This window comes from Triticum urartu, chromosome 2, assembly GCF_003073215.2.
Source record: "Triticum urartu cultivar G1812 chromosome 2, Tu2.1, whole genome shotgun sequence".
NCBI lineage: Eukaryota > Viridiplantae > Streptophyta > Magnoliopsida > Poales > Poaceae > Triticum > Triticum urartu.
The window spans coordinates 265,635,972-265,708,060 of NC_053023.1; positions in this window are offsets into that span (position 1 = coordinate 265,635,972).

A 72,089-nucleotide genomic window follows, 5' to 3' on the forward strand; every position below is an offset into this window, starting at 1 on the left:
AACGCCATCCTCGGGTACCCAGCGCTGGCCAAGTTCATGGTCGTAACTCACCACGGCTACAACGTCCTCAAGATGCCGAGAAGTGGCGGAGTCGTCACGGTGCCCTGTGAAGAGAAGGATGCGGTGTGTTCCCTGGAACGAGCCTTTCAGGCCGCATCACTGGAAGACCCGGATCACGGAAGCAGGAGGCTTCCCGAGGCCACCCCCAAGAAGAAGAAGACATCGTCCGGCCCGGCTCCTCAGGAGGCAGGCCCCTTAGGGCCAGCGCTTGCCCAGGGGGAACCTCCTTCCATCGCATAGGAAAGCGCGCCCGGCGCCCTCCTCAGGCAGGGCTCGGGGGCTCTCCCCTGGAGGGCCACCGACCTGGCTAAGGTCACGAGGGAGGCGCTTGGGCACCACATGGAAGCGTGTTTTGAAGCACGTTTCCCTCAAGAAGGAGTAAGGCAAGGAGGGCCAGACCCTCAGGAGTTCGTCAGCAAGGCCATTCAGGAGCTACAGGAGTCAAGAGTCATGAGAGGCGGCCGCCGCCTACCAGCTGTGGCTCCCCATCCAGGAGAGGATGGTGGGCTGCGCGTCTGCATCGACATACCCGGGCTCAATCGAGTCGCCTCTCTGGAGCTCCTCTGGCCCTCGCGAGTGGGGCGTCGCGAAGGTCCACCCCACAGCTATGTTTGCATGCCTTACGGCTTGCCGAGCGCGGCTGCCACGTACCAGCGCCTCATGAGGGGTATCATGGAGGCTCAAGAGGCCAGGCGTTCCGCAGCCCTAGCGGAGATGGAGATGGTCCGCGAGGAGCCAACAGTGCCTCCGGAGCCTCCCGAGGCCCCTGGGCCTGGGGCTCATGAGGATCGGCTTCCGCAGCCCACCGAGTCTGCTACACCAATGCTGCTTCGTCCTCAACATCATCAGGTGACATCTTTCAAGTTTCATTTCCAGCTGGGAGCCCCCAGGGCTGCATTATTCCCAGGCCGCATGGGTCCGTCCCTGCGGCATGTATCCCTTTCATTTCATGTTGCAAGCTTACTTTGTTGGGGGCGCCCCTCGGGCTACATCATCCCCAAGTCGCTCGGGCCAGACCCAGCGGCATGTATCCCCTTTTGCGTTTATTTCCGGCTATGCGCTCGACCCACCATGCTTGATTATTTGATGCCGGTCGACGACACCTCTTCTTCTCCATGTCGACCACTTACACGTTAAAGCGGGGGTACCTGAGCATCGAGACTCGGGGCTCTTACTAGCTCTCCAGCCCTCACCCTCTGGCCTTGTCCACAGCATCGTGACCTGGCATACCAGCGACGGCTGAGACCAGCTCGAGGGCCGGGACCCGAGGACATAGAGTGCCGGCATCTAACCAAATTTGCAGGAACACATCACAAGATAAGGCCCAGTGCCAGGCGCAACCCGCCTAGAGGTAGGGCCCCGTGAGTCCTGCGCTGGCTCACGGGTGCCCAGATACACCTCGCCAGGCCCTACCGTGCCAGCCACGTGTCAGGGCGGGGCTGTACACGCCCCGGGGGCTCCTCCCGGAGGGGAGCCCCGGGGGCTCCTCCCGGAGGGGAGCCCCCTCCCACGTACAAGTGGAAGCACCATGCTCCGCGCTGGCTGACGACACTGCCGAGGAGCGGCTATGCTCGTACGCATACGGAAGCGCTATGCTCCACGCTGGTGATAAACAACTGAGGGTGGCCCCCGGGCCGCATTAACCTCAGGGAGCCCAGAGCTCAGTGTCTAGCCTCATCGTAGCACCTCCCCTCGGGAGTGCCGCGCGAGGGGGCTGGGCACGGGGGCTGCGCCTGGGTCATGCCCAGAAGCACGCCACCCAGCCAGGCCCCCCCGGGCCTGGTTCGTCGCGCGTCTCTCCCCGAGCGGAGCCAAGGTACGAAGGCCATTTGAGCATCAAGGGGGACTCCTGAGCATCGTGACTCAAGAGCCTAACTGGTCACGTAGCCCCTCACTCCTTGGTCCCGTCCTGGTTTCTGGTCGGGGCTAACGGCGGTTGAGGTATGCGCGAGGCCGGGCTCTGCAGACGTAGAATGGTAGATCCACCCACATCTCACCTCCCTGCTTGCTGTTCGTGCGCCAAGGGGGACTCCTCAGCATCGCGACTCAGGATCCTAACTTGTCACGTAGCCCCTCACTCCTTGGTCCCGTCCTGGTTTCCGGTCGGGGCTAATGGCGGCTGAGGTATGCGCGGGGCCGGGCTCTGCCGGCGTAGAACATAAGCAAGTAGGAAGGAAAATCGCAAATTTCAAGGAATTCAAAAGCAAATATTACAGTCCACATTGTTATCTCAATGCCAAACGCAAGTTTAAACGCCTCCCCGAGGCATGATACATGTGCAGGAATTGAAAGCAGGACAGGAGCCACAACGAAGTCACTTGTCGGCGGCGGAGCAGCGCGGAGTGGCTTCGCCTCATGGAGCAGCAGGGTCGGCAGCGCCTCGCTTCGGCTTGGTGCTGAAGGCCCGGAACTTCCCCAGCAGAGCCTCTGCGCGACCCTTCACGGCCTCGGCAGCGGCAGTGGCACGCTCGCCGCTTGCTGGCTCCAACAGGCTGTCGAGGTCGACGCTGGGATCGCGAAGGTAGATGTGGGTGAGAACACGCGTCAGCGCTGCAGAAGACAGGACACGCGCCTCGGCCTCGGCCGTGGGGCCAAGGCCAAGGGCGACATCTTCAAGAGCACGAACCAGGAAGGGAAGCAGCTTGGCGGGGTCGTCCTCGGCGCCAGCCAGCGGGCTCTCCAGGCCGCTGTCGTAAAGCGTCCTCAGCGAGGAGCGAGCCTTCGCCTCCATCTCCGCGAAGGCCACGCGGTCCTCGGCAAGAACCTGGGCCTTGTCGTCCAGCTCGACCTTCCTCGCCCCCAACTCCTGCTTCAGCGCGCCTAGGCGGTCACGGCGCCTCCTGAGCTTGGCCTCCAGGTCCTTGATGACCGCCTCGCGAGCCTTCACGCCTTCTTCCTGCTCTTGGCGAAGGCGGGCCTCTTTCGCGAGCTGGTCCCGCAGGCCTTGCAGCTCGTCCTCCAGCACCTTGAAGTGACCACGGACGTCGACCACCTCCCCCAGGGCTGCATCACGAGCAGCCTTCGCCTCAAGGACGGCCTACCTCTCCTCATCACAAGCCGTCGAGGCCTGGACCAGCGCCGCCCGAATCGAAGCGTCGGAGCGAATCCATCCTGAAGCCAGCTCCAAGCGCCCGGCCACTAAGTGAGGGTCGGCGCCAAGAAGATCCTGCCGCAGCCGGCCCAGCTCAGCAGCAGCATGATCCAGAACGGCAAGAGGAGTCGGAGAGATAGCAGTCGGTGGAGTAGGAGGAGAAGGTGGCGGCGCGACCATAGCATCCTGAGGCGGAGCCTGCTACGCCCCAACGGCTGTGGTGGCGGCAGCAGGCAAAGGCACCTCGGGAGTCGCTTGGGCCATGGGGGCTGAGCTCGCCCCAGCTGGCTCAGCCAGGCCTCGCGAGGATGATCGGGCAGGAGAGGCCCGTGCGTCGCGGTCACCTTCCTTCGCGGGCAGAGGCGCTGCCCTGGATGGAACCTCAGGAGCTCCCTTCGGCTTCTTTGCTGCAGGTGCCACCTTATCCAACAGACGCGGACGACAAGCCTCAACAGCAGAACAAGAAATAAAGACAAGAATCAAGCGCTTACGGGTCGTCGCCAGTGAGCTCAGGCAGCCTCCGGCCAAATTTGAAGCCTGAAAGCCGGCTGGAAGGGTCAAGCTTGGGAAGCTCGGAAGCGGAAGGCGCGTCTGCGGTCCGCCTCGGGGCCGGGGCAGACCCGCGGGAGATCAGCCCGGTCCTGTCCTTCTTCGGGATCGGGGGCAAGCTCCCGCCGCTCTGCTCGTCATCATCCTCGTCGTCATCGCTCGGAGAGAGGCGGAGAGCGCGGACCTGCACCGAAGGAGGGGAGCCCTCGACTCTCCGTCAGTCGCCTCGGAGTGAGGCCCTTTTCCCGCTCCCCTCCTTCCTCCTCCTCGCTGGAGTCGTCGGAGGACACGTCCATCGGTTCCTCGGGAACCTCCGTGGGCACGGACCCGTCCCCGTTGAAGACGGGCATCGACTCCACTACCTGCTCCTAGTCGTCGCGGAGGAACAAGGGCGTAGGAGCGCCCTCCAACCTCGCCACATCGCCCCCGACCAGAGATTGGAGGACCGCAGCCAGATCTTCGCCGGCCAAGGCCGCGGGGCTTGGATGGGGCCTCCACATCGGAAGAGAGTACTGTCGAAGCGGAGCCAGCTGGTGCTCCAGGAATTCCCTCAGCAGAGAAGCGCCGGTCAGCTTCGCCACCGCCACGTTGGCCGGCCTCAGATCCGCGTCCATCTTCTCCAACACCAGCTTCGCGCGGGGGTCCGCGAGCTCCGCTCGACCCTAATCGCTGGAGCTCGTGGGTTGCTCCGTGGGCAAGATCAGCCGAGGGTGGATGCGCCCAACATCAGCCAAGACTCACTTGCTCCTGAAGCCCTCAATCCTCTTCCCGGGGTTCGAAATGGCAATGGCGCCACCGTACGCGACGAAGCTCGCGCACGCGGAAGCAGGACTGCGAGAGGTCCAGAGGTAGAAGTAGTGGCGCGGCAAGGCCACTGAGGGCTGCACCCCTACGTGAGCCTCGCAGTAATAGGCAAAGATTGCCAGGAGAAGGACGGAGTTGGGGTGGAGATGCAGAGCCTGTAGCCTATAATGACGGAGGATAGAGAAGAAGAACTCGGATAAGGGAGGCACCAGGCCAGCAGCAATGGCGCTTACAAAGAGCGGATAGAAGGTGCTCCCTTGGCCCTCAGGGGTGGCGGAGCCGGCCTTGATGACCTTCGCCCCGTCGATGCCCTGCGCCGCTGCCATCCGGCGCAACCGAGCGAGGCTCGCCTCCGACACATTCGGCGAATCCAGGGCAGACGAGTACCAAGCCCCGGCCGGGGACTGACGAGGCGCCATGGCTTCCTAGGTCACGCGGTCGGAGTGGATCTGGAAATTTTGGAGGAAGGAAGGAGAGGCGCAGGAAAGGGGATCTGAGCAGCAACCGGAGAAAGCAAAGAAAGCAAAGCCAAGGAAGATGCCACTCCTTTATCAACACGCGCGGTTGCTGAGGTGCTCACGTCCAATCAACCACCACGCGGCACCCAAGGCCACAGGCTGTTAGGGCCCGCGGCACTTCACCCTTGCCCTTTCGCCTCCCTGCACGGCCAAGTCCGGGCACGCCTTGGGCCCGGGGGCTACTGTCGGCGTTCTGGGAACGGGGGTCCCCAGACTTGCCTGCTTCGGCCTACGGCGTGGCTCAAAGGGGGGCCCAGCACGGCCCATCTTCATCAACACAGACCCAAGACCCTCGCGAGGGGCCAAGCCTCGCGGGGCGGACGACACAGAGCTTCCTCAGGCACGGCCTCATCAGGCTGGCTCTCGAGGAGGCGGAGAGATCAAGGCGGGGTACATCACGAGGTGCCCGTGACGCAAGCCATGACGAACAAGGGTGCCAGGCGGGCGCCAGCCCGCGCAGTGTCCTCCTTTCCTCTTTGGTGCAAAGGGAGAAAGCGCAGGTGAGAGCATCAAGCAAAGGCACCCGTTTCGGTGCAACGAGACCAAGACCAGCCCAACGGCAGGGAGGAAGTCATTGTGGAGCCCAAGCTAGCGTCACCACAAGAGCCTTTGGCAGGCGAGGACCAACATTAGTCAGGATAAGTGTACCCGTTGTTCCCCTTCAAAATGGCCAATTGTTGGCGCCCTTCCCGCTTAATATTTGGGAAGAGGCCCAGGGCCTTTGCCTATAAATAGGACTAGCCACCCCCAGGGTAGAGGAGAGGAAATGAGCTGAGAGAAGAGAATAGAGAGGATAGAAGGAGACCAGATCGGCAAGAGAGAGAGAGAGAAGGGTGACTGAACTCGTCCTAGCAGTTCATCACCCCAGCCAAGAACAGACCCTCGTGAGGCTGTTCTTCCTTGTATTGTTCATCATCATCAGCCCAAGAGGCAATCCACCAAACCACATTGGAGTATTACACCACAACGGTGGCCCGAACCAGTATAAACCCTGTGTCTCTTGTGCTGTTCTTTCCATAGCTTAGATCTTAGCGAGGCGGAGGGGTGCAGGTAGGTAGAAGGCGAAATCTCTGCGCGCACCCCAGTGTTCTGACCTCAAGGGTCTGCCGGGACCAGAAACTCGACATTATAGTTTTTTCGTTTTATAGCTGTCAATTTGATTGTTCCCCATCACATGTTCAGATTTCAAGGTGCACTAAATTATTGCATGCAAGGATAGGATAATATTGACTAATGCATGTAAAAATTCTTGGTCATTTACTTTTCATGCATGCATGCGATAATGCATTGGTAAATATAATTTTTTGTGAAGAACGAGAGCATTAATTGATTACTTTTGCAAACTACAAACACTATTCCACCGCCTCTATCTTGGTAGGAGTAGGTGAGATTTTTGAATTAAGCTCTTTAAACCAGAAGGGATGTAGTAGCTCTCTTATAGCTGTCCTTGTTGTGATGACTATATATGACATGGCAACATCATAATCACACACCTCGACGGAGGAACAAGTATCATGCATGCAAAGTAGGCAAAAAAGTTGCACATTTATAGCCGTCTGAAGTCTCAAAGGGCGCATCCACGTGAGGGAGGCGACGGTCATGGGAGACATGAAAGTTATGGGAATTAATTGAAAGTTACATGCACGCGCCAGCATGGCGTGTGAACACACAGATGCTATACCATCAGCCCTATGACGTGGGTCTAGTAGACATGACATCTAGTGGGTCCTCCACAGTACTCGAGAACACTTTGAGGGCATGCAGCCACCGGGTAAGCCACTACCCCATGCCGTTCACACGCCCTACTCGTCCTCGTCTTCTACCTTACAATAGTTCGCTCTCAGTTGTTCCTTCCTTTCACATTGCAGCAGCTCCACTTCTCCTAACCCGCCTCCAAAATCCATTGCCTCCCAAATCTCCATGATTGGCGGTGAGTACAAGGTTAAAGCCATCACCGGTGATGAGTTTGACGTCATCTACACCCCTATATCCACGACGGTGGAAGCATGCCTTGGTCACTTCCAACACATGTTCGAAACATCAAAGGATGAGTGGGTCGCTGGGCTAGATGTTGAGTACACCACAGTAATGGAAAAGGAGAAGCTTCTAAAGGAGCAAGCGAAGAAGAAGCCTACTGTGATCCAGGTTTGCGTACATATCATGTTCTTGGTCTAGCACATGTGCCATGCCAATGTTAGGTGCCATAATTTTGACGACATCCTCAAGGAGAAAAGAGTGAAATTCGTTAGTGTAGTGTTTTGGAACGACAAGGAAATCCTGGGTCGAATAGACCTCATTGTAGGCCAGCCCTTCGATCTCTAGAAGGAAAGCCTGGTGTCCTCCTCTAAACCTTCAATGCTGACCCTGGCAGGAGCCATGATTGATCCTTCATATGATAAACTAGAGAATCCTCACAACAAGTTTCATCGTGCGAGGGAGTCGAAGACAATAGATAAAGATCACATCGTGTACGCAGCAATGGATGCCTACCTTCATTTAAATATCTACAAGGTTGGATGAAGAAGCAGATCCCAGTGTTCGATACAAGCAAAGAAGTATCGGAAAGAGGAAGAGGGACGAGGACGGCATCGAGGACGTGGACGAGGATTCCGAGTAAGGTGGCAGTGCCGTTGCACATGCTGGTTCTCCTGCAATGTCCAGCGGACTAGTTTCTTAGTTTTATTCAGGGGTGTGATGTACTAAGCGCCCAACAGAACTATGTTATGTTCTTTCTCGTTATTTGAACGACTCAGTAAGTACTAATATGTCTTACAGTTCATTTTTTAGTTGGTACTACTACTCATTTCTTCGCATTCGTATTGTACTTAATACATACTAGTAGTATTATTTGGGTCAATCAATTTGTGAAAGAAGAAGTTCACTAGAGAGAAGGAACAAGACGGTAGAGAAGCTACCCTAGTATCTATATTAGGGTGGCCAGGTGCACATGATCTATCTTATGAGTCTTGAATGTGGGATGTAGTTCGCCGAAAAAATGGATCGTGCCCAAGGTTAAACGGATGGCGGGGTGGGGGAGCATGGCGTTGGGAGGCGTTTCAGGGGAGGGACAGCGGCGGCGGCAGGAGGTTAGGCATGTGGCGGGTTGGCGACTTGATGGTTGAGAGAGAAGATGAATAGTGCATCATTTTCAGAGGATGAAGCAGCCTTTCTGGCCTTCCATGTTGCATCCAATGGCTCAAAAGAGTCGATTGACCTAAATTGTTCCTCCAGATTGTAGTATCCACATGGCATTCAAGGTCTTGAAGGTAGATTCCATGTCCGCACCCGGTTTGTGGCTTGGCACGGGTGTGACCGGCTTCTTCCGTGACATCCACCATGCGGGCCTCCTCCGCATAGGGGAAGACGACAATGACCCGTTAGCTCCTCCTCACCGCGTGCTAGAGAACGTGCTTATCCTTGCTCCTCTTTGTACACTGTGGGATAGACATGGCTCCACATTCTCGTGTGCTTGGCAGCGCGGCGGCATCGTGAGGAGGGACTGCAGATGATGTGAGTGGGCGAGTGTCGGTAGAACAAACATTCATGTTTGTTACCCAGACTTATACATTGGTGAGGGAGTCCTGGATCAGGGGTCCTTGGACAGTCGGAATATATAGTTTGGCCGTACTGTTGGACTATGAAGATACAAGATTGAAGACTTCGTCCCGTGTCTGGGTGAGACTCTCCTTTGCGTGGAAGGCAAGCTTGGCAATGGATAGGTAGATCTCCTCCCTTGTAACCGACTCTGTGTAACCCTATCCCCCTCCGGTGTCTATATAAACCGGACGGTTTAGTCCGTAGGACAACAACAATCAGAATCATAGGCTAGCTTCTAGGGTTTAGCCTTTACGATCTCGTGGTACATAAACTCTTGTAATACTCATATCATCAAGATCAATCAAGCAGGACGTAGGGTATTACCTCCATCGAGAGGGCCCGAACCTAGGTAAACATTGTGTCCCCTTCCTCCTATTACCATCCACCTTAGATGCACAGTTCGGGACCCCCTACCCGAGATCCGCCGGTTTTGACACTGACATTGGTGCTTTCATTGAGAGTTCCACTGTGTCGTCGCCATAAGGCTTGATGGCTTCTTCGATCATCGGCAACGATGCGATGCCGGGTGAGGTTTTTCTCCCTGGACAAATCTTCGTATTCAGCGGCTTTGTACTGCGGGCCAACTTGCATGGCCATCTGGAGCAGATCAAGAGCTACGCCCCTGGCCATCAGATCAGGTTTGGAAGCTTAAAATACACTACTGACATCCGCGGAGACTTGATCTTCGACAGATTCGAGCCCATGTAAGGTGTGCCGCACAGTCTCAACAAGCATGACTTAGCTCTGCCATCAGACAGTGTTCGGGAGATCACACCTATGGCTACTCCGGACTTCAATCCGGAGCAGATCGTGCCGTCCGATGACGTGTGGATAGACCCCGCCACGGAGACCACACACTTAGCGGCGATAGAGCCGAATACTGACTTCACCCCCTATGAGATCTGTGTTGTCGTACCCTTGGATTCATCCCCGGCCATAGGCTCTGAACCGCCCGCGTCCGTGCCTATCGAATCTGATTGGGCACCGATCATGGAATTCACCTCCGCGGATATCTTTCAGCACTCGCCCTTGGGTGACTTGCTAAACTTATTGAAATCTCTCTCCTTGACAGGGGACCTTTGGCCGAACTATGTCCAGCTTGAGTGGGAAGCGGACGACGAAGAAATTCATCCCCCACCCACCACCCACTTAATAGCAACTGTCTACGACTTAACCGACATGCTTGATTTTGGCTCTGAAGACGTCGACGGTATGGACGACGATGTAGGACAAGAACAAGAACCACCGCCCACAGGGCGCTGGACAGCCACTTAATCACACGATATATACGTGGTGGATACACCCAAAGAAAACAATGACAAAGAACGGAGGGATGCATTGGAGGCTAATCCCCTCAAGAAGCAACCAAAGCGACGACGTAGGCGCCGCTCCAAATCCCACCTCGGCAAAATAGTGATAACTGCGCAGGAAAGAATAATACCCCGAACGAGTCCAAAGCAAACAACGACCACATGGACCCAGCGATAGAGCAGGATGAACTAGCAGATGCCGAACATAGTACGTAACTGTTGCCCGATCACGGCGAGGCCGAGGGCAAAACTCACCAACCTGTCTCCGGAGAGGAGAACAGTCCGGACGACGATGCACACATCATCCCGGAAAGGCACTTGGAGCAAGAGAACCTCCATAAAAGGCTTATTGCCACCGCGAGGAGTCTAAAGAAGCATAAGCAAAGGCTTAAAGCCACGCAAAATACACTAAACAGTAGATGGAACAAAGTGCTCGACACTGAAGAAAAGTACGGTGGCAGTTGCCACACAAAGAGCTATCCAAAGCGCAAGCTGCTGCCTAAATTCGATGATGAGGCTTTAGAACCTACACAGCCCAAAAATAAAACGGCCGATCAGCCGGATCGACCACCACGTGGCTGCGATAGGGCGGCAAACGATGTGAAACATAAGTCGGTGCACAATTTACGTGAGGACTTGCACCAAAAAGCCGGTCTGACCAGATCCATCTACAGATCTACGAAGCGCGCTCCGGCACAAAATCAAAATAGAACACTACAACCATCAGAATGCCATGGCACATCCAAACACAGGGGTGCCGGACACCCCCTATGCTTCACTGATGAGGTGCTGGATCATGAATTTCCCGAAGGATTCAAACCCGTGAACATAGAGGCATACGACGGAACGACAGACCCTGGGGTCTGGATTGAGGACTTTATCCTTCATATCCACATGGCTCGCGGAGATGATCTCCACGCCATCAAATACTTACCCCTCAAGTTGAAAGGACCAGCTTGGCACTGGCTAAAGAACCTCCCCGAAAACTCAATTGGAAGTTGGGAAGAGCTCGAAGATGCTTTTAGGGCTAATTTTCAAGGGACCTCTGTCCAACCTCCGGATGCAGACAATCTAAGTTATATAATTCAACAGCCCGGAGAGTCAACCCGAAAGCTTTGGAACAGATTCCTCACTAAGAAGAGTAAAATTGTTGACTGCCCAGACGCCGAAGCCTTAGCGGCTTTCAAACACAGTGTCCGGGACGAATGGCTCGCCAGACACTCGGCCAGGAGAAACCGAGGACGAAGATAGTTGGCTGGCCCGTAGCGGCACCAGCGACCCAGGCACATCCAAAGTTAGGGATGGCAATGGAAAACTACAACGCAATAAAAGCAAGCGTCGAAACAAGGAAGACAGCCCAGACAACATGGCAGTAAATGCCGGATTCAGGAGCTCTCGACCTGGTCAACGAAAAAAGCCATTTAAAGGCAGCAGAGATGGACCGTCCAGCCTAAACAAGATTCTAGACAGATTATGTCAGATTCATGGCACCTCCGACAAACAGGCAAATAACACCAACAGGGAATGCTAGGTCTTTAAGAAGGCCGGCAAGCTAAACGCCGACCACAAGGGGAGGGAGACGCCAAGCGAAGACGAGGATGAGCCTCGCCGGCCGAACACTGGGGGACAGAAAAAATTCCCAGCAGAGGTCAAAACAGTGAACATGATTCACGTAACGAAGGGGAAGAGCAAACGCGCACTCCGAGACACATGCGCCATAGAGCCCGTCACCCCCAAGTTCAACCCCTGGTCAGCCTGCCCGATCACCTTTGATCGTAGGGATCACCCAACTAGTATCCAGCACGGAGGATCGGCCGCCTTGGTACTAGACCCAATAATTGAAGGATACCATCTCACCCGAGTCCTTATGGACGGCGGCAGTAGTCTTAATCTGATATATTAGGACACAGTCCGCAAAATGGGGATAGACCCGACAAGAATCAGCCAAAGCAATAGTACCTTTAAAGGAGTAATACCAGGCTCAGAGGCCCGCTGCACGGGCTCTCTAGTAGTAGAGGTTGTATTCGGTTCTCCCGACAACTTCAGAAGTGAAAAGTTAACCTTCGACATCGCTCCATTCCGAAGCGGCTATCAAGGGCTACTCAGAAGAACGGCCTTCACTCGTTTTAATGCAATACCGCATTATGCTTACCTTAAGCTTAAGATGCCCGGTCCACATGGCATCATCACAGTTAGCAGAAACACAGAATGTTCCTTACGTGCGGAAGAACGTGCGGTGGCTTTAGTAGCCGAACACTGAACGCCCTCTCCAAATAGAATAAATGATCGGTCGTCAAGACCGCGGACATGGCTAGATGAGTCCGGCGAATCACTAGCCGTAACAGCTCAGATAAACTTAAGACTGGGTTGATGGATATACCCCCATAGGTGGTCCTAGGGGCTTCCCACATGTAAAAAGGACTACAGTTCAGCTTGATCTTATTTAGATTGAATATTAATGGTTTATTAAGAATAACCAATTTTTCGTGCTACACCTAGGCTTTCCTCTGTTACAGATGATCATCGTGCTACACCCTTCCAGGATACGGCACAACGGAGACACAGGCGTAGAAGTGCAGCTGGGCCCCGTTCAAAGGTTTCTTTTTAGATTAAGACCCTGTGTAAACCTTTTTTACTGTCTCTTGTTGCATCACACCCTCGGGATACTCAACATAACCAAGAGGGATGCTGGCATTATTGACATTTCATTATGTCAGACTAATGCACGTACCTGGAAATTCAGGGCTTATTATCAAGGGTGTTACTCAGCCCAGTATACGTTGTAAAGACCGAACACCTTAGGGAGTGTTCGGCGTCGCGAGTTTGGCCTTATATGCATCAGCTCCGAATCATGTCTTTGGTCAATAGTTGGGTTTGCCCGGCTCCCGTGTTTTGCTACCTTATGTTCCGCTCTATCGGCTAAGGTGGCACCGGGAGAACTACTGCGATTGTGCCCTGGTTCATCTAGATGAGCACCTCGGTAGAGAAAGACGAAAACCGACTATCATGATAAAGTGCTAGACTGGTCAACCACTCGAGGACTCAGCGGAATCTTCGCAATTCCTCCGCATTAACGAAGTACCGGTTTCCCGGTCATGTATGTACGCGCACCGTATTCGGATAAGCGCGGAAGTACGAGGGGCTATATAGTAGCCCCACTGTCAAACTCCCATGGCTAAGTGAAAGTGTTAAAGTAATATAGTCTGATTGCGTTGTTCGCCGCGCTATCACCTCCTTAATGGACCAAGACGTTGGATCAAGTGTGAATGCGCACTTTTCTAAACACACCCGCATTATATGCGTGGGGGCTGAAGTCAACGACTGCAAACTTTTAGGTTATATACATACATAAAACGGCTGCACAGGAGGCATCACAGTACTTTCAGGAAAAAGTATAAACGCAGCCTTTTATAAGCCAAATAGCATTGTTTTTACAAATTGGGATACATGCCACTCAAACATGATACTCTTCGAGCACTGAGCCGCTATTAGACGAGCGCCTTCTAGGACTTATTCAAAATAGTGCTCGGACGAGACCTGGCCTACGGCCGGACCGCGGGTTGCAATAGCGGTGGCGTCCATCTCTGCCTAGTATGTCTTAACACGGGCAAGAGCCATCCGCGCACCCTCTATGCACGCCGACCTATTTACGGCGTCAATATGCAGCATAGCGCCAAGGAATCTTTGCACTAACCCAAAATAACTATTCGGCCTTGGTCCTCCCGGCCAAAGATGATACATGACACACCTCATGGCAAGCCCGGACAACCTATGGAGCTCAGCACACTCGGCCATTTGCTCATTTAACAGCAGCGGACGCGTCAGAGCACTAAACTGTGACAAGAACAACTTTTCCACTTTGTGATCTTTTTGATCTTTGAAGAACTCAGTCGCATCAGCAGCACTCATTGCCAGGTCCGAATACCCGTCTGTAGCACTCCATAATTGATCCAGAGGGGCATACTTTGGATCTCTGAACTTCGTCCGCGACAAAAAGGGCTTCCCAGCCATGATATCTCCGGCCTGGCGAAGCTCCTCCTTCGCCGCTCTGATTTTAGAGCGGGTCTCCTTGGCTGCTACCGTGGTTTTCTCCAGGTCCACCGTTTTCGCTTGGCATTCCTTTTCAAGCAGCTCATACCGGTCGGCGGCATCCTTCAGTTGAATAACCATCTTGGCTATTTTATCTTCGCTCTGGCGACGAGCCGCCTGTTCGGCTCTTAACCCTTCTGCCGCCTTTAGGGCGGCCGCATCACTCCTCTTGGCTTGTTCCTTGGCTTGGGCAAGTTCCACCCAAAGGGTCTCCATGGCGGCAGCTCCATCTGCAGCAACAGCATATTATAGATACTAGCATCACGCTTCTCTTAATATTTGTTGACCACCCGAAAATACATACCCTGTGCCTCGTCAAGCCGCTTGTTCACAAACGCGATGTCAGCATCTGCCGCATCAAGTTGCCGGATAAGTCTGGCAAATTCAGCAGTCCGGCCAGCCACCGGGCTGTAAGCCAACGGCACATGAAAGCAGCGCAATAATTACCTGGGACTACGATCCTCTGTTTTCCGCCTCCGGACAGCAACCAGAGTCTCAGGGGCTACTATCTGTATAGAGCACACCCAGTGTGCGCGGTACCATCAAAAAAATGTATATATTACTTTGCGTACCTCAAAGCCTCTTAGCAGGCTCATAAAAGCTTCATGCAACCCACTTGTGGCGGACGAGATCCTCTCAGCCACCGTACTCATTAAAGTACAATGCTTCTCTGAAATAGATGCTTTCTCCAAAAGACTCATCGGTGCTTCCGGTTGCACGCCGGACAGTCCCGGACTCTTTTTGTTGCTCTCCATAGGAGACGAATATTCCGGACTACGCCTGGCCGAAGGTTTACCTTATGGCCTTGGCGGATCAGGAGAAGCCCTCCCTGATGACACCTCAGGGTCATCCGCCCCAGGAGGCGGGGAGGCAAGGGGAGGCGTTTCGCTCTCCATCATCTCCAGAAGAAGATCCCCCGAAGACGAACTCTGTTGGGAAGGGCTACGGGCCAGACTGCAAGATATATGTCTCGGTTATTGCCATCGGAGATAAAGCAGGATACATTTACCAAAAGCACTCTTGGTTCACTTACAACTTGGTGGAGGGCTGGCCCCCTTGCGGGCACTGTGCGGTAAGGACGCCCTCCGGGGCAGTGCCTCCTGCTACCTCTTGAGCACTGCATTGTTTTCCCCGAAGAGGAAGGGATGATGCAGCAAAGTAGCGTAAGTATTTTCCTCAGTTTTTGAGAACCAAGGTATCAATCCAGTAGGAGGCTACGCGCGAGTCCCTCGTACCTGCACAAAACAAATAAATCCTCGTAACCAACACGAATAGGGGTTGTCAATCCCTACACGGCCACTTACGAGAGTGAGATCTGATAGATATGACAAGATAAGATTTTTGTTGTTTTTATGATAAAGATGCAAAGTAAAATAAAAGCAAAAGGAAATAACTAAGTATTGGTAGATTAATATGATGAAGATAGACCTGGGGGCCATAGGTTTCACTAGTGGCTTCTCTCGAGAGCATAAGTATTCTACGGTGGGTGAACAAATAACTGTTGAGCAATTGACAGAATTGAGCATAGTTCTGAGAATATCTAGGTATGATCATGTATATAGGCATCACGTCCGAGACAAGTAGACCGACTCCTGCCTGCATCTACTACTATTACTCCATTCATCGACCGCTATCCAGCATGCATCTAGAGTATTAAGTTAAAAACAGAGTAACGCCTTAAGCAAGATGACATGATGTAGAGGGATAAACTCATGCAATATGATGAAAACCCCATCTTGTTATCCTCGATGGCAACAATACAATACGTGCCTTGCTGCCCCTACTGTCACTAGGAAAGGACACCACAAGATTGAACCCAAAGCTAAGCACTTCTCCCATTGCAAGAAAGATCAATCTAGTAGGCCAAACCAAACTGATCATTCAAAGAGACTTGCAAAGATAACCAATCATACATAAAGAATTCAGAGAAGATTCAAATATTGTTCATAGATAGACTTGATCATAAACCCACAATTCATCGGTCTCAACAAACACACCGCAAAAAGAAGATTACATCGAATAGTTCTCCACAAGAGAGGGGGAGAACATTGTATTGAGATCCAAAAAGAGAGAAGAAGCCATCTAGCTAATAACTATCGACCCATAGGTCTGAAGTAAACTACTCACACTTCATCGGAGGGGCTATGGTGCTGATGTAGAAGCCCTCCGTGATCGATGCCCCCTCCGGCGGAGCTCCGAAACTGGCCCCAAGATGGGATCTCATGGATACAAAAAGTTGCGGTGGTGGAATTAGATTTTTGGCTCGTATCTAATCGTTTGGGGGTACTTAGGTATATATAGGAGGAAGGAGTACGTCGGTGGAGGAACATGGGGCCCACGAGGGTGGAGGGCGTGCCTGGGGGGGTAGGCGCGCCCCCTACATCGTGGCCTCCTCTCTTGTGTCTTGACATATGGTCCAAGTCTCCCGGGTCTTGTTCGTTGAGAAAATCATGTTCCCGAAGGTTTCATTCCGTTTGGACTCCGTTTGATATTCCTTTTCTTCGAAACCCTAAAACATGTAAAAACAACAATTTTGGGTTGGGCATCCGGTTAATAGGTTGGTCCCAAAAATAATATAAAAGTGGAAAATAAAGCCCAATAATGTCCAAAACAGTAGATAATATAGCATGGAGCAATCAAAAATTGTAGATACATTGGAGACGTATCACCTCCTGACGAAGATTTCTTCCCTCGTTTTGAACCTTTTGTTTCCAAGTCGTCAGAGACAGTCCTTTTCCTTCCTTGCAGGGAGGGGATTCTAGATTCTTCTTCCCGATCATCCTCCTTCGCGGAGACACTAATTCCCACGGTTTGGACGAGTAATGCGTGAGGCCCGATTTCGGCTTCTTTATCCCTCCCTTTATCTTCCCCTTATGGCACTTGATAAGGTGCGTGCTCGAGCATCCTGGCTAGTACAGGATCCGGTGAGCCTTCGGGAAGGGTGGCCGAACACCTGATCATCTTCGCCTTTCTTATCCAGTCCTGGCCAAGATTGATTTTTTCAGAATGATGTTGTGATAAATAAAAAGACAGCATGTTCGGCTGCAGAATTACTCACCTGGGTATCTGGAGGGTTGCAGTTCTCAACTATCTATACATCTCTTCGAGCGTCATGCCGAAGAACTGTTGAATAGCTCGCGGTCCTTCCGGGTTGAACTCCCACATACGGAGAGATCGACGTTGGCACGGCAGGACCCGATAAACTAGCATGACTTGCATTACCTTGACAAGGCTGACATCTCTCTTGAGGAGATCCCAGATGCGACTCTGCAATATCGGCACGTCATTAACTGGCCCCTAGTCTAGCCCCTTGTTGACCCATGACGCCAGGTGCGGCAGGGGGCCTGAACGGAAGGTAGGGGATGATGTGGAGCATCCCAAGATCATCCCCATGGACGCACCCACACCTCCAACAGCACCACTTGGACCAATAACACGAGCCCGAGCTAAAGCTATCGAAGATAAGGTGAACTCACTCCTCTCGAACTTCCACTTTATATGCATGAGACATGGCTACTACCTAAGTCCGAGGTGTTGTGCATGATTAGGTACCAAGAGGGTCCTCCCAAAGATGCGCATGAAGATGTACAAGTCCCCAAGTCCATGGATGAGGAGAACCAACGGAAGGAGCCAAGAGCATCTCCCAGGCCCCGGACATCCGGCCAAGGCCCTGGACATACAGCCCCTGGAGCGCCTTCCTCTACAGCTGCTCAACCACCAAGCACCTACAGGCCCCGCGAACCTGGACATCCGGCACTTCCCGAGGTCCCGAATATCCCGCCCCCTGCCCAGAAACCCGGCCCCCCCCCCCCCGAACCCGAGAGCAACATGGTCAGCTTCACCAGCCCGGACATCCGGCCTCCATAGCCCGGACATCCGGCCCTCCGCGAACGCCAGGACATCCGGCCCCACGCCCGGACATCCGGCCTCCCTGTCTACAAACAGTAAAGGGCCGAGGCCCGTGTACCCCTTCTACCCCCCTAGACTATATATACTCTATCCCGTACAACTTTCTAGGGTTAGCAAATGTTTAGCTCATATTTGTGAGAGAGCTTTGCTCATCCACTTGGTTACCTTCTCCTCGGAGATTTGAGCCTCCACCGGAGAAGATCCCCCAAGCGGATTCAAGACCCCTCTTTAGGGAAGAACATCAAGACCTCCTCACGGAGAAGAACCGGTTACCCTTTTGTATCGTCCCTAGTTGTCCGTGGATTCGTGAATCGTTCTATGTATCCGAGGACCTAGCACATGCATGACTTGTTCTTGTTAGTTTGAGTGTTCCTCTTGTGTTTCCTCTTGTGATTTCCCTCGTTTTCCCCCATTACCATCTTCGTGTTCCTCGTGTTCTTCGCGGGATCCGCTCCTTTCGTGAAATATCGGGCGATTAGGGTTCTACCCTGCATCAGGGGAGATACCCACTTAGTACTTCGGGTAGTTGTGATGTAAAACCACTCCTGCTGCCATAAGCTGGACACCTCCGGGAAGGAACCCTTTGGCCATGGGGCATCGATGCCTTTGCTTATTGTGGCGCCTCCACATTCTACGTGTCGCCCATCGATCGTCTTTAGTTTCATGTGGGGTGACGCGGAGGAAGGCCTCACATACGACGATAAACGACGAGATGTGAAGGATGGAATCTGGGGCTAGATCATGGAAATCAAGCACGTAATAGAACATAAGCCCTCTAACAAAGGGATCAAGACTAAATCCTATCCCTCGGAGGAAGTGGGAAACAAATACCACACTCTCGTTGGGTTCGGGAGTGGGGATGACCTGCCCTTGATCGGGCAGCCTGTGCGAGATTTTGGCGGTCAGATACCTGGCTTCCCTTAGCTTCCTGATGTCCTCATCTGTGATAGAGGAGGCCATCCACCGACCTTGAAGGTTGGATACGGACATGGTTGAAGGTCCGAAGCGCTTAGCCTGAGCCTTGGGTGTTGGAACTCGAGGTGGGGGAGGGGAAGGGTGGGGCATGAGAAGAAAAGGACAGGCCTTGGCCCCTTTATGAAGAGGGCGAATATCAAGCGTCCTCCGCGTGCCCGTTTGGAACTTGCCTAAAATCGAGGAGTCATATTAACAAACACGGTTGGGTTACCCACACCCATATTGATGAGAATCCCATGATGGGGGGACATGATCTCTGCTTCGACAAGACGTGCCTAGAAAACAACTTTGCAACACGTGCAATTGCAGGCAGGGAAAAATGGTTTGTAATGACTGGGCCATGGTAGGACGTCACGTTATGAAAAGTTGTCAGCAGATTGGATTTGTGGAATAATATACTCTCTACGGTGGTATGTGGAATTTGTTTTGCAGAGCCGGACACGACCCTTGTGTTCAAGAATCTTCTGTGGAGTATTCGGAGGAGGAACCCGCCTTGCAATGTCGAAGACAATCTGCGCGCCGGACTCATCGTCATTGAAGCCAGGTTCAGGGGCTACTAAGGGAGTCCTGGATTATGGGGTCCTCGGACAACCGGACTATATACTTTGGTCGAACTGTTGGACTATGAAGATACAAGATTGAAGACTTCGTCCTGTGTCCGGGTGGGACTCTCCTTTGCGTGGAAGGCAAGCTTGGCAATTCGGATATGTTGATCTCCTCCCTTGGAACCGACTCTGTGTAACCCTAGCCCCCTCCGGTGTCTATATAAACCAGAGGGTTTAGTCCATAGGACAACAACAATCAGAATCATAGGCTAGCTTCTAGGGTTTAGCCTCTACGATCTTGTGCTAGATCAACTCTTGTAATACTCATATCATCAAGATCAATCAAGCAGGATGTAGGGTATTACCTCCATCGAGAGGGCCCGAACCTGGGTAAACATTGTGTCCCCTGCCTCCTGTTACCATCGCCTTAGACGCACAGTTCGGGACCCCCTACCCAAGATCCGCCGGTTTTGACACCGACAATAGGCACGCTAGCACTCTTTATCCAGCACCACATATTAAAGTAGGACCAAACCAGAGGAGCCGCTCCTCCTGAGATCAAGGGGTGGATCAAGAAGACCAAGTCACACAATACAGCAGAACATCACCTTCGGAAGGCCTCCCTTGCCAGGCAGGAGAGCTTGGCCGGGTCAAGGCCGCCCCAAGGACAACTCCAAGATTGCCCTTGCAGGCTTGCATGGGCTGCCAGGGGCAGGAAATCCCACCAAGACACCACTACTCCATAGCCCGACGACACAAGTCACTTATCATTGCGGTGTCGAGCCCCCAAGATGATTAAGTTGCTTGGACCACCCACATTGCGGCCCTTTGGAAGACAGATTATCCTCACATGACATTCGTCTAAGAGGCATGTCAAATAGATAAGCAGAAGATGACTAAGCGGCATGCTAGCCTTGACGAACTTCACCCTCCACATGGAACCTAACAGTGCATTTAATGCACTTTTGTCCTAACTGCCAGACTTAGGTATGATAGCACTGTTACTATCTAATCACTAGATAATGACTGTTTTGCCACTTGGGTTACCCCTTGAGATATAAAAGGAGGTCCAAGGCACCATAAAAAGGGATTGGGACCCCCTCATGCTTGTACGTTCATAGTTGCTTCCCTTGAGGCCACCTTGCTGGGCTCAAGCGCTGCGTGCTGCTGTGTTCCTCCATCCAATCCACCAATGGCAAGAGTAGGGTTTTACGCCTCATGATGGCCTGAACCTAGGTAAAAATCTCCAGTGTCATCGCTGTTGCCCACAAGGGGACCGTGGCTCCATAGGTGATCATGTACACCCACGACATCTTTGGCGCGCCAGGTAGGGGGAATCGCTTGTGCGAACCCGAAGTTGTGAACAACGGTCCGTCTTCATCATCATCTTCTTCATCATTTGTCTCTTCATCCATGGCGCCCAAGAAGAAATCCAGCGTAATAGCTCACCCTTCCACTTCAAAGGCCCCCTCACATGCACACTACAAAAAATAGACACATCCATGACATTTTCGGCTGAACAAAATTTTTCATGTCATGCTTATGACAGTTCTATGACGATAATTGTGACAAACCCCGGTATCATCATAGATGTGGTGGGCTCCTACCTCTATGACAAAAAATCATGACAGAAAATGGGCTTTTCGTCCTGGGCGGGCGGGAGACGCAGTTGCATGACATTCTTTGGGTCATCCATGACGGAAAAAACCATGGTAGAAGCGAGTGCGAGGAAAATATCAGGGAGTTCCCGGTTACGGTGGGTGGTCGGGGGCCGAGCGATGCGCGTTTCTCTCGTACACGTACGCGCGTGGGTGCGAGGCGTTGGCTCTAACTGAACACGAGCAAGGCGTTCTCCTACTCAACCTGAGCGATTGCACTGCAGGCTACGCGTTACTGAACCCGAGCGATCGATCGATCTGGCTGTTAACTGAACCAGATCAAGCGATTCCTTCACTAGTGCTGCTAACTAAAGCCGATCGAACCTGCTGCCTCTTGATGAACAGTAAGCGTTGTTGGGGGGTTGGATGAATAGTTTCCTGTGGGGGTTGGATGAACAGGACCCCATGGTAGTAGAGGTCGTTGCCACTAAATGAACAGGACCTGATCGATCGAGCCTGTTTGGGGTGGATGAACAGGACCCCGTGGATGGCTGGATGAACAGGACCCCATGGAGGACTGGTCGAACAATAGCCGGTGGAGGGCTGGATGAACAGTAGCCCATGGTGGGGTTGTTAAACAGGACCCGGTGGAGGAACAGTGGAGGTTGAATGAACAGGAGCCCGTGGTTGAACAATAGCTGGTGGAGGCAGGAGGGATATGTCGTGGATGAAAAGTCATAGGTGGAGGCTGGAAGAGGTCGACGGTGTAGATGAACAGTAGCCCATGTTGTCCCATTCTGCGGTACGCCACACCCCTCCCGATGAACAAGACCCCCGTTTCGACCGTAGCACTCCAACACAAGTCTGTTTCCTCCGTTTTGCGGTACGCCACACCCCTCCCGTTCAACAGGACATTGTTTCGACCGTAGGAGGTCCAAGAGAAGTTCGTTTCCTCCATTTTGCAGTACACCACACCCCTTCCGGTGAACAAGATCACGTTTCGACCATAGGCGGTTGAACACAAGGCCATTTCATCCATTCTGCATACGCCAGGCCTCGTTTCGGTTGTTCCGTCCAAGCCGGTTGGATCCCAATGAACACAACGCATTCCGTTGCCTCCTAATGAACACGATGATGCAGTTTCTCTGTTCTAACCCAGCCGGTTGGCTGCTGATGAATAGGACACCTCGCTGCCTCTCCATGTACATGAGCCCTGGCCGTACGTATACGCGAGTAGGCATTCCAGACCCAGACTTTATGTACATATGTACGTGGCCGTATTTACTTTCTTGCACCAAGGTTGTACGTACGTGTACATGCTACGTCCGCGCTTGTATGTACGCGCCCTTCCTTACTCGGCCATGTTTCATCACTGCAGCCTGCAGACAGACCGATCGACCAGTATGTACATACATGTTCGCGACCAGAATGACAACGCTGTGTACGCTTCGACCAGGTGGGTCCCGACTGGCAGGGAGGATAAGGAGGCACTTGTGTGCGAAGATGTAGCTGGTGGGTACCAACAGTCATGGGGGAAATGTTTTTTGTGCGAAATACGGTGGCCCGTCCGGTGGGTCCTTGCTGTCAGATGGAGGAATCATTATTTTGCGCATAATAAGGAGGCACATCCTTTCTACGGCCGTGGACCCAGCTGTCTGCCTCTCCACATACATTACTCTTCCGATGGAAGTCATTCCATGACCACATAGACCACGCCGCGCCGATAGCACCAATGCGGTGGAGGACGGCGAGGCCTAGGATGGGGACGGCGCAGAGCCGGGAAGACGCGACAATGGATGCCCACACGAAGGGGAGTACGAGGGTTGACTACTTTGGCTGCGGTGTGAGGTTGTTGTCACCGCAGAATAACAGGGAATGTGGGTGAGTAGAGGGATGGCCTGACCCACAGTGGGAGAAGTAAGGGGCGGTGAGGCCTCCACGGCAGCACAGCCGGCCACGGGAGGTAGGAGCAGGCAGCACGACTGTCGCTAGTTTGGGCGGCTGGAGCAAGAAGACCAGAGGTTGAAGAACCACTACGACCGTTCGATGGACATCTTCATATTGACTAAGTTGACAAAGCCCTCTGTCCGTGTAAACTTAGTAGGCCCACTAGTTAGCTTCCCACTATGGTGGGTCCCAGCTAGCAGGGGGAGTATTCTTTCTTTGTGTGTAATAAGGAGGCACTTCCTTGCGTGCGAAGATATAGCTGGTGGGTTCGAGCTGTCAATGGAGGGAATGTCTTCTTCTAGGAATACAGAGGCCCTTCCGATGGGTCCCAGCCGTCAGGTGGAGGTATCATTATATTGCGCATAATAAGGAGGCATTTCCTTGTATGCGGCCATGAACCCAGCTGACCTCTCCACGTATAGTCCACTTTCGATGGATGTCGTTCATTGACCACGTTGACCACGCCTCACTAAGAGCACCAAGGCGGTGGACGACGGCGAGGCCTAGGAAGGGAATGACACAGAGCCGACGAAGCCACAACAGCAGATGCCCATGCTAAGGGGACTACGAGCGCTAACTGGTCCGCAGCATTGTGAGGCCGACGTCACCTGAAAATAACAGGATGGGCGGGTGGGTAGAAGGATGGCCCACGGCAGCACAGCCTACCACGAGAGAGGGAGCAGGCAGTCCCGTTGGCGCTGGTTTGGGTGGCTGGAGCAGGAAGATCAGAGATTGAAGAAGCACGTCGGCCGTTGGATGGACATCCAGCACTCACTGGTCTGTGTTGACTAAGTTGATAAAGCCTTGCGTACGCATCTATTTTTTTAGGACGACATCATCATCAACAGGCCCAAAAGTTAGCCTCCAAATCTGTGGAAAACAGCATCTAGCCCATTAGCCATTATTTTCAAAAATTTACAGCCCATTTGCTAATTCTTAAGGATATTTTGAAGCCCATATTCTTTTTATTATCATTACAAACCATATATTCTAGGCATTGCTAAAAGATTCAATGAAAATTTGCATATTTCGGTGGGGTCTGAACTCTTTTAATCACGAAATTTTGAGTCATGTTAAAAATAATTTTTAAAAAATTGTATAAAAATAAATTTCAAAAAAAATTCTCCACAAAAAAATGAATGAAATTTAAAATCTTAACTAGCAAGATGCCCATGCATTGCACGGAACATGAAGATGCATTTGTATGAGTAGTTTATCTTGTGGGAGAAAAGGATGAACGAGGGAAGGCTATATCTGCAAATGTGGAGAGGAGTGTGGGTAAATTTTCATAGTTTCCTTCCTATCCGTTAGATATAGATCGGACGTCCTATATTGCAGGATGGCAGGCACACCATCATCACCAAAGCTGCTTTATATAAGAGTACAGAAATCCAGAAAGGATGATATTTTAATGTAATTTCCAGGTTGGCTTTGGCTTTAAAATTTACAGCCTATTTCTTACAACTTATAGCCCATTTTTCGAGGAAGCCCATTTCTTACTACTTACATCCCTCCTCGTCTTGAAAGATTTGCAGCCCAGCAGGGCTGAGAAAAGCAAGTAGGCCTCGGTTGGGTATTCCCCAAAAAAAGAGCTGGGCTAGCCATTTTCAGAAATAAAAAAGATATCAACTGGGCTCATCATGTTCTTAAATAAAAGCATAAGTGTGGGCTAGACGGGCCACAGCCCCCGCATAGCACGCAGTTGAGCTCCGTCTCTAAAACTAAAAAACAACTAGGCGATCCGCTGGGGCTCTGGTGTTATCTAGTCGTTGTGTAATTTTCTAGTTTATTGACTACAATGACAATGGCGTGGGACCTTGTTGTCAAACAATTAGGAGGAAGTAATTTTTTGGCTTGTAATAACGAGGCACCTGCTTGCGTTATGCAATGACCCTGGGGTGTCCCTACTGTCAGCCAGTCCACATACAGTCACCTCCTAATTCCTCTTGGTAGTTGACCATGTTGACAACGCCAGACGGCGGCGGGCATAGCGAGCGAACCAAGGTGGAGAACGACAGCGAGGCCTCAGACGGGAACGAATAGGAGTCGTGGAAGGTGCGACAGTGTAGTGGTAGGCGGATGGGAGTACAAGGGAAACAACATGTAACTCAAGCTTACAAACGGTACAAAAATCCGAAGGATTAATTGTTCATTAAATTTAGACAAAACCCTTATTGAACATGGCAATAATATCTAACCCAACCACTCTTTTTCGCAGTCACAAACAAATGGATCGGTCTGATCCATAAAATCAACATCATGTGCAAAATTGTTTTTTGGAGGATGAGTACAAGTTGTTGTAAATAGAAGTTGAGCAAGTCCAGAAGCCCATTTGTCCACCTGAAACTTCTTTTTTTGCTGTTCAACATGTCCGTCCATGAGAAATCTCTTGCTGAAAAACTTAAGCCTCATGGACAATAGTAACCTCGCATTCAATAGGAAGAATGTGACAAAGCTTCTGTTTGCCTGGTTGGATGCATGCGAACTGAGAAAATCCTCGTGCTTATTACGCCACCGATTGGTTATACATTTTTCTCCATGTGTTAGTGCCTATGCAGACATGAAGATTGAAAACAATTAAGGTCTGAAAAAAGAGTATGTCGAAAGAGCAACAACTGAACGGTTAATTCTAGTACAATATATACCGTCCTTCAATGTGCATGAAACCATCACCTTTATATATAAATTCTCCAGAGATCAAAAGCATCGCAGCAAGCCAATAATTATGTTCAGATCATAACTAAACATTCCGATATATAAGATCTTGTCATAATCCAGCAGCATTGATAGGCTATCCATGGACGAACTCTTCATTGAGCATATAACATAATATTAGTACCCAAAGTGTACTCCAAGATGATATAAAACTTATGCGCACAAATGAAAATTGCAGCTTATGATTACAAAGGTGTAGATGATAATATACGGTACCTGCAAAAGTGAGGAGCCAAACACCAACTTCTTGTGATCATTAAACGGGTCATGAATTACACCCAGTATCTCCAGTTTGCGCACAGAGATGACAATTATTTGCGAAGGTTTACAACAATAATGAAGGAGCAACCTTTGAAGTGAAGGGGCATCTTCGATGATGAGCTGCTGTCCTTCAAAAAAATTGCAATGCTTTTAAGGTGAGGTGACTTTATTTGGAGACAACTGATAGGGATTTCTACTCCCAAAACAATCAGCAAGCGCTCCAGGGCAGGGAAATTAGAGTGGATAATGTTGTGCAGTGAGGCCTCCGACAGATAAACCACCACAAGCGAAAGTGTTTTTAGCAGTGGGAGTCGAAGCATTTGTACTTGATCGTCTGGTAGATGGCACTGGGTGAAGGTGGCTATGTGGAGAGAGAGGAGGAAAACCACGAGATGGACAACGGTGCTGTGGACACATGTTCTTGGTGTTCTGTTCGTGGTATGGAACATTCGTGGTAATGGTATAACTCAAATTGCTGGAGTTTTTTGAATCCAGGGTATGTCATTCAAGCGTCCACCAAGCCGGGTATGGACAGCAGGTAGCGTGTCGGGATGAAGAGACATTGAACGGGGCCCTGCTAGTGAGAGGAGATGATGGCTCTCAGGACATCAAATTCAGGAAGGGCAGATATCTGATGACAGTCGAGATTGAGGGGCGCAGTGCGATATAGAGGGCGCCATCGAGTTGAGAGGACTTGTGTGCGGCAACAATCCTTGGTGGGGAGAAGTGCGATGATCTCCCCAAGGATGTCGTCTGGGAGTTCGCTGATGCGGTCCACCAGAGATTCTACAGGTGCCTCAGATCTGGGTGGGTGGGGGCTCGCCGATTCTCCCCGTGTTGCCGAGTGCCGGATCTACAACCAACATTGTCGCTGGCGGGAGCCTCATCTTCTTGGTGCTGGGGCCAGCTAACTCCATTTTCCTTGCAGGCGCCGTGCTAAACTCACATGGTTGAGCAGAGTAGCTAGAGAAGAGCCTAGCGGCAGTGCGAGTGGGGAAGAATGATGGTTGGGGTTTTCTGTAGGAGTGGAAGAAGAGGAGCAGGCGTTTTCTGTACGAGTGAGGAAGAAGGTGAGCGGGGGTTTCCTGTACAAGTGAGGAAGATAGGGAGCGGGGGGAATTGGGGGCGACGGAAGTGGGAGAGTCCAGTGAGCTGAAGTATAAGTGGAAGCGAGGAGGAAGGAGGTTTATTCCGGGATCGTCCCCTGTTCAAGAAATACGGGCTTCTCCTCGCAAAAAGAAAAAACAAATGGGCTTTAAGATGGATAGGCTTTTGTATCGGCCTAGTCGACTGCCCGTGTTTCGTACTAGAGGGCCTTAACACTAGAGACGGCCCATTAGAGACACTCTCCAGCTCTCCAGCTTATTGCACATTCGAAAGAAAATAAGAGACGCCTCTAGCTTAATGATGGTTCCTCATCGATCAACGTGCCAATAAGCTTATTTCATCTTGCGTTGGTCATTCTACCTACTAAAATTTTGTAGTTAATAATGTAGGAATACCTGGAGCACTGTGAGGTCAGCCGACAATAGGTTCCACTAAAACTGAGGTTTGTGCTTCTATTTGCACAAATAGACAGCATATGGAGATAGACAACCCTGGTTGCACAAATATGTAACAGGGTTATTTAAGCAATGTCATTTTTTTGCAGCGGCATATGATTAATATCAGTTAGCATCTCATATATTATCAATGGCATTACAGTGACAATATGAAAAAGTGAGATCACATCAAATCAACAGTGGCACTAGATTACACTACAGGAATCAGGCACTTTGCCGACTGCCATGGCTGACGGCAAAGGCATGCCTGGAGGACGGCGAAGGCCTTTGCCGTCAGCTAGCAGATGAAAACAGGTCAGGCTGAATAGGCTATGGCGAAGGGCTCTTTGCCGTCCTCTGGCGGACAGCAAAGATGAAATGGTCTTTGCTATCTGCCAGCAAACGACAAAGGACCTGGACGACACACAATGCAGCTTAGGGCCGTTAAGGGGTTTACAACATGCTTTGCCATCTGCTGGCAGATGGCAAAGATGCAAAGTTCTTTGCCATCTTCTAGCAGACGGCAAAGAAACCACATAGGCTAGCCAAGTCACCTAGGTTGCACAGGTAGCTTCCACATGGCAGCTTTGCCATCAACTGGCTGATGGCAAAGCTCTTTGCCGCCTGCCAGCAGACGGTAAACCGCCTGTATAGCCCCTTTTTTCTTAAATTCATTCAATTTGACAAAATTTCACAGATATATATATATATACACACATTTCAAAATAATTTCAACAAGCTTAACAACAATAAGTTTCCAACAACATAATAAACATACCAGTTTCCAACAACATATCCAACATACAATGATTTCCAAGAAGATGTTTGCAATAACATATCCATATATACATAGATATCCAAAAGAAGTTTCCAACAACAAATCCAGATATACATACATATCCAAAAGAAGTTTCCATAAACAAAAAGGTAGCACAAGGAGAAGAGTACACTCCATCAATTCAAGCTTCCTCATCTAAAGCAAATCTGCAAATTGGGAAAGATGAAAGTTAGGAGAAGAAGACTAGCTAGAAGAAAAAGAAGAAAAGGAAGAAGAAAAAGAAGAAGAAGAATATTTTATCTTCTCTTTCTTTTTCTCCTCTCTTCTTCTTTATCTTCTTCTTCTTCTAACTAAGCTAGGTAAAAATGCTAAGTGTATGGGTTATTCTAGAGCTAAGCTAGGTAAATAGGTCATTTTGGAGCTAACTTAGGTAAAGTGGATCATATTGGAGCTAATTAACCTAGGTAAACTTGGTCATTTGGGAGCTAACCTAGGTAAAATGGATCATATTAAAGCTAACCTAGCTAATTATGCCATTTTTGAGTTAACTAAGCATATTATGCCATTTTTAAGTAAGCTATGTATATGTCTTTCTTGAGCTAACCCAGGTAACTAAGCATATTAGAGCTAACTTAGGTAAATTTGATCGTTTTGGAGCTAATTAGTCTTATTATGTCATTTTCGAGGAAAATAAGCTAAAAATATGACATATATGAGGTTACCAAGATTGTTATGCCATTTCAAACCTAAGTAAGCTAATTATGCCACTTTATACATAAGTAAGCTAAGTGTATGTCATTATTGAGAAAACCTAGGTAACTAAGCATATTAGAGATAACTTAGCATATTAGAGCTAACTTAGGTCATTTCGTAGGAAACAAAGCTACGTATAGATCATTTTGGAGATCTGACATACCTGACCTATTTCACTCATCCTTCTTCTCCTTCTCCTTCATCATCCTGATACGCTTAGACCGGCGAGGCAGTGGGATGTACTCTTCTACCACAATTGGCATGGTCATGTCGCCCAGTTGTGGGATCACCGGCGCGACCACCATTGTGAGGTCATTGTTAGACACCACCACATCGCGAGGCCATGTTCAGGCAGCACCATCGCTAGGTCATCCTCAGCCACCACCATCGCTTGGCCATTGTCAGCCACCACCATCGCGAGCTCATCGTCAGACAAAATAGGGTTCACCTCCTCATCCCCACTCTGCTCCTCTTCTTCCCCACTCCATTTCGGGTCATCCTCGCTGCTGCTTTCACTGTAGCCAGACTCGCTGCTGCTTTTGCTGTAGCTAGAGTCGCTCCTGCTGCTCCCATTGCCTGACCAAATGCAACAAAGTTTTTTAACAATAAGTGTGAGACAAAGCCAAATGGAGAGGAAGAAGAGGTAGAGCGTACTAGTATCGTCGTCGTCCTGGTAGCACATGAAGCACAGTCGTGTTGAACACCTTCACGATGAGCATGGCGTTGCCATCGTACCTGAAGACAAGGAAGTACCCGTGACACAGGTCGTAGGCACGGACGAACTGCTCCCAGCCATGACACAGGTACATGTGGTCGTTCCTGATCACCACCTCCATGTCCCAAATCCTGCGAAGCCCGCTGCTGGCCTGTCGCAGCTTCACATTCTTTGGCCGATAGTCGTCCAGCATCTTCATAAAAGTGTCAGGCAGCCTCTGCAGCGTGGGTCAAGGAGTGATGTAGCAAACAGCGGAGTTATAATAAAGAGATGGGTGAAGGGGAGATCTCTCCTTTTACATACCTGCCTCCTGGAGGAATTCTCAAGTACGATCGTGAAGAACTCAAAACCTTCCAAGTCGTACTCCGGTGTGGCACAGCGTAGCCTGCGGTGGCGGCCTCCCCCCATCTCTGATAAGCAGCAGAAGAGACCAATTACTACCCTTACAACATTATCCAACAACATTACACCAGCGGAAGTTTTGAGAAGTAGATAATCAACTACACCGAGTCATCATTTCATATTCAAAAAGCAATGCACTTGTGGACATATGATGGCAACAGCTAGAACCCTTCAAAACTAGGGATTTCTTTAGACATGAAACAAAAATAACAATGTAAACCAAATTGATCCTGATACCAATAAAAAAACATTACCACTACCAACGATATTGGTGGTGATATTCAAAGATAACACAAGGTTCAAGTGTAACCAATATTTTTTCATTTATTTTTGGTAGAAAAATTATTTGAAATTTGGTGAAACATAGACAACTACAATTTTGCATGACATGCCATGGACCTTATGTCATCTACTGTCACACTTCAACCAATATCATAATTCATTTAATAATTTTTTTGCCAAGTGACAATTATGTTGCAGAATTAAAATGGACAACAGTTCACGTAGGGTGAAAAAATATCATTGAATGATCAGTTCCTCACTCCATATCACATAAAAATTGTCGTCTTTGACCATTAGAATATCATTGAATGAGCAGTTCGCATAGAGTATGAAAACAACAGTATGACTGAATGAGAGTAGGAGTATGAAAACAACAATATGACTGAAGAGTAGTTCACATAGAGTATGAAAACAATAGTATGACTGAATGAGAGTAGGACTACTTTAAGATCCTCTGTAAGCACTACTGCTTGAAGAGGATCCTTTAATTAAAACTACAACAAATCTACTAAAACTACATATGATCCTTTAATTAAAACTATAGATCCAAGCAAAACTGCTGAAACTAAAAATGATCCTTTAATTAACTTGAAATTTTCATTTGGTTTTTATTAAAGGAAAAGTTTCATTTAGGTCCAGCAAGCAAATGATTGAACAACAAGTTGTCGTTACTTGGAACAACATTTGGTTTTAATTTACTTGGAGTAGTGTCTAGAGCAAGAAGAGATAAGAGGGTACTCCCGTACTACAGCAAGCAATACACTAGCATTCCTCCAATAGCACTACATCATCTTGTCACATTAGCATTACTCCAACAACAGCAATCCACTAGCATTACTCCAACAGTACTCAGACAAACACCACATCACAAGAGTACACTGGAAAATTCAGAAAGAGCTTGAAATACCAGGAGCTTTTATTCATAGTGTACACTGAAATCCTACTCCTAAACAGCACATAAAAGCTTCATCTACTCCTAAACAGCACATAGCAGAATCCTAAGCAAGTGAATCGAAGTGAAGCGGACGGGGGAGCTGACCTTGCGGCGGAGCGCGTGGTCGAAGGAGCAGCGGGCGAGGTCGGGGTGGCGCGGGGCGGAGGAGGGGGTCGCCGGTGCGGCGGGGGTGGCGCGGCGACGGGGTTGGCGCGGGGCGGCCGGCGACAGGAGTGCCGCAGGGCGGAGGAGGGGGTCGCTGGGGAGGCGTTGGCGGCGCGGCGACGGGGGTGGTGCAGGGCGGAGAGGGGGTCGTCGGGTGGCGGGGGTGACGTGGGTAGCGCGGGGCTGCAATGACACGGGGGCGGGGCGGCCGGCGAAGGGGGTGGTGCGGGGCGGCGGTGGCTCAGACAGGGCGGAGAGAGAAAGAGAGGGGATAGAGAGAGTGAAAGTGCAGCTATCCCTGGGTGGTTTTGGTAATTCCTAACAACATATAGCTCATTGAGCTAATGCTACTTGAAGATAAATATTTCAGGAAAAGCTCAATGATTGGCATGTCATGGATTGGAAAGTGGACCCCTCAAAATGCTAAGGACAAAAGATTGGCTCAAGCTCAAAGCACAAGACTCTACATTTTACTTTTAGTGATCCAAGATCACATTGAGTCCATAGGAAAAGCCAATACTATTAAAAGGGGGCGAGGTGTTGCTTAATGAGTTGCTTGCTCAAATGCTTAGTGATATGCTCCAAAAACCCTCAACTACTTTCCCATATCCACATATGTCCCAAACCAAATGTCAAACTCGGCCCCACTGAAATCTCCTATCCGGCGCCACCGAGTTCACTTGACATAGCTACTGCGAGAAACCCTAGTCACTTCGGTCTCACCGATAGGGATCTCGATCTCACCGAGATGGGATTGCAAACTCTCTATTTCCCTTCGTAACATTTTGGGCCAACCGAGATGAGCGATCGATCCCACAGAGATTGCAATGCAAACTCTCTGTTTCCCCTTCATAACGTTTCGGTCTAACCGAGATGAGCGAATCGGTCCCACCGAGTTTACCCGACCAACTCTCTGTTTGACTATTACCAAAATCGGTCCCACCGAGTTTGTGTAATCGGTCTCACCGAGATTACGTTATGCCTTAACCCTAATGGAATCGGTCCCACCGAGTTGACATATCGGTCCCATCAAAAATCCTAACGTTCACATTTTGAACTAAATCGGTCTGACCGAGTTATATGATTCGGTCCCACCGAGTTTGGTGATTTGTGTGTAACGGTTAGATTTTGTGTGGAGGCTATATATACCCCTCCACCCACTCTTCATTCGTGGAGAGAGCAATCATAATATGCCAACACTTCCAACATACTTCTTCTGAGATTGAACCACCTAAATTTGTGTGGAGGTCAAGATATTCCAATCCAACCACATAAATCTTGATCTCTAGCCTTCCCCAAGTTGCTTTCCACTCAAATCATCTTTCTACCAGATCAAATCCTATGAGAGAGAGTTGAGTGTTGAGGAGACTATCATTTGAAGCACAAGAGCAAGGAGTTCATCGTGAACACATAGTCTATTACCTTTTGGAGAGTGGTGTCTCCTAGATTGATTAGGTGTCACTTGGGAGCCGTTGTCAAGATTGTGGAGTTGAACCAAGGAGTTTGTACGGGCAGGGAGATCGCCTACTTCATGAAGATCTACCCTAGTGAGGCAAGTCCTTCATGGGCGATGGCCATGGTGGGATAGACAAGGTTGCTTCTTGGTGGGTGGAGCCCTCCGTGGACTCGCGCAACCGTTACGCTTCGTGGGTTGATGTCTCCATCAACTTGGATGTACGATAGCACCACCTATCGGAGCCACGCCAAAAATCTCCGTGTCTACATTGTGTTTGCTCCCTCCAAACTCCTCCCTTTCCCTTCATATGCAATTGTTTTACATTCTGTTGCTACACTCTTAGAATTGCATGTGTAGGTTGTTTACTTGTTTGTGAAAAGTTGCTAAAATCTGCCAAGACTTAAAATTGGGAAAATGCTAGATTTTTATTTGTTCAAGTAGTCTAATCACCCCCTCTAGACATACTTTCGATCCTACAAGTGGTATCAGAGCTTTGGTCTCCATTTGCCTTGATTTCCATAGCTTTGCTGATCATAGCCTTGGTTTCACAGCCTAGGAGAGTATGGCGTCTAGTGAGGGAAATTACCACCGTAGAGGTCCTTACTTTGATGGTACTAATTTTGCTAGTTGAAAGCATAAGATGAAAATGCATATTCTTGGACATAACCCCTCCGTTGGGGCTATTGTGTGTATTGGCTTGCAAGGTGAATTCTTTGAATAGAGAGAACCGAACCGTGAGGCTAGCGCGGAAGAGTTGAAGATGCTGCAATACAATGCTCTAGCTTGTGTTATTCTCTTCAACGGATTGTGCCCTAAAGAATTCAACAAAATCAGCCGTCTTGAGAATGCAAAGGAAATTTGGGATACTTTGATTGATATGCACGAAGGTACCGACTCCGTCATGGAATCCAAATTGGATGTGCTTCAAATTCAACTTGACAAGTTCAAAATGAAGGATGGTGAAGGTGTCACTAAAATGTACTCTAGGCTTGCTCTCATCACAAATGAGATTGCCGGCTTAGGAAGTGTAGAGATGACCGATAGATTCATCATCAAGTAGATCCTAAGAGCCTTCGATGGAAAATATGATACCGTGTGCACATTGATCCAAATGATGCCCAATTACAAAGATCTCAAGCCAACGGAAGTCATTGGAAGGATTGTTGCTCATGAGATGTCACTCAAGGATAAGGAAGAGTTTCACAACAAGTCAAGTGGTGCTTACAAAGCCTCATGTGATGCTCCCACATCATCAAGTGAGAAACAAAACTTCAATGAAGAATTGAGCCTAATTGTGAAGAACTTCAACAAGTTCTACAAGAGTAGAAGCAAGTAAAGAAGTTCCAAGTCAAGGTCCTACAATGACAAGAGATCTTCAAGTCATGAATGCAATTGCTATAATTGTGGAAGACCCGGACGCTACTCCAGTGAGTGTACGGCTCCCTACAAAAGAAGAGAAGATTCTCCCAAAATAAGGAGTAGGAAAGAAGAATCACCACCAAGAGAGAGAAGGAGTAGAGATGACCGTTATGAACGAAGAACATCACAGAGAAGCAAGGATTCGGAAAGGAAGGATAAATCATAAAGGGGCTACACAAAACGAAGACACCAAGCTCACGTTGGTGAATTGGTATCCGGCTCCGATACCGATGATCACTCCGAGAGAAGTTATCACTCCTACTCCAAATATACTCAAGATGAAGGTGTTGCCGGTCTAGCACTTGTTTCAACCAACTCCTACGACATATTTGAGTCACCTAAATGAAGCAATTGGAAGATGCTTCATGGATAAAACCCAAAGATATCACACCCCGAGTATGTTTATTTCAATAGTGATGAAGATGACTTGCTAGGTGATGATGATTTACTTGTTGACAATTCTAGTGATGAAAACTATTATGAACTTGCTATTAATCATGATAATCAAGACAAAACGAATGACGATGATAAGAAGGAGATTGAGCATCTAACTAAAGAGCTAAACACTCTTAAGTTAGCTCATGGAACTACCTTGGAAAATCATCGAGAACTTTTAAAGACTCATGAGAAGTTACGCTTCGAAGAGCTCAACCTTGAGCAAGGGCATGGGTTCTTAAAAGCTTCAATGATGATCTTCACAAGAAAAGTTTCTCTTACATTGCCAAGCATTTACTCTTGTCTACTTACATGCCACAAGTTAAATTTAGTAACAAGAGTAAGAAAGATTCTTCTTCTAGTAGTAAGAATAATCATGCTAAACCCAATGATGTTGCTTCTAGTAGTTCTCTTGATTCCACTAATGATTCTCTTAGCCAAGTTACACTTGAGCAAGAAAATAGCTTATTGAAGGGAATTATAGAGAAAGGTGTTTACAAGAGACTTGCCGGAAGTAAGCAATTTGAGGAAATTGTACGCAAGCAAGGAAGACACCAGAAGAATCAAGGTGTTGGTTTTGAACGAAAGTTCGATGGCAACGAAGTTGAGTGGGAAGAATATCAATACCCCAAGAGGAAATTTGTTCCTCAACAAGAGAAGTATGGTCCTACTTCTTTCCAAGGAACACAAGCTCAAGATGATCTTCCACCACAAGACCACAAGCAAAAAGGCAAGGACAAGCTTCAAGAAGAGACTGATGCATTTGAGGAATCTCCCAAAGCCTTGGTCAAGTGGGTTCCCAAGACTACATCAAGTTCTACTTCATCAAGTACGACTACAACTCCAAGGATTCCCATCAAGATGGTGTGGATCCCGAAGAAGAAAAACTAGAGAGTTCTTGAGGGTGACTCCGCCAACATACTTCACTCATATCATTTTGGCGAGGACAGTGCAAACAACTTCCATATCTTGCACTAGTTCAAGGAGTCACAAACCCTCTTGTTGGTAAGACAAGGGACAAGGTAACCGAATGCTTTCATGGACAACATCCTATGTAAACATCACTCTATGTCTATGGATATCCTTGTTTGTTCCTTGTGGGACTAACCCGTGTAGGTATTGAAAGTGCAACTCACTCCAAATGATTGCTTCAAAGGATCTACATCAACATTGAGCATCTACATCTTCAACACATACTTGAAGTCATCATTGACAAAACCCAAGGTTAGTTCATCCCTCTTAGGGGGGATATCACATCTAGGGGGAGGTCTACTCTAATCAGTTGAGCTAAAAGCAACTCTAATGATGTGAGCACAACAATGCTTTATGTAAAAGTGGCAACCCCACTTGTGCTTAAACGATGAGTATGACCTATGATCAAATGTTCTCATTTGACTCCTAAGTCAATATACTCATATATAGATGACCTAGTCATCGCCAAATTGCTTGATAGATGCCAGAGTGATTGTGCATGCTTTGTCACATATTTCATTTGTCATTTTATTGTGTGAGCATGTTGGATGCATATTTTACTCATTCGAGGACATCCATTTGTTGCTTTGATTGCTTGGCCTTTTCTCTTTTGCCAAATGGATGGACAAGAATTCCTAAGAACTTCCTCTAGCTATCTATGCTTTTCTCGTCTCAAATTCTATTCATGCTACATCACAAAGTTTGATCAAGTCAGATTCGAACCACTTTGTGTGAGGAGCACTTGGAGTCCCCGATTCATTGTAGACTTAAACTTCCAAAACCTCTTTGTGCATTTCGGTATGACTGAGTCATCCATTTCGGTCACACCGAGATCACTAAGTTGATCTAGGTTTTCAATCTCGGTGCAACCGATTAGAACTTTTCGGTCACACTGAGTTGTTCCACTCGGTCACACCGACAGGGTCGGGATATACATACCCACGGGTGAGATTTTGGAAATTCCTTCAAAACCTCTAAGCCTGCGCATGTCCTGCTCTGTCGCCTCGGGTCTCCGGATCATCCTCTCGCCACCAGCGACCTCCCGCCGCTGGTTTCCGTCACCGTCGATGGATTTCTGCCCCTCCGTTGCCGCCGTAGCGAACTCCGCCGAATTAGGGTATGAGTTGGATCTTTTGTGCTATTCCTTTAACTCCGACTCATAGCACATTACTTTGCCATGATCATGACAACGTATGAAATCAATCTATCCACTAAAAACATCCCTTAGGTTAGGTTTGATTTGAAAATTTATGGTTAGGTCTCCGATGACTCATCTCGGACCAACCGAATTGTAGAAATCGGTCTCACCGATTTGGCTTAGGCCATTGCAGTTGCACTTTCGGTCTGACCAAAAACTACAAATCAGTGTGACCGGGTTCGGTTCTTTGTGAAACCCTAGCAGTCTCGGTGCCACCGAACTATGACTCGGTCTGACCGAGTTCACTAGTTTAGGTTCCAAAAGCTGCTTAGGTATCACCGAGTTTACAAATTGGTAGCTCCGAAATGCTTTCTGTGAAGAACTAAAACTAAGTTTTTATGTCATTCTTTTTGCAAAAACTCTGCACTTTGTGATCCTCATACACTCTACCCCATCCAAATCTATTCACAGGGTTTGCTGTCAATAAGTTTGCAGAAATGTCTGACCAGAGCGACAACCAGAACAAGTCAAAGGAACATGTACAATTGAGTGAGGGCACTAGTCCCTCTAGCACTTCTGATGAGGGCAGCAGGAGCACACCAAGAAACTTGCCCAAGGCAGCCACCAGAACAAGGAAGAAGAAGACCTCAGATTCTGAAGATGAGGATTATGTGGCTGTTGAGGAGGAAGTCGGCTCCAAGAAGAAGGTGCTGAAGAAGGAGTATGGCACCGTTGCATCAACTAAGCCTGGCTTGCACAAGAAGGCCCTTACCAAGAGGGTGCCAACCTTAAAAGTTAGAGCCTCAACTGCTGAAACCTCCAAGCCAGCTAGAGAGGCTGCTGGATAAGGAAAGAAGAGAAAAGAAAGGGTCAAGAAGACCACTGCCAGAGTACTTGGTAGATCCTGCATTATGAGAGATTCAGAAGAAGAGGAGGAAGAAGAGGATGCTGCACCAGCTCCTAAGGCTCAGAAGCTTATGGGAGATGCAATCAAGTCAGGGGTTGCTCCATCTAAGCCCAAATATGCTCCCAAGGCTGCTTCTCAGAAACCCCCAAAACCCAAGAAGAACACCGGGAGTATACCTGCTGAGGAGAAGAACAAGGCCCCGGTGCCTGAAGCTGAAGAAGAAGAAGAAGAAGAAGAAGAAGAGGATTCTCATGTTTTGAGGAAGTTGAAGCCCAAAATTCCTAACCACAATGATGCTCACTCAGTTGCTGAGGACATGCACATCAGGAAAGATGCGGGATTGAGGTTATGGAGACAGTCTGATCCCTATGCTGTTAGGAGGAGGACTGCAGCTGACTACAGGTTCCATACAAAGGAACAACAAGATTTCTATGAAACCATTCTACTCGACAAGAAGCCCATTGTATGTGGCATGAAATGGATGGATTGGGAATACATCCAGGAAAATGAAGATCACTTCCCTGGAGTGTATGACAACTTTAAGGCATGTGGAGTTTATGAATTTGTTGGACAAAAGCTCACCAAGTGGAATGATGAGTTGATCATGCAGTTTTACTCCACTGCCCACTTCTATCCAGATGGAAGGATAGTTTGGATGTCTGAGGGTACCAGGTACTAGTCCATAGTTGATGAATGGGCAAAGCTAATCAATGCCCCCAAAGAACATGAAGATGACTTGGATGTGTATGAAACCAAGAAGAAAGACCACAACTCAATGGCAAACATGTACAAGGAGATCCCTGACAAAGCTTTGGAAACACATAAGCTTGGATCTATACACTATCTGTTGTTTGGTCTGCCTACCATTAACTAGATCTTAAGGCACACATTGCTACCAAAGTTAGGAGATCACAAGATGATCAGAGGACACTCCATCAACATGCTGCAAATTTTTGATGTTCCCCAGAAGTTCAAAGTTATGAGTTTGATTGTAGAAACGATCAAGAGGAGTTGTGGGTATGCTCCACATATTCAGGAGCTCATCAACTCTAAGATGGGCACAAGAACTTATTTGCTGGACAAGGAGCATCTACCCTTATATCCTGAGTTTGAAGACAACACTGTTGTGATGAATGAGGAGGAACCATCATCAACTCATGTCCAGGAGAAGAGAGCCAAGGCAAAGACTGAGAAAGCTGCCCAGATGCCAAGTGTTGAAGAGGCATCTCGAGTCTTCCTGAAGAGCAAGCAAGATCAGTTAGGCTATCTGATTCAAGCTACACTAAGGATTGATAAGGGCTTGGCCACCCTGACTCAGAATCAGGAGAGCATGTAGAGGATTGTGGAGACAAAATTCTATGATCTTGATCTGAAGGTGACTGAGATTCAGACCTTAGTTGAGAAGCTTCAGGAGGAAGCAGAGGAGAGGAAAGGAAAAGAAACCACTGATGTTTTTCAGCGTGTGCCATGAGGTCCCAGGTCTGCTGCAGTGCCAGTCTCAGATGCCAGAGCTTCAATGTCAGCACCAGGAGCTACAGCTCCAGTGCCACCTCCAGCACCCACTCCATCAACTCCAACTACATCGTCGGAAGCCTTCGTCCTTGGAGTTCTATCTACACCACCTCCTGAAGACCAAGCTTGAGAGACGTATATCACTATGCATTTTCAAACTTTTTGGTAACTTTTTGCCAAAGGGGGAGAAATATGTATAGATCATACGCTTCGAGAGAGAGTGTCTTGCTTTTTATCTCTCTTGCTTTTGGTTGAACTTTTTTGTGTGCTTGTGTGAGATACTTTATATCCTTATGTCCTTGTGAGATACTTATGTGATCATGTGGTTGATCATATGCTACATTAATGTTTGGTTGAATGATGCTATCCTTTATATTCCATATATGATCATTCACTTGCTTTGTGATGAGTGCATGCTTCTAATTTCTATCATTTTGAGCGCTCCACCAAGATGTATGAGACATGGAAGAGTAACCATGATCCTAATCGATTATGCATTTGCATTCAAAAGAAAATCTTAAATAATGCACAAATTTACGGGGAGCTCTTGCTTATCACATACTTCCCAAAGCGACGATGTTTTTCAATCTAATAATCATTTATCAAAGCTTTGATCTATATGTTGTCATCAATTACCAAAGAGGGGGAGATTGAAAGTGCAACTATCCCTGGGTGGTTTTGGTAATTCCTAACAACATATAGCTCAAAGAGCTAATGCTACTTGAAGATAAATATTTTAGGAAAATCTCAATGATTGGCATGGCATGGATTAGAAAGTGAACCCCTCAAAATGCTAAGGACAAAAGATTGTCTCAAGCTCAAAGCAAAAGACTCTACATTTTACTTTTGGTGATCCAAGATCACATTGAGTCCATAGGAAAAGCCAATATTATTAAAAGGGGTGAGGTGTTGCTTAATGAGTTGCTTGCTCAAAATGCTTAGTGATATGCTCCAAAAACCCTCAACTACTTTCCCATATCCTCATATGTCCCAAACCAAAAGTCAAACTCAGCCCCACCGAAATCTTCTATCCGGTGCCACCGAGTTCACTTGACATAGCTACTGCTAGAAACCCTAGTCACTTCGGTCTCTGTGACGCCCGGATAATCAAGCTACAGTAAACCTCTGCTAATGGTGCCACGTCACCTCGGTTACTGTTGATAAACTTGAGCTAGTTCAAAGAAATGATTCAAATTTAAAATTTAAAATATAGGCAAATAATAAAGTTTTCAAAAATTAAAACTATAATGTTCAGAGTGAGCCAAATAATACATAAGTAATTATGGCATTGGAACTACACTTTTATAAAATGTTCAAATACTCTAAAACGATTTAAACAGTAGCAAAAACAATTATTTAAATGCTTCTAAAATGATAAACTATTACAAACTAATATATTTAGTTGCCAAGTTAATTGTGGCAGTGGTATAATTCCTATTACCAATTTAGGGATCATTTTGTACTTTACAAATCTAAATACAATGAGGAACGAATTAAAACAGAAAAGGATAATAAATAAAAGAAAAGAAAATACAAAACAGAAAACAAAACTAACAAAAAAAAGGAGAAGCAGACCCCCCCCCACTGGGCCAGCCGGCCCAGCTATTAGCCAGGCCAGGCCCAACCGGCCGCCCCCTCACCCCCTGGCCTATAGGCCACAGCCCCACACCCCAGAAACCCTAACCCCCCACTCCTCTCTCCCCCTCACGACCCCACGTCCCTCTTCCCTTCCCCGATCCAGATCGGGATCGGGGGAACGAACCTCCCGCCCGACGCCGCCACCCGTCGCCTCCACCTCGCCCTCGTCCGCCGCCACGCCGCCCCACGCCGCCTGGATCGCCCCCTCGCCGCCGCTCCGCTAAGGCCGCCGCCCCTCCCGGACTCCTCCGCGCCCCTCCTCTCACCTCCCTCGACTGGATCGGGGCAGCGCCCCGCTGCCCACCTTGGCGGGCGCCTCCCGTCCCCGCCACCAGGCTGGCGCCCCTCGCCGAGTCCACCTCATCGCCGGACCATGCCGGCAGGGTCCCGCCGGCGCCCACCGAACCCGGCCGCAGCCGCTCCCAGCGAGTCGCCCCGCTCCGACGCCCTCCAACGCCGGCAGGCCGCCGGCCACGACCACCACGAGCCCGCTGCCATGCCCCTCCTGCTCCCCTGTGAGCCGCCGTCCTCCATTCCTCTCCTCTTCCCTATAGATCGAACGCGCCCGCGCCGTACCGATTCACCGCGACCTCACCGCGCCCCTGCTGCGCTCCGGCCGTGCCTGGCTGAGCCCTGCACACGCCGCCCGCGCGTGTCCGCAGCCCCGCGCTATGGCCGTGCTCGCCCGCGCCTTGTCCGAACACGTCCACGCCACACCCGGCGACGCCCGCGGTCGCCCTGCTTCTACTCCTGTGCCGCTGTCACCGGCGACCGCAGCTGTTGCGTCCCCGGCCGCACCCTCTGCTGCTCCTGACCGAGCACCCTCGGCAACGCTCCACTGCAGGCGCGCACCCGCCGCCCCACGTCTCCGTCCTGCCGGCCTCGACCATGGCCTCGCCGGAGCCGGGTTCGGCCACCGCGCCCCTGCCCTTCCCTGTGCGCGTTCGTGCACAGGAGGGAGGTGGCCTGAGCCACTTACAGGTGGGGCCCTCCCCCTGTAAATCAGATAAAAGGATAAGAGTAGAGAAAAATGAAAATGGAAAATAAAAGGAAATAGTAAAGTGAATTAATTAATTAGTAATATAATTACTTTAATTAATTAACCTTGCTTAATTTGACCTAATTAACTAGCTTAGGTGTTTAAGCCTATTTTAATTAAATTGTGACAATGACATGTGGGTCTCACATGCACTATTCACACCATTGACCAGTCAACCATTGACTTGGTCAACTGGGTCTCCTGGCCCCACAGGTCATAGGCTGTGGCTGGCTTCTGTTGTGTACACATAGATTTTTACTACTTAAATTGAATTAAAATAATTTAGAAAATGAATTAAAACTTTAGAAATTAATATAAAATAATCCGTAACTCGGATGAAAATACTTTGTACATGAAAGTTGCTCAGAACGACGAGACGAATTTGAATACGCAGCCCGTTTATCCGCCACGCATCCCTAGCATAGCGAACACGCAACTTTCCCCCTCTGTTTCATCTGTCCGAAAACGTGAAACACCGGGGATACTTTCCCGGATGTTTTCCCCCCTTCACCGGTATCACCTCATACCGTGATAGGGCACCCCTAGCACCGATACTTGTCATGTCATGCATCGCTATGCATCTGTTTGCTTAAATATTTATTGTTTCTCCCCCCTCTTCTCTCGCTAGACACCGGGACCGACGCCGCTGCTACCCAGTACGACTACGGAGTTGACGATCCCTCTCTCTTGCCAGAGCAACCAGGCAAGCCCCCCCTTTGATCACCAGATATCGCCTACTCTTCTCTATACTGCTTGCATTAGAGTAGTGTAGCATGTTACTGCTTCCCGTTAATCCTATACTGATGCATAGCCTGTCCTTGCTACTACTGTTGTTACCTTACCTGCAATCCTAATGCTTAGTATAGGATGCTAGTTTTTCATCAGTGGCCCTACATCCTTGTCCGTCTGCCATGCTATACTATCGGGCCGTGATCACTCAGGAGTTGATCACGGGTATATACTATATACTTTATACATGATACATGTGGTGACTAAAGACGGGTCGGCTTGAGGAGCACCCGCGAGTGGATCTTTGAGGCGGAGCGACAGGGCAGGTTCCGACCACCTAGGAGAGAGGTGGGCCTGGCCCTGGTCGACGTTCGCGGATACTTAACATGCTTAACGAGATCTGGGTATTTGATCTAAGTTTGGCCTTTTGGTCTATACGCACTAACCATCTACGCGGGAGTAGTTATGGGTATCCCGGCGTCGTGGTATCAGCCGAAGCCTTCGTGACGTCAGCGACTAAGTGGCGCGCGCCGGATTGGAACGTAAGCCTGCTCTTGTATTAAGGGGGCTAGTTCTGCTTCCGACCGCGTACGCAACGTGCAGGTGTGCTAAGGGCGATGGGCCCAGACCCCTGTGCGCTTAGGTTTAGACCGGCGTGCTGACCTCTCTGTTGTGCCTAGGTGGGGCTGCGACGTGTTGATCTTCCGAGGCCGGGCATGACCCAGGAAAGTGTGTCCGGCCAAATGGGATCGAGCGTGTTGGGGTATGTGGTGCACCCCTGCAGGGAAGTTAATCTATTCGAATAGCCGTGATCTTCGGTAACAGGACGACTTGGAGTTGTACCTTGACCTTATGACAACTAGAACCGGATACATAATAAAACACACCCTTCCAAGTGCCAGATACAACCGGTGATCGCTCTCTCACAGGGCGACGAGGGGAGGATCATCAGTTAGGATTATGCTATGCGATGCTACTTGGAGGACTTCAGTCTACTCTCTTCTACATGTTGCAAGACGGAGGCTGCCAGAAGCGTAGTCTTCGAAAGGACTAGCTATCCCCCTCTTATTCCGGCTTTCTGCAGTTCAGTCCACATATGATAGCCTTATTCCATTTGATACCAATGCATACATATGTAGTGTAGCTCCTTGCTTGCGAGTACTTTGGATGAGTACTCACGGTTGCTTCCTCCTTCTTTCCCTCTATCCCTTCTACCTGGTTGTCGCAACCAGATGTTGGAGCCCAGGAGCCAGACGCCACCGTCGACGACGACCCCTACTACACCGGAGGTGCCTACTACTACGTGATGCCCGCTGACGACGACCAGGAGTAGTTAGGAGGATCCCAGGCAGGAGGTCTGCGCCTCTTTCGATCTGTATCCCAGTTTGTGCTAGCCTTCTTAAGGCAAACTTGTTTAACTTATGTCTGTACTCAGATATTGTTGCTTCCGCTGACTCGTCTATGATCGAGCTCTTGTATTCGAGCCCTCGAGGCCCCTGGCTTGTAATATGATGCTTGTATGACTTATTTTATTTTTAGAGTTGTGTTGTGATATCTTCCCGTGAGTCCCTGATCTTGATCGTACACGTTTGCGTGTATGATTAGTGTACGATTGAATCGGGGGCGTCACAGTCTCACCGAGATGGGATTGCAAACTCTCTGTTTCCCTTTGTAACGTTTCGGTCCAACCGAGATGAGCGATCGGTCCCACCAAGATTGCAATGCAAACTCTCTATTTCCCCTTCGTAACGTTCCGGTCTAACCGAGATGAGCGAATCGGTCCCACCGATTTGTCCTTATCATATTATTTCCCTTTGTGCTAGTGTTTTAGATTCTCAAGTATAATGAAAATACCCAAAAGATATTGAGTAAAATCTGAATCTCCCTTTTTCTTATTTTCATTTTCTTTGTTGTCGACTTTGGTTAGTTTAGGTCTATATTGTAACGCCCCGAGACCGATGTGCCAGGTGTCCTCCAGTTATTCGATGTTGTTGCGTTATCATTGCTTGCGTGTCATGCATTGCATATTATGTCATCATGTGCATTTCATTTGCATACATGTTCGTCTCATGCATCCGAGCCTTTTCCCCGTTGTCCGTTTTGCAATCCGGTGCTCCTATGTCACCCGGTGTCCCTTTCTACCTCTTTTCGTGTGCGGGTGTTAAACGTTTTCGGATTGGACTGAGACTTGCCATGTGGCCTTGGTTTACTACCAGTAGACCGCCTGTCAAGTTTCGTGCCATTTGGAGTTCGTTTCGTACTCCAATGGTTAACCGAGGGACCGAAAAGGCCTCGTGAGTGTTGCAGCCCAACACCCTTCCAAAGTGGCCCAAAACCCACCTAAAACCCCTCCATCATCTCGGTCGTTCGATCACGATCGCGTGGCCGCAAACCGCACCTCATTTGGAGCTTCCTGGCTCCCTCTACCTCTATAAATAGACCCCTTCATTTTCGTTAAAGGATCTTTTCCCCGAAACCCTAGTCATCTCCCTCCTCGCGCCGCCGGACACGTCCATCCCGCGTCGGACATGTCCGCCGGACGCGTCACTCCGACGAATCACAGTGCGCCAAGTCAGCTCCGCCGCCCCGCTCGACCTCTCCCGCATCGCCACCTGTCAGCGCCGCGCCCTCCTCTCTCCTCCGCCGCCGCGGGCCCGCGCGGCCCAGATCCGGCCGCAGGGCCCGAATCGCCCGTGCCTCCGCCCGGCGAGGCCGCGCCATCCGCGGGAGGGAGCCGACCCGCTCCAGCCTTGCTTCGCCGCCCGCCGTCTCGTCGCCGACGCACTAGCCACCGCGCCGCTTCGCCGCTGCTCCGGCCCCGCCGCCGCCGCCATATGCTCCGGCCCCGCCGCTGCCGCCGAGTGCTCGCCGGCCACCGTGGCACCTGCTGGAGCCGTGCCCCGCGCCGCAGCCGGCCACCGCCGCCTCCATCCGTGCCTCCCTCGATAGCTCCGGCGACCCCCCCTCCATTTCCGGCGAGGTCGAGTTCGACCTTGGTTCGCGTGCGTCTACAGTGAACCGATCCAGATCTGGATCTCGGGTTGACTTTCTACCCCTAACCCTAATTATTTTTGCCATATTCATCATGTCATAACTCTGCATCCGTAGCTCCGATTTGTGCGTGTAGCATATCAAAATGTTCGTCTCAACAAGTACATCATTTCATCTCATTGCATCATTTTCATTTGAGCTCATCTTGATGCCCGAAATGCTGTTGGAAGAAGGCTATGTGATGAATTTGACCGATCTGTTTCAGCAAATGGCATTTTGTCATTTTTGCCATGATTAATGTGTGCATGCTATGACCCTGAGCTCTACATGTGTTTTGTTATATGACATGCCATCTTTGCAGAGGTGCTTGCCATGTATTTTTGTGATATTTGTGGTGACTAGCACAAGCTTGCAAAGTAGCGTAATCGGTAATGCTGATTTCAGGGACTTAGAATTTCACAAAGTCCTTGCCCTGTCCGTATTTTTATGCCATATGTTCATGTTGTTTTCCTAGTGATTCATGCCTGTTTTGAGGATTATCAGTAAGGATGTTTTGTTAATATTATGGTGCTCTATGCATCCATGTCTTTGTTTGTATTTATGGAGCACCCTAGCTTGAGTCAATCGAGCTCTACTTTTGCTATAAAGTGAATCCTGGCAGATCGTTGACATGTTTAGCGATTTTGCCGAGGATGTTGCTATTGATCCGTGCATGCTATGTTGTTGTTCTTGCCATGTGTAGCTTCTATGCTATTTCATCTTGATGGGTGCATGCTTAGTTTGTCATGCCATGCTCTGTAGTGAGTGCATCGAGCTCGTAAACATGCCTACTCGTTAACTGAATTGCACGCTCCAGTTTCTCACTAAGTCTGAGATCTGTTTATGTTTTTGCCATGTTCACATGCCTGCAATTGTATTTTCTGACCCCTTTTGGCTCAAGGTCACTAAGGGACTTTTGTTAAGTGCTTTGAGTAGCTTCATTCCATGTGTTGCATTGCCATGTTAAGTTCCTGTAGCATATAGTTCTCATGCTCTAAAGTGTGCTTCCTGATGATAAATTCTAGACTTGTGTTAATTTCACTAAGTCTGAAACCTGTTATCATTTGCTCTTTGGTCATGCTTGTTTGAACCTGTTAATGGATGAATTAGCCGTAGCTCAGTGTTCATTTTTGTCAAGCATCTTGAGTGGATTCCTGCCATGTATTTTGTTGCCATGTTTGAGTGCTGCAGCATATTTATCTTGATGCATTTATGAGGCTACTTGCTGTTTATCGCAGACCAGTGTCATATTTGTTTTGCTTGCCATTTCCAAACCGTGCATCCGATTCCGGTGATCTTTATATCGATTTCAACCGAAATAACCTCACCATTCCAGTGGAACTCTTGGATTTCCAAGTTGAGGCCTGGTTCAATCATTCCTTTGCAAATCATGCATATGCATCACATACCGCATCCCCGCATATCATACCATGTTCATGTGCTGGTTGTTTACTATGTTGTGTGCTTCTTTCCGGTGTTGCTTCTTCGGGTCGGTTCCGGTAACGTCGTGTTTGTGAGGACCTGTTCTACTACGTCCGTTTGTCTTCTTCATGGACTCGTTCTTCTTCCTTGCGGGATTTCAGGCAAGATGACCATACCCTCGAAATCACTTCTATCTTTGCTTGCTAGTTGCTCGCTCTTTTGCTATGCCTATGCTGCGATACCTACCACTTGCTTATCATGCCTCCCATATTGTTGAACCAAGCCTCTAAACCACCTTGTCCTAGCAAACCGTTGTTTGGCTATGTTACCGCTTTGCTCAGCCCCTCTTATAGCGTTGTTAGTTGCAGGTGAAGATTGGAGCTTGTTCCATGTTTGGGAGATGGATATTTTGTTGGGTTATCACAATATCTCTTATTTAATTAATGCATCTATATACTTGGTAAAGGGTGGAAGGCTTGGCCTTATGCCTGGTGTTTTGTTACACTCTTTCCGCCCTAGTTTCCGTCATATCGGTGTTACGTTCCCGGATTTTGCGTTCCTTACGCGGTTGGGTTATAATGGGAACCCCTTGACAGTTCACCTTGAATAAAACTCCTCCAGCAAGGCCCAACATTGGTGTTACCATTCCCCACCTAGCCTTTTCTTTCCCTTGAGTCGGCCGGCTCAAGGGTCATCTTTATATAAACCCCCAGGCCAGTGCTCCTCTGAGTGTTGGTCCACCTTGTCAGCCGCCGGTGGCCACCAGGGGCAACTCTGGGCTGGCCTACCAGAAGTTTGGACAATCCGGTGTGCCCTGAGAAAGAGATATGTGCAGCTCCTATCGGGATTTGTCGGCACATTCGGGTGGCTTTGCTGGTCTTGTTTTACCATTGTCGAAATGTCTTGTAACCGGGATTCCGAGCCTGATCGGGTCTTCCCGCTAGAAGGAATATCCTTCGTTGACCGTGAGAGCTTGTGATGGGCTAAGTTGGGACACCCCTGCAGGGTTTTGAACTTTCGAAAGCCGTGCCCGCAGTTATGGGCAGATGGGAATTTGTTAATGCCTGGTTATAGAAAACCTGAAGTTGACCTTAATTAAAACACATCAACCGCGTGTGTAACCGTGATGGTCTCTTCTCGGCGGAGTCCGGGAAGTGAACACGGTGTTGGAGTTATGCTTAACGTAGGTTGTTCTAGGATCACTTCTTGATCATAGATTCTCGACCGTGCTTTTGCCTTCTCTTCTCGCTCTCATTTGCGTATGTTAGCCACCATATATGCTAGTCTCTTGCTGCAGCTCCACCTCATACTTTTACCCTACCTATAAGCTTAAATAGTCCTGATCGCGAGGGTGTGAGATTGTTGAGTCCCCGTGACTCACAGATACTTCCAAAACCAGTTTGCAGGTGCCGGTGTTACCGAGCATGTGACGCAACCAAGCTCAAGGAGGAGCTCGATGAAGATCTTGTCCTTGGTGTTGTTTCGTTCTAGTTGATCAGTAGCAGAGCCCAGTTGGGGTCGATCGGGGATCTATGTAGCATTTGGGGTAGTCTTCTTTATTTTGGTTCCGTAGTCGGACCTTGGTTGTATTTGGATGATGTAATGCTTTATTCATGTATTGTGTGAAGTGGCGATTGTAAGCCAACTATGTATCACTGTCCCTTATGTATTACATGGGTTGTGTGAAGATTACCTCACTTGCGACATTGCTTTCAATGCAGTTATGCCTCTAAGTCGTTCTTCGACACATGGGAGATATAGCCGCATCGAGGGCGTTACAAGTTGGTATCAGAGGCTTCCCCGACCTTAGGAGCCCCTGCTTGATCGAATCGCTGGCGTTATTGAGTCTAGAAATGTTTTGAGTCATTTAGGAATTATACATATCAGAGAGTTAGGATTTCTTTTTACTCCTCAGTCCCTTTGTCGCTCTTGTGAAGCATCCTGTCGTAGAGTTTTGACTCTTCTATTCTCAAATTTCACTAAAAAAATTTAGGATCACGCGGGTATCTTGGAATCGTTCCGATGGTTTTGTGACGAGAACATTGTTCTTGGTGCCTCCTAACATTTAGGGGTTGTGGCAGTGTCCCGGGGAGTTGAGCTCCGAGGTGTTGTCATCACAATTTTATCGTTGCAGTTCTGGAATACCTGAGATTAGTTTCGCCGACGTCAAAAATCTCTTTTATGTAGTTGTTGGTGAGATAACCTCGACGCCACCCAGTGCTGGGGCGGGAGTTCGGGTGTATTGCCATAACTCGTATAATGGATGCTTTTCGAAGGTTGAGGTAAACGATTTCCGAAGGTTTCTTGGTTATGTGTTGAAGGATGGATACAGCTGGATGTAGGATTTGTTAGTTTGGGTGAGATGTTATGCTTCCCCTGTATCCCCAACACCTGATTGCATAACCGGAAAGTTTCGGGAGTTTATAAGTGGGAATTCAAGTAGCTCTTAGGATATATTTCCGACAGATGTATGATATGAAATTGGGGTTCGACGTCTAGTGGTCCGCCTATCCACGGTTGGTTTTAGAGTGGTCTCGTTGTGTCTTAAAGAGTCCTTGGCTATGCCGACTCGGGGACGCTTCGTATGTCATGGGCACTGCCTTGTACATGATGGTGATGTACGATCGAGCCCGTGTAGGCCCCACCACGAAAACTTCGGATGAAATCTCTATCATATGTTTGTTCTGGCTTATTCTGCAAGCCAATCCTTTGTTTGGTTTTTGAGTTGTGGTATTCGAGTTGCTTCGAAGTCAAGAGTTGATTCCATACTTTTCTAAACAGTGTTCTCATGTTCCTATGTGAGTACTAATCCTTCATCATAGTCGAGATTGTCTTGGCAATCTTTTTCAACCGGCGTGTTTCTCTTCTAGTGGATCCGATCACTTTAACATTCGCAAGATCAATTATCAGTTCTTCTCAACGATGTTTTCTTCATCCGTTCCAAGTGGTGTTTGTTTTCCCACCCTACCACCCCTTTTTCTTCAAGGATTCAGATTCCTTAATCAAGTATCCATTTTATTCATGTGAAGTCTCTTCTTTCTTTCCTTTCAATGTTCTTACCCGGTGTTTCTCATGAAGATTCTAACGGAGCTTCAAGTTCGTCATTACTCATTCCTTTTCTTCTCCAGTGGATTCAATTCAAGCTTTGGTATTGAGCATAGTCTTTTCTTTTGCCCAATGCTTTTCTTATGCCGGTGCACCTCATAATCATTCCCCGCTTGCTATTCAATTGTTCCAGAGTGCTCAAGACATCTCGGAGATTCATGTTTTCCACTCTGCTTTCATTCAAGATCTTTCGAGGATGTTATCTCATTCAAGCCATTTATTTCAACCGGCGCAATCTATCTTCTAAATCATTCAACGGTGTTTCTTTTGAGTGGGCCCTAACCCACAGGTCTTTTCCTAGGATCTTACCTGACTCTTCTTATTTGTCTGGAGCTATCCTCAAATTCTTTTCGAAGTTTTGATGTAAGAATGAATTTTCATCAGTCAAGTGCCTTTCTGCAAGATCTTTCAAATTATTTTCGCCATTGGCTCAACCTTTCCATTCTTCATTCCGGAGTGTCTCAACAATTCATGGTGGTGTTTCTCGTCGTAATTCTCAGATTTTGAAGACCGAAGAAGAATTTTCTCTCAATCTTGCTCCATTCTCTTCAAGATTCGTGGTTCTAGTTCAAGGACATCCTCTCATAATTGTTTCGGTTGTGAGAATTTCTTTTCACCCATCTGGAGTAATTCAGAGTATTTTCAGTTTGATTCTCCGAAGGCCATCATTTCGGGATTATTCATTCTAGCTTTCAGCTCTCATCCTCCTAATTGTACCGCTGCGTCGATCAAATATCCTCTAATCAGTGCATGATCTCTTCATTCTCTCATATATAAATTCTCTCAAGCATCTTCATTCATTTGCTAATTCTTCCCGGTGTTTTCTTTATCTTCTCTTCGTTCATTTTTAATTCTTGCGGTGGTTCGTTCAAGAGTTTTCTTCCTTCGTGTATCATATCTATGCATTCGTGCTTTTCAAATTCTACCGGTGGATCGTTGAAGACTTTCTCAAGTTTGCGCTATATCTATATTAAAAATTTCTACGAGAATAAGTAGTATGCCAATTCCATTGCTTGTCATCAATTTGAATTGGTGAAGGATAAGCATAATGTAATTCTTATTCTTGTTTCTTCGAGTAAACTCTATTCCTTATTATGGAGGTTATTCATATCACATTCTTGGTTCGAAATGCTTATCTTTTCTTTTCCCAAAGTTCCAAGCTCTCTCAATTTTCTCGTCCTGAAGATCCATCTAATCATTGCAAGTCTTCACCTTGTGTTTTCAACTTCTCTTTCATTTTTGATTAATCATTTCCTTTATTACCGGAGTTGTCATGAAGGTTCTACATGATGGTTCATAAAGGATGTTATTTCTTCTCGAAGTTTTAATCGAGATTCTTTTCTAAGGAGCTCAAGTATTCTTCTTCGTGCAATCCGGAGTGCAATTCCTTCTACCTTATCTTTTCAGGTGGTGTTATGTCATTATTGATAATTTTTCCTTCGTGTTTCATGATTCACAAGTTTTCAAGAGTGATATATCTAAATCCATCATTTTTTCTCTTCGCTCAAGACTTCTTCTCAACCAATCAATCTCTTCTTTGGAGTTATATTGGGTTATATTTCACCTAAAGCTTTCCCTAAGGATTGTTGCTATTATGGTGCTTATAAATGACCCAAGTTCTTCGTTTATCCTCCCGGTGAAATAAGTTTCTCGTCTCCTTGTTGATATCAATCCAATCTATTATTTTTTTGTTAGTGGCAGAATTTCACCTCATAGCTTTGAGATGTTTTCTATAAGTCCACTACAACATTGTTCTTTTCGTTGTTGGTTTTCCAACAACTCCGTTTGACCCTTCTCCTAAGATGCCTTTTCAAGCTCTTTTGTGGCAGAAGTTGTCATTTTCTTCTCCATTCTTTTGTTTCGATGATCTACCTTTGATTCTTTCATCCGGAGGCATTGTGATGTTGCTCTTTTCAACCCATCATCTCGTTTCATCAAAGATCATGTTCTTTTCATGCTTATCCTATTTAACCGGAGTGTTGTGACCTTTTTGCTCAAGTTATTTTCGCATTCTCAAGCCTTGCACCTCTTTTCAACCGGAGTGCTGCCCGAATTTGTTCTTCCTTGTTCTTTTTCCCAACGGAGTGCTTTCAACTTCGCTCATTCTCGTTGCATTCTTTTTTCAATTTGTTCAACCTCTCAAGGTGTGTGGTTTCACTCGTTTGTCCAAGAAGCAACTTAATTTTACCTCATCTCTTTCTCTTCCATTTTCCCTCTGGTGCCATTCTAGATCTCGGGACGAGATCCTCTCGTAGTGGTGGAGTGTTGTAACGCCCCGAGACCGATGTGCCAGGTGTCCTCCAGTTATTCACTGTTGTTGCGTTGTCATTGCTTGCGTGTCATGCATTGCATATTATGTCATCATGTGCATTTCATTTGCATACATGTTCGTCTCATGCATCCGATCCCTTTCCCCATTGTCCGTTTTGCATTCCGGCGCTCCTATGTCACCAGGTGTCCCTTTCTACCTCTTTTCGTGTGCGGGTGTTAAACGTTTTCGGATTGGACCGAGACTTGCCATGCGGCCTTGGTTTACTACCGGTAGACCGCCTATCAAGTTTCGTGCCATTTGGACTTCATTTGATACTCCAACGGTTAACCGAGGGACCGAAAAGGCCTCGTGAGTGTTGCAGCCCAACACCCTTCCAAAGTGGACCAAAACCCACCTAAAACCCCTCCATCATCTCGGTCGTTCGATCACGATCGCGTGGCCGCAAACCGCACCTCATTTGGAGCTTCCTAGCTCCCTCTACCTCTATAAATAGACCCCTTCATTTTCGTTTTCGGATCTTTTCCCCGAAACCCTAGTCATCTCCCTCCTCGCGCCGCCGGACACGTCCATCCCGCGCCGGACATGTCCGCCGGACGCGTCACTCCGACGAATCACAGCGCGCCAAGTCAGCTCCGCCGCCCCGCTCGACCTCTCCCGCATCGCCACCTGTCAGCGCCGCACCCTCCTCTCTCCTCCGCCGCCGCAGGCCCGCGCGGCCCAGATCCGGCCCGCGGGGCCCGAATCGCCCGCGCCTCCGCCCGGCGAGGCTGCGCCATCCGCGCGAGGGAGCCGACCCGCTCCAGCCTCGCTTCGCCACCCGTCGTCTCGTCGCCAGCGCACTGGCCACCGCGCCGCTTCGCCGCTGCTCCGGCCCCGCCGCCGCCGCCATATGCTCCGGCCCCGCCGCCGCCGCCGGGTGCTCGCCGGCCACCGCGGCACCTGCCGGAGCCGTGCCCCACGCCGCAGCGGGCCACCGCTGCCTCCATCCACGCCTCCCTCGACAGCTCCGGAGACCCCCCTCCATTTCCGGCGAGGTCGAGTTCGACCTTGGTTCGCGTGCGTCTATAGTGAACCGATCCAGATCTGGATCTCGGGTTAACTTTCTACCCCTAACCCTAATTATTTTTGCCATATTCATCATGTCATAACTCTGCATCTGTAGCTCCGATTCGTGCGTGTAGCATATCAAAATGTTCGTCTCAACGAGTACATCATTTCATCTCACTGCATCATTTTCATTTGAGCTCATCTTGATGCCCGAAATGCTGTTGGAAGAAGGCTATGTGATTAATTTGACCGATCTGTTTCAGCAAATGGCATTTTGTCATTTTTGCCATGATTAATGTGTGCATGCTATGACCCTGAGCTCTACATGTGTTTTGTTATATGCCATGCCATCTTTGCAGAGGTGCTTGCCATGTATTTTTGTGATATTTGTGGTGACTAGCACAAGCTTGCAAAGTAGCGTAATCGGTAATGCTCATTTCAGGGACTTAGAATTTCACAAAGTCCTTGCCCTGTCCGTATTTTTATGCCATATGTTCATGTTGTTTTCCTAGTGATCCGTGCCTCTTTTGAGGATGATCAGTAAGGATGTTTTGTTAATATTGTGGTGCTCTATCCATCCATGTCTTTGTTTGCATTTATGGAGCACACTAGCTTGAGTCAATCGAGCTCTACTTTTGCTATAAAGTGAATCCTGGCAGATCGTTGACATGTTTAGCGATTTTGCCGAGGATGTTGCTATTGATCCGTGCATGCTATGTTGTTGTTCTTGCCATGTATAGCTTCTATGCTATGTCTTCTTGATCGGTGCATGCTTAGTTTGTCATGCCATGCTCGGTAGTGAGTGCATCGAGCTCATAAACATGCCTACTCGTTAACTGAATTGCACGCTCCAGTTTTTCACTAAGTCTGAGATCTGTTTATGTTTTTGCCATGTTCACATGCTAGCAATTGTATTTTCTGTCCCCTTTTGGCTCAAGGTCACCAAGGGACTTTTGTTAAGTACTTTGAGTAGCTTCATGCCATGCCTTACTTTTCCATGTTAAGTTCCTGTAGCATATAGTTTTCATGCTCTAAAGTGTGCTTCCTGATGATAAATTCCAGACTTGTGTTAATTTCACTAAGTCTGAAACCTGTTATCATTTTCTCTTTTGCCATGCTTCTTTGAACCTGTTAATGGATGAATTAGCCGTAGCTCAGTGTTCATCTTTTGTCAAGCATCTTGAGTGGATTACTGCCATGTATTTTGTTGCCATGTTTGAGTGTTGTAGCATATTTATCTTGATGCATTTATAACAGACCGGTGTCATATTTGTTTTGCATGCCATTTCCAAACCGTGCATCCGATTCCGGTGATCTTTATATCGATTTCAACCGAAATCACCTCACCTTTCTAGTGGAACTATTGGATTTACAAGTTGAGGCCAGGTTCAATCATTACTTTGCAAATCATGCATATGCATCACATACCGCATCCCCGCATATCATACCATATTCATGTGCTGGTTGTTTACTATGTTGTGTGCTTCTTTCCGGTGTTGCTTCTTCGGGTTGGTTCCGGTAACGTCGTTTTTGTGAGGACCCGTTTGACTACGTCCATTTGTCTTCTTCATGGACTCATTCTTCTTCCTTGCGGGATTTCAGGCAAGATGACCATACCCTCGAAATCACTTCTATCTTTGCTTGCTAGTTGCTCGCTCTTTTGTTATGCCTATGATGCGATACTTACCACTTGCTTATCATGCCTCCCATATTGTTGAACCAAGCCTCTAACCCACCTTGTCCTAGCAAACCGTTGTTTGGCTATGTTACCGCTTTGCTCAACCCCTCTTATAGCGTTGTTAGTTGAAGGTGAAGATTGGAGCTTGTTCCATGTTTGGGACATGGATATTTTGTTGGGTTATCACAATATCTCTTATTTAATTAATGCATCTATATACTTGGTAAAGGGTGGAAGGCTCGGCCTTATGCCTGGTGTTTTGTTCCACTCTTGCCGCCCTAGTTTCCGTCATATCGGTGTTATGTTCTCGGATTTTGCGTTCCTTACGGGGTTGGGTTCTAATGGGAACCCCTTGAGAGTTCGCCTTGAATAAAACTCCTCCAGCAAGGCCCAACATTGGTTTTACCATTCGCCACCTAGCCTTTTCTTTCCCTTGAGTCGGCCGGCTCAAGGGTCATCTTTATTTAAACCCCCGGGCCAGTGCTCCTCTGAGTGTTGGTGCACCTTGTTAGCCGCCAGTGGCCACCAGGGGCAACTCTGGGCTGGCCTGCCGGAAGTTTGGACAATCCGGTGTGCCCTGAGAAAGAGATATGTGCAGCTCCTATCGGGATTTGTCGGCACATTCGGGTTGCTTTGCTGGTCTTGTTTTACCATTGTCGAAATGTCTTGTAAACGGGATTCCGAGCCTGATCGGGTCTTCCTGCTAGAAGGAATATCCTTCGTTGACCGTGAGAGCTTGTGATGGGCTAAGTTGGGACACCCCTGCAGGGTTTTGAACTTTTGAAAGCCGTGCCCGCGGTTATGGGAAGATGGGAATTTGTTAATGTACGGTTGTAGAAAACCTGAAGTTGACCTTAATTAAAACACATCAACCGCGTGTGTAACCATGATGGTCTCTTCTCGGCGGAGTCCGGGAAGTGAACACGGTGTTGGAGTTATGCTTGACGTAGGTTGTTCTAGGATCACTTCTTGATCATAGATTCTCGACCGTGCTTTTGCCTTCTCTTCTCGCTCTCATTTGCGTATGTTAGCCACCATATATGCTAGTCGCTTGCTGCAGCTCCACCTCATACTTTTACCCTACCTATAAGCTTAAATTGTCTTGATCGCGAGGGTGTGAGATTGCTGAGTCCCCGTGACTCACAGATACTTCCAAAACCAGTTTGCAGGTGCCGATGTTACCGAGCAGGTGACGCAACCAAGCTCAAGGAGGAGCTCAATGAAGATCTTGTCCTTGGTGTTGTTTTGTTCTAGTTGATCAGTAGCGGAGCCCAGTTGGGGTCGATCGGGGATCTGTGTAGCATTTGAGGTAGTCTTCTTTATTTTGGTTCCGTAGTCAGACCTTGGTTGTATTTGGATGATGTAATGCTTTATTCATGTATTGTGTGAAGTGGCGATTGTAAGCCAACTATGTATCTCTGTCCCTTATGTATTACATGGGTTGTGTGAAGATTACCTCACTTGCGACATTGCTTTCAATGCGGTTATGCCTCTAAGTCGTGCTTCGACACATGGGAGATATAGCCGCATCGAGGGCGTTACATATATTTCCTCGCAATCATCATCTGAATTCTGTCACCTAGCTTTAGCCGAGCATCAGTGCCGTCGCCTAGTCCCTGTGGAGAACACGACACTCACAGAATGGGGCGTTAAAACCCCACTGTACCTACAATCGATCATTTTGGCGCCGTTGCCGGGGACTAGCATCGAGCGATTGTGTTAGGCTATAGACAAGGTTTTTCTTCGTTTTCTAGTTTGTGCCATATATTTGTGATATATCTCTAACCACTAACCCCTGTTCTAGCTAGTATCTCTTTGTTTTCTTTTCCTTTTGCAGGTTAGAGCTGTCTACTTGGTTATGGCATATTATTCAGATTGTCTCGGAGATGCGAGGAACACTACAAACAGCACGGAAACTACTCAAGAACTGATAAGTAAGATTTCCCATCGATTAGATGACTTAGCTCGGCAGCGAGAAGTAGTTTTTGAGGATAGGCCTAGCTCTTATGATCCTTATTCTAGAGGCCATCCTTATGTTGGTCCTACCTGCCATATTTGTGGATTTCAGGGCCATTCACCCGCAGAATGTCAGCGTGGTTACTCTCACCCTCCCGATTGTTATGGCATGAGCTTCGCCCCACAACCTAGCTCATACCAAAACAATTACTCATATGGGTGGCCTGAAAACCAGAATATGCCATATAGGAGCAACAACCTTGAGATCTCACCATTTGCTTCTAGTAATCATATGCAGGGATTTAGGTATGAAGAGGAGAGCAACAACTATGCACCACAACAATTTTATTCACCTCCTACTCATATACCTCAACACTAGGAGATGTGTCCAATGGAGTTAAATGGTCCTCCACTTGGTCAACCAACAACTCCAGCACCTGTTGAGCAATCTCATGCACAAGTGCCCAGACAAGATGACTTTGATGATATAGACAAGCTCACATGGCTTAGTCTCGAGTTCACTTGGAGTGTTGAAGATGATCCAATTAGGCCGGTGATACGAGAGGAAATGAAGAAGATCAAGAGTGGAAAAGAGCTAGTGGAAGAAGTTAGGAAAATTGAGAAGAAAATCAATGTCGGGTGCACTATCTCATCCCTCCTTGAGCTGAGTGTTGCTGGGATATCCCTTGAGGTGTGTAAGGTTTCAACACCGTCACATTCAGCTGAGCAAGATAGCGAGAGTCCAGAGGAAGAGACACTTCAAATCCAAGAAGAAATACTTGAAGACAAGGAACAAGATGATCCAGAACTGCAATTCCCAAGTGATCAAGATGAAGACAAAAGATCTACTACTCTTGAAGAAGTAAAAGAAGCTGCTGTAGATGAACTTGAAGAACCAGAAATTCATTTGCCTATTGTCATACAAGAGCGTGATGAGTCAGGTTTATTGTAACACCCCGGATATGATTTACCCAATATGTAATCCAACTCTTGCTGTTTCCGGCGTTAAGTTATTTTATTTTCCTCGGGTTCTGGTTTTTGTCTCCGTGTGTTGTTGTTGTTGTCATGCATCTCATATCATGTCATCATGTGCATTGCATTGGCATACGTGTTCATCTCATGCATCCGAGCATTTTCCCCGTTGTCCGTTTTGCATTCCGGCGTTCCGTTCTCCTCCGGTGGTCATTTCTACCTTTCTTTCATGTGTGGGGGTTAAACATTTCCAGATTGGACCAAGACTTGCCAAGCGGCCTTGGTTTACTACTGGTAGACTGCCTGTCAAGTTTCGTACCAATTGGACTTCGTTTGATGCTCCAACGCTTAACCGAGGGACCGAGAAGGCCTCGTGTGTGTTGCAGCCCAACACCCTTACAATTTGGCCCAAAACCCTCTCCATCATCTAGAGCGTTCGATCACGATCGCATGGCCGAAAACCGCACCTCATTTGGACACTCCTAGCTCCCTCTATGCCTATAAATAGGTCCCCTCCGAAATCCATGGGTCCTTCTCCCCCGAAACCCTAAAATCCTCTCTCTCCGCGCCGGACGTGTCCGTCTGCCGCCGGACACGCTGCACCGCCGCCCGCGGCCACTGGCAGAGCGCCACGTGGTGCCGCCAGTGCCTCAACCGCCGCGGCCCGCCCGGCCCGCGAGAGGCCCTCCCGGGCCCGGCCGCCGCCTCCCCGCGCTCGCGTCTTCTTCCGCACCGCGCCGCCTCCTCCCTCGAGTCCGGTCGCCGGCGCAGCCGCGAGCTGCCGCCGGATCTCCGCCGCCCGTCGACCTCACCGCTCCTCGCCGCGCGGCCATCGCCGGCGCCGCCCGCGGCCACTCCGGTGCCCGCGCCCACCTCCGCCATCACCAACTCCGGCACCGACCCGGCCGGCCTCGTCTCCCTCCTCCCTGCGGCAAGTCCTCTCCGGCGACCTTGAGTTCTCCGGTGAACCTCGGGAAGCGCGCGTGACTAGTAACCAGATCCAGATCCAAAACTCGGTTGACTTTCTCCCGAAACCCTAATTATTTTGCCATGTTCGTTGCGCCGTAACTTTGCATCCGTAGATCCGTTTTGGGCATATAGCATATCAAATTGTTCGCCCCAGAGAGCACATCATTTCATCCCATTGCATCATTTTAATTTGAGTTCATCTTGATGCCAGAAATGCTGTTGGAAGAGTGCTATTTGAGATAATTGCCAGATCTGCTGCTCCAAATAGCTTTTTGTCATTTTTGCCATGATTATTGTGTGCATGATATGCCCCTGAGCTCTACATATGTTTTGTTATATGCTTTGTCATCTTTCTAGAGGTGCTATCCATGTATTTTTGTGATGTGTGTGGTGACTAGCATAAGCTTGCAAAGTGGTGCATTTGTTAATGATGATTTCAGGGACTTAGCATTTCCACCAAGTCCTTGATCTGTTTTTATCAATATGCCATATGTTCATGTTGTTTCCTAGTGATCCGTGCCTCTTTTGAGGATGATCAGTAAGAATGATTTGTTAGTATTGTAGTGCTCTATCCATCCATGTATTTGTTTGCATTTATGGAGCACCCTAGCTTGATTCAATCGAGCTCTACTTTTGTCATTTCGTGAATCTGGGCAGATAGTCTACTTGTTAGCGATTTTGCCGATGATGTTGTAGTTAATCCGTGCATGCTATGTTATTGTTCTTTCCATGTATAGCTTCTATTATGTGTATTCTTGATGGGTGCATGCTTAGATTTTCATGACATGCTCTGTAGTGAGTGCATCGAGCTCGTAAACATGCCTACTTGATATCTGATTTGCATGCTCCAGTTTTTCACAAAGTCTGTGATCTAATTATGTTTTTGCCATGTTCACATGCTTGCAATTGTATTTTCTGATCACTTTTGGCTCAAGGTCACTAAGGGACTTTTGTTAAGCTCTGTGAGTAGCTCCATGCCATGCTTTACTTTGCCATGTTAAGTTCCTATAGCATACAGTTTTCATGCTCCAAAGTGTGCTACCTGATCTGAAATTCCAGACTAGTGTTAATTTCACTAAGTCTGAAACATGTTTACCAATTGCTCTTTTGCCATGCTTGTTTGAACCTGTTAATGGATGAATTGGCCGTAGCTCAGTGTTCCTCTTTTGTTAAGCATCATGAATGGATCCCTGCAATATATTTTGTTGCCATGTTTGAGTGTTGTAGCATGTTCATCTTGTTGCATTTAGGTGGTCACTTGCTGTATATCGCAGACCGGTGCCATATTTGTTTTGCTTGCCATTTCCAAACCGTGTCTCCGATTCCGGCGTTCTTTATATCGTTTTCAAGCGAAATCATCTCACCTTTCCAGTGGCACACTTGGATTTCCATGTTGAGGCCAGGTTCATTCATTCCTTGTCAAATCTTGCATATGCATCCCATATCGCATCCCGCATAGCATACCATGTTTGCATCATGTTGTTTGAGTTGTGCACGTAGTTGATTGCGTTCCTTTTGCTTGTTTGTCTTGTTTGGGTAGATCCAGGAGAAGAGTGCTCTAACGAGGAGCCCGTTGAGTTTGCTTTCGAGGATCCAGTCAACTCTGACAACTTTGCAGGCAAGATGATCATACACTCGAAATCAGTTCTATCTTTGCTTTGCTAGATGCTCGCTCTTTTGCTATGCCTATGCTACGATGCCTACCATTTGCTTATCATGCCTCCCAAATTGCCATGGCAAACCTCTAATCCACCATGTCCTAGCAAACCGTTGATTGGCTATGTTACCGCTTTGCTCAGCCCCTCTTATAGCGTTGCTAGTTGCAGGTGAAGATTGGAGATCGTTCCTTGTTGGAACATTATTTACTTGTTGGGATATCACTATATTATCTTGTTATCTTAATGCATCTATATACTTGGTAAAGGGTGGAAGGCTCGGCCTCTCGCCTAGTGTTTTGTTCCACTCTTGCCACCCTAGTTTCCGTCATATCGGTGTTATGTTCCCGGATTTTGCATTCCTTACACGGTTGGGTAATAATGGGAACCCCTTGATAGTTCGGCTTGAATAAAACTCTTCCAGGAATGCCCAACCTTGGTTTTACCATTTTCCTCCTAGCCCCTTTTTCCCTTGGGTTTCCGGAGCCCAAGGGTCATCTTATTTAGACCCCCCTGGGCCAGTGCTCCTCTGAGTGTTGGTCCAAACTAGAGTCCTGTGCAGCGCCCCCTCGGGGAAACTTGAGGTTTGGTTTTAGTTGTATGGAGAGCTCATCTGAGTGTGCCCTGAGAACGAGATATGTGCAGCTCCTATCGGGATTTGTCGGCGCATTCGGGCGGTGTTGCTGGATTGGTTTTAACTTGTCGAAGTGTCTTGTAGAACCGGGATACTGAGTCTGATCAGAATGTCTCGGGAGAAGGTATATCCTTCGTTGACCGTGAGAGCTTGTCATGGGCTAAGTTGGGACTCCCCTGCAGGGATTGAACTTTCGAAAGCCGTGCCCGCGGTTATGGGCAAATGGGAATTTGTTAATGTCCGATTGTAGATAACTTGAACCTTAACTTAATTAAAATGAATCAACTGTGTGAGTTACCGTGATGGTCTCTTCTCGGCGGAGTCCGGGAAGTGAACACGGTGTTGGAGTAATGCTTGCCGCAGGTTGTTCTCTAGTTATTCGTTCGTGCTTCGCCTTCTCTTCTCGCTCTCTTTTGCGAACAGGTTAGCCACCATACATGCTAGTCGCTTGCTGCAGCTCCACATATTTACCTTGCCTTTCCTATAAGCTTAAATAGTCTTGATCGCGAGGGTGCGAGATTGCTGAGTCCCTGTGGCTCACAGTTTACTTCCAAACCAGATGCAGGGCCAGACGACTCCGTTCTAGATGACGCGTTAGAGCTCAAGTGGGAGTTCGACGAGGACTCACGCCGTTACTATGTATCTTTCCCTGATGATCAGTAGTGGTGCCCAGTTGGGGCGATCGGGACCATGTCGCATGTTGGGTTGGTCTTTTATTTTGGCACCGTAGTCGGGCCATGAGTGATTGGATGATGTAATGCTATTTATGTACTTTGATTGACGTGGCGAGTGTAAGCCAACTATGTTACTTTTCCCCTTATTATGTATTACATGGGATGTTGTGAAGATTTCCTAACTTGCGACATTGCTTTCAATGCGGTTATGCCTCTAAGTCGTGCCTCGACACGTAGGAGATATAGCCGCATCGAGGGCGTTACAAGTTGGTAATCAGAGCCTTCCCGACCTTAGGAGCCCCATTGCTTGATTGTTACTAGCAGCCGAGTTGAGTCTAGAAAAATGTTTTGAGTCATTTAGGAATTATATATCGGAGAGTTTAGGAATTATTTTTACTCCCTAGTCCCTTCATCGCTCTGGTGAGGCATCCTGACGTAGAGTTTTGACTCTACTCTTCCCAAATTTCACTAAAAAAATTTAGGATCATGCGGGTATCTTGGAATCGTTCTGATGGTTTTGTGACGAGAACATTGTTCTTGGTGCCTCCTGTCATTTAGGGGTTGTGGCAGTGTCCCGGGGAGTTGAGCTCCGAGGTGTTGTCATCACAATTTTATCGTTGCAGTTCTGGAATACCTGAGTTTAGTTCGCCGACATCGAAAATCTCTTTTATGCAGTTTGTTGGTGAGATAACCTCGACGCGACCCAGTACTGGGGCGGGAGTTCGGGAGTATTGCCATAACTTGTTTAACGGATGCTTTTCGAAGGTTGAGATAGATGGTTTCCGAAGTTTTTCTCGGTTATGTGTTGAAGGATGGATATAGCTGGATGTAGGATTTGCTAGATTTGGGTGAGATATTACGCTTCCCCTGTATCCCCAACACCTGATTGCATAACCGGAAAGGTTCGGGAGTTTCATAGGTGGGAATTCTTGTAGCTCTAGCTCTTCTTCCACGGATATTTGGTTTGAGATTGGGATTTCTTACCGAGTATTCGTTCTTGTTCCATACCTTGTTGATTTATTCCTCTATCTAAATTCTAAGTGGCTTCTCAATTTATGGATATGTGACCATTTCAAGTGGAATGCATTCGTTCATTTTTGTTCGGATGTGAAGACGATTTATTGCAATTTCATTCCGTTGGATTCAGCTTCAGTATTTGTCTATCAATGTGCTAATGGATGTCAACCTCTTCAGGATGGCTCCCCCAACGCGCGCGACTCTGAATCCTGATCCGCCACCACCTCCCCCTCCTCCGGAGGCATATCAAGGTGTGATGGCCGCAACCAATGCAAACACGCAGTTGATCATGCAAATTCTTCAAGAGCGCAATCAAGCGAACCAAGGCAACCAAGGAAACAATCAGAATCACTTTGCTACACTCAACCAGTTCCTTGCTAACGGGCCAAAGACTTTCATCAATTGTGTTGAGGCAACTGATGCTGACGATTGGCTCATGGACTTGTGCAAGCATTTCGAGTGCAGTAACGTCAGGCCTGAGGACTTTGTCAAGTTCGCTTTCTTCCAACTCAAAGACCAAGCTGCAGAATGGTTCCAGCAGTACAAGGATTCCAGAGGAGGCCGTGTGATTACCTGGGATGAATTCCGTCAAGACTTCAAAGCTCATCAAATTCCTCAGAGCGTGGTTGAAAGCAAGCGTGAGGAATTCTGCAACCTGAAGCAAGGCTCTTTGTCTGTCTATGACTACAACAAGTTGTTTCAAAAGCTCGCCCGCTTTGCTAAGCAGGACGTCCCTGACGAGAAGAGCATGATATACCAGTTCAGGGGTGGTCTCACAGAAGAAATCCAGCTAGCTCTTGTTCTCTTTGAGCCCTTGAGGTACGATGAGTTCTACAACATGGCATTGAAGCAAGAGGCTGCTCAACTGAGGTGTGATGCTTCCAAGAAGCGAGTCAGAGATGCTACTCCTTCTTCCTCTACTCAAGTGGCCAGCAGCAAAAGTATTGGCTTCCTCCTCCTCCGTTCCGTCAGCCGTATCAGAAGAGCAAAGGTGGCAGTGGATCTTCCCACCCACCCAACCCTGGCTTTCAGAACAAGACTTCGTCTCAAGCTCCAAGATCGAGTGCTCCATACCACCGTCCGCTTTCAGAGGTCACGTGCAACAAGTGCCAACAGAAGGGTCACTATGCCAACAAGTGCTTCAATCAGAGGCGTCTCCCTCCTCCTCCTCCTGTGAGATCGGCAACTACAGCTGTGGTCAAGCATAACCCCAAGCACGCCAAGGACAACTTGATGAATGCAGCTCAGGCAGAGGACTCATCAGATGTCATCATGGGTAACCTTCCTGTTAATGATATTCCGGCAAAAGTTCTTTTTGACACTGGTGCATTGCATTGTTTCATTTCCAAACCTTTTGCATCGAAGTATGAGTGCGATTATCAGTATCTGCAAAATTCTTTGCAAATCATGTCACCGGGCAAGCAAATGACAGCTAATTTCTGCGTCCTAGATATTACTATCACGTTGGGCGACTACAAATTTCAAGCTTCTCCTATTGTTCTGGGTGACTCGGATATTGATCTTATTCTCGGGATGGATTGGCTTTCTAAGCACAAGGCGCATCTTGATTGTGCTGCCAGGCAGATTCAATTGACTCATTCGTCTGAGGATGTAATTGTCTTTGCCGCTCGTGATGATACCATCCGTCTGTTTTCTCTCGATGAGAAGGGCGAACTGGATGCCATCTCTCAAATTCCAGTTGTTTGCGAATATCAAGATGTCTTTCTAGAAGAGCTTCCAGGAATGCCTCCGCACCGGCCAGTTGAATTCGTCATCGATCTTGATCCTGGCACGGAACCGGTGTGCAAACGTCCTTACAAGCTCGGACCTGAAGAGTTGAAGGAGCTGAAGAAGCAACTCGATATTCAAGAGAGAATGGGTCTCATCCGACCTAGTTCTTCTCTGTGGGGTTGTGGTGTTCTTTTTGTGAAGAAGAAGGATGGAACGGACCGACTTTGTGTTGATTACCGTCCATTGAACAAGAAGACTATCAAGAACAAGTACCCACTTCCCAACATCAATGAGCTGTTCGAACAACTCAAAGGTGCCCAAGTATTCTCCAAGCTTGATCTCCGTATGGGTTATCACCAGATTCGAATCCGTGAACAAGATATTCCCAAGACGGCTTTCAAGACAAGCTATGGGTCATATGAATACACTGTCATGTCTTTTGGCCTCATCAACACTCCTCCAACTTTCTCTCGCATGATGAACTTCATCTTCAACGCCTACACCAATGACTTCGTTTTGGTCTATCTCGACGACATCCTGGTCTTTTCGAAGAACAAGGAAGATCATGCCAAGCACTTGTGTTTGGTGCTCGATAAGCTCAGGGAACATCAGTTCTACGCCAAGTTCTCCAAGTGCGAGTTTTGGCTCGATGAGGTTCTTTACCTTGGGCATATCATCTCTTCCAAGGGCATTACGGTGAATCCTGAGAAGGTGTCTGCAATTGTGAATTGGGAACCACCTCAGAACGTGAAGCAACTCCGTAGCATCCTCAGTCTCGCAAGCTATTGTCGAAGGTTCGTGGAGAACTTTTCTAAGATTGTGAAGCCCCTTTCAAATCTTCTCCAGAAGCACGTCAAGTACGTTTGGTCTCCGGAGTGTGACATTGCTTTCAACACTTTGAAAGAGAAATTGGTCACTGCTCCAGTTCTAACTCCCCCTGATGAATCCAAACCGTTCGAGGTCTTCTGCGATGCCTCTCTTCAAGGTCTTGGTGCAGTTTTGATGCAAGAGAAGAAAGTTGTGGCTTATACCTCTCGCCAGTTGAAGCCCAATGAGAAGAACTACCCCACTCATGACCTCGAGTTGGCGGCAGTTGTGCATGCTCTTTTGACTTGGAGACATCTCTTATTGGGAAGAAAAGTGGACATTTTCACTGACCACAAGAGTCTCAAGTACATCTTCACTCAGCCTAATCTCAACCTCAGACAGACTCGATGGGTCGAAATGATTCAAGAGTATAATCCGAGTATCGAGTATACTCCAAGCAAGGCCAATGTGATTGCTGACGCATTGAGCAGGAAGGCTTACTGCAACAGTCTGATTCTCAAGCCTTACCAACCCGAGCTTTGTGAAGCTTTCCGCAAACTCAATCTGCAAGTTGTTCCTCAAGGTTTCATTGCCAACCTTCAAGTCTCTCCTACCTTGGAAGATCAGATTCGCCAAGCTCAACTTCTTGATGCTATGGTGAAGAAGGTGAAGATTGGGATTGCCAAGAGTCAACCAAGTACAAGTGCTACCGCCTTGATGACAAGGATACTCTCTTCTTCGAGGATCGGATTGTCGTGCCCAAAGGCGACCTTCGTAAAGTGATCATGAACAAGGCTCACAATTCTCTCCTCTCCATCCACCCTGGGAGCACGAAGATGTATCAGGACCTCAAACAGGCTTATTGGTGGACTCGAATGAAGCGCGAGATTGCTCAGTTCGTGAATGAGTGTGATGTCTGCAGAAGAGTGAAGGCAGAACACCAAAGGCCAGCTGGTCTCCTCCAACCTCTTGCCATTCCAGAATGGAAGTTTGACCACATTGAGATGGACTTCGTGACTGGGTTTCCAAAGTCCAAGCGTGGCAATGATGCTATATTCGTTGTTATCGACAAACTCACTAAAGTGGCTCACTTTCTGCCTATCAAAGAGTCTATCACTGTAGCTCAATTGGTGGGGCTGTATACCTCTCGAATTGTCTCGCTGCACGGTATTCCACAGGTGATCTCTTCAGACTGTGGCAGCATCTTTACCTCAAAGTTTTGGGATTCTTTTCAGAAGGCCATGGGCACCAACATCCGCTTCAGCACAGCTTTCCATCCCCAAACTAGCGGGCAAGTCGAGCGTTTCAATCAGATTCTTGAAGATATGCTCAGGGCTTGTGTGATCTCCTTCGGCATGAAGTGGCAAGATTGTCTTCCATATGCTGAATTCTCCTACAACAACAGTTTTCAAGCAAGTTCGGGCAAGGCCCCATTCGAAATTCTGTATGGCAGGAAGTGCCGTACCCCTCTCAACTGGTCTGAAACCGGTGAACGTCAGCTTTTGGGAAATGACTTAATCACAGAGGCAGAAGAGATGTGCAAAGTCATTCGTGATAACCTCAAAGCAGCGCAATCGCGCTAGAAGAGCTACTATGATAGTAAGCACCGTGACTTGTCTTTCGAGATCGGAGATCATGTTTACCTCCGTGTCTCTCCAATGAAAGGTACTCGTCGCTTCGGTATCAAAGGGAAGCTTGCCCCTAGATACGTGGGACCTTTCAAGATCGCAAGCAAGAGAGGCGATCTCGCCTATCAACTCGAGCTTCCTTCAAACTTTGCAAATGTGCATGACGTGTTCCATGTCTCTCAGCTCCGCAAGTGCTTCAAGACTCCTGACCGCACCGTCAACTTTGAAGACATTGATCTCCAAGAAGATCTCTCTTATCGTGAGCACCCCGTTGCTATTCTTGAAGAGACTGAATGCAAGACTCGCAATAAGTAAATCAAATTCCTCAAAGTCAAGTGGTCACACCATTCCGACCGTGAAGCCACCTGGGAACGCGAGGATCATCTCCGTTCTGAGTACCTGGCGTTCTTCCAGTCCTAGATCTCGGGACGAGATCCTTTCGTAGTGGTGGAGTGTTGTAACACCCCGGATATGATTTACCCAATATGTAATCCAACTCTTGCCATTTCCGGCGTTAAGTTATTTTATTTTCCTCGGGTTTGGGTTTTTGTCTCCGTGTGTTGTTGTTGTCATGCATCTCATATCATGTCATCATGTGCATTGCATTGACATACGTGTTCATCTCATGCATCCGAGCATTTTCCCCGTTGTCCGTTTTGCATTCCGGCGTTCCGTTCTCCTCCAATGGTCATTTCTACCTTTCTTTCGTGTGTGGGGGTTAAACATTTCCGGATTGGACCAAAACTTGCCAAGCGGCCTTGGTTTACTACCGGTAGACCGCCTGTCAAGTTTCGTACCAATTGGACTTCGTTTGATGCTCCAACGGTTAACCGAGGGACTGAGAAGGCCTCGTGTGTGTTGCAGCCCAACACCCTTCCAATTTGGCCCAAAACCACCAAAACCCTCTCCATCATCTAGAGCATTCGATCATGATCGCGTGGCCGAAAACCGCACCTCATTTGGACACTCCTAGCTCCCTCTATGCCTATAAATAGGTCCCCTCCGAAATCCATGGGTCCTTCTCCCCCGAAAACCTAAAATCCTCTCTCTCCGCGCCAGACGTGTCCGTCCGCCGCCGGACACGCCGCGCCGCCGCCAGCGGCCACTGGCAGAGCGCCACGTGGCGCCACCAGCGCCTCAACCGCCGCGGCCCGCCCGGCCCGCGGGAGGCCCTCCCGGGCCCGGCCGCCGCCTCCCCACGCCCGCGTCTTCTTCCGCACCGCGCCGCCTCCTCCCTCGAGTCCGGTCGCCGGCGCAGCCGCGAGCTGCCGCCGGATCTCCGCCGCCCGCCGACCTCGCCGCTCCTCACCGCCGCGGCCATCGCCGGCGCCGCCGGCGGCCACTCCGGTGCCCGCGCCCGCCTCCGCCATCACCAACTCCGGCGCCGACCCGGCCGGCCTCGTCTCCCTCCTCCCAGCGGCAAGTTCTCTCCGGTGACCTCGAGTTCTCCAGCGAACCTCAGGAAGCGCGCGTGAACAGTAACCGGATCCAGATCCAGATCCAAAACTCGGTTGACTTTCTCCCGAAACCCTAATTATTTTGCCATGTTCGTTGTGCCGTAACTTTGCATCCGTAGATCCGTTCTGGGCATATAGCATATCAAATTGTTCGTCCCAGAGAGCACATCATTTCATCTCATTGCATCATTTTCATTTGAGTTCATCTTCATGCCCGAAATGCTGTTGGAAGAGTTCTATTTGAGATAATTGCTAGATCTGCTGCTCCAAATAGCTTTTGTCATTTTTGCCATGATTATTGTGTGCATGATATGCCCCTGAGCTCTACATTTGTTTTGTTATATGCTTTGTCATCTTTCCATAGATGCTATACATGTATTTTTGTGATGTGTGTGGTGACTAGCACAAGCTTGCAAAATGGTGCATTTGTTAATGCTGATTTCAGGGACTTAGCATTTCCACCAAGTCCTTAATCTGTTTTTATCAATATGCCATATATTCATGTTGTTTCCTAGTGATCCGTGCCTCTTTTGAGGATGATCAGTAAGGATGATTTGTTAGTCTTGTAGTGCTCTATCCATCCATGTCTTTGTTTGCATTTATGGAGCACCCTAACTTGAGTCAATCGAGCTCTACTTTTGTCATTTCGTGAATCTGGGTAGATTGTCTACTTGTTAGCGATTTTGCCGATGATGTTGTAGTTGATCCGTGCATGCTATGTTATTATTCTTGCCATTTCTAGCTTGTATTATGTGTGTTCTTGATGGGTGCATGCTTAGATTGTCATGACATGCTTTGTAGTGAGTGCATCGAGCTCATAAACATATCTGATTATGTTTTTGCCATGTTCACATGCTTGCAATTGTATATTCTGATCCCTTTTGGCTCAAGGTCACTAAGGGACCTTTGTTAAGCTCTTTGAGTAGCTCCATGCCATGCTTTACTTTTCCATGTTAAGTTCTTGTAGCATATAGTTTTCATGCTCCAAAGTATGCTACCTGATCTGAAATTCCAGACAAGTGTTAATTTCACTAAGTCTGAGATCTGTTTACCAAATGCATTTTTGCCATGCTTGTTTGAACCTGTTAATGGATGAATTGGCCGTAGCTCAGTGTTCCTCTTTTGTTAAGCATCATGAATGGATCCCTTCCATGTATTTTGTTGCCATGTGTGAGTGCTGTAGCATGTTCATCTTGTTGCATTTAGGTGGTCACTTGCTGTATATATCGCAGACCGGTGCCATATTTGTTTTGCTTGCCATTTCCAAACCGTGTCTCCGATTCCGGCGTTCTTTATATCGTTTTCAAGTGAAATTATCTCACCTTTCCAGTGGCACACTTGGATTTCCAAGTTGAGGCCAGGTTCATTCATTCCTTGTCAAATCTTGCATATGCATCCCATATCGCATCCCGCATAGCATACCATGTTTGCATCATGTTGTTTGAGTTGTGCACGTGGTTGATTGTGTTCCTTTTGCTTGTTTGTCTTGTTTGGGTAGAGCCGGGAGACGAGTTCGCTAACGAGGAGCCCGTTGAGTTTCCTTTCGAGGATCCAGTCAACTCTGACAACTTTGCAGGCAAGATGATCATACCCTCGAAATCACTTCTATCTTTGCTTTGCTAGATGCTCGCTCTTTTGCTATGCCTATGCTACGATGCCTACCATTTTATTTTCATGCCTCCCAAATTGCCATGTCAAACCTCTAACCCACCATGTCCTAGCAAACCGTTGATTGGCTATGTTACCGCTTTGCTCAGCCCCTCTTATAGTGTTGCTAGTTGTAGGTGAAGATTGGAGATCGTTCCTTGTTGGAACATTATTTACTTATTGGGATATCACTATATTATCTTGTTATCTTAATGCATCTATATACTTGGTAAAGGGTGGAAGGCTCGGCCTCTCGCCTAGTGTTTTGTTCCACTCTTGCCGCCCTAGTTTCCGTCATATCGGTGTTATGTTCCCGGATTTTGCGTTCCTTACGCGGTTGAGTAATAATGGGAACCCCTTGATAGTTCGGCTTGAATAAAACTCTTCCGGCAATGCCCAACCTTGGTTTTACCATTTGCCTCCTAGCCCCTTTTTCCCTTGGGTTTCCGGAGCCCAAGGTTCATCTTATTTAAACCCCCCTGGGCCAGTGCTCCTCTGAGTGTTGGTCCAAACTAGAGTCCTGTGCAGCGCCCCCTCGGGGAAACTCGAGGTTTGGTTTTAGTTGTATGGAGAGATCATCTGAGTGTGCCCTGAGAACGAGATATGTGCAGCTCCTATCGGGATTTGTCGGCGCATTCGGGCGGTGTTGCTGGATTGGTTTTAACTTGTCGAAGTGTCTTGTAGAACCGGGATACCGAGTCTGATCGGAATGTCTCGGGAGAAGGTATATCCTTCGTTGACCGTGAGAGCTTGTCATGGGCTAAGATGGGACTCCCCTGCAGGGATTGAACTTTCGAAAGCCGTGCCCGCGGTTATGGGCAGATGGGAATTTGTTAATGTCCGGTTGTAGATAACTTCAACCTTAACTTAATTAAAATGAATCAACTGTGTGAGTTACCGTGATGGTCTCTTCTCGGCGGAGTCCGGGAAGTGAACACGGTGTTGGAGTAATGCTTGCCGTAGGTTGTTCTCTAGTTATTCGTTCGCACTTCGCCTTCTCTTCTCGCTCTCTTTTGCGAACAGGTTAGCCACCATACATGCTAGTCGCTTGCTGCAGCTCCACATATTTACCTTGCCTTTCCTATAAGCTTAAATAGTCTTGATCGCGAGGGTGCGAGATTGCTGAGTCTCTGTGGCTCACAGTTTACTTCCAAACCAGATGCAGGGCCAGACGACTCCGTTCCAGATGACGCATTAGAGCTCAAGTGGGAGTTCGACGAGGACTCACGCCGTTACTATGTATCTTTCCCTGATGATCAGTAGTGGTGCCCAGTTGGGGCGATCGGGACCGTGTCGCATGTTGGGTTGGTCTTTTATTTTGGCACCTTAGTCGGGCCATGAGTGATTGGATGATGTAATGCTATTTATGTACTTTGATTGACGTGGCGAGTGTAAGCCAACTATGTTACTTTTCCCCTTATTATGTATTACATGGGATGTTGTGAAGATTGCCTAACTTGCGACATAGCTTTCAATGCGGTTATGCCTCTAAGTCGTGCCTCGACACGTAGGAGATATAGCCGCATCGAGGGCGTTACATTTATCTAATCCTCTTAATGGCATGTCTCCATATGATTTGTTTGCTACTACCATGCATTGCATGAT